Raw genomic sequence first — 72,089 nt, 5'->3', positions numbered from 1 at the left:
AGAGCAGGGGAATGAGGAGAGAAAGCCATTTCTTCAGTATTTCACCCTTGTTGAAAGCCGTTCCTGCGCTGTGGAAGAACTTGATACTGAAAGACAAGCAAATTTCAGTCTACCATCGAAAAGCTTTGAAAGCTTTATGCTAATTCAACATTATCTCACCTCTCAAATTAAGCCAAACATTGCAGAAGCAGTCAAGCAGTTGCTTCATGTGATTGCTATTGTCTGGATTGGTGCTCACTGCACTGCCAATTGGGGTATCTTCCTGAGGCAACCCTGACATAATCTTACAGCAAATCCCAACAGTTTCCTTTCACAGTATTAGATCCCAAATACTGTACAACAGGTTTAATCTGAATTCACATCAAATTTAATTGTCAATTACTCCTTCAGTTTCTGACAAACTTAGGTTTCCATCCACTACACAGTGTGACATGTCAACATTTTCACAGCTGCAACTGGTCACAAAACACCAAATAAATCATTTTAATTGTGCATATGATCACATTTTTAATTTCTGGCACTCTTATCAACATTGGGATTTTTGGCTGTGAGGGGGACCCAGTGGGTAGATGAGGTGTAAAGATGTGAAATAAAGAACCTCTGCACTGGGACAGACAATAAACATCCCAAAAGAGACGATTTAAGGTTAACTTCCTCACCTCTGACAAAGAAACTCAAGCTCTTTACAGACTATTGACAATTCAACCCTCACAAGCACAGCTTGTAACTCAAAGTTTGATTCGGAACACTGATGTTGGAATTTGTCATTGCTCAAATTCACTGAAGCTTAAGGTCAGATTTGTCACCATTGGCTGTTTTGCTGAAAAAAAAATCATTTTTCTTTCCTGCATTTTAATAGTTCTGAGTTTCATTAAAGATCTTGACAGAATAAACTCAGAATTAATTCCACGTCTCTGACTTGGGAAAGTGCCTGACTCCATGGATACACATGGCAGATGGCCAACTTAGATAATTAAAAATGCAAATTATTCAATGGCAATATTGTATGGGAGAAATACCAAGGCTTGGACATGGGGAGCAGGTCACATTCTTATTTGAAGACATATTTCTTCAAATGTCACGGACATTTGGAGGACACTTCAATGCACTTGGAGGACGTTTGTGGGGAGGGTGCAGCTGAAGCTGGAAGGAGGAACACAGAGAAGTGCTGAGGTGGGGTAGAGGAAATTAACTCATTTCTTTAGCAATTTGACCATAGCCACATTGTCCAGAAATATAACCTCAATATTGATCTGAAAACAATTTCCCATCTAAGTGTTTTGGATGCTTCAACGGTGATGCTATCAGTTCAGACAACTGTCTCTGTTCTGAATTTTCTAGGGAGGCAGCCCAGCAGACACTTTAATGTGACTGCTATAGTCTGGAGTGGCACTCATCACATTGCACTAAAAATTTTGAAGAAATCAATGGTTCTCCATCATTCCCTTTTCACACTGCTGCATTCCAAATGAAGCAGAATTAAAACATATCAAAATAATTTCCGATCAACCTTGCTTCCTCATGGTTACACAGATGCCTGGCAAACTTTGATTCCCACCCACCCAACAATCTATACGGCCAAAATATCTGCAGCTGCAAGTGCTCATGAAGCACAAATTAAGGAAAGGATTTGCATCTACAACAGACTTATAAACACTGAAAATAAATATTGAATCCCAGAGTGCTCAGTATTTCAAGTCCACATTAGGTCAAAGTCCAGATGAATGACTACACTAGATGGTTTGCTTTCCAAATTTTCAGAGAAAATATGCAGGACACTCCAGTTACATAGACTGGTGCAATTGACGGGAGGTGGGAGGTTTCGCAGTTTAGCATTGTTGCAAGTTAGACCACCAAGGTCTGGATGTTGAGGGTCAACCAATTTTTCACTGAACATTTTTGAATGTTTTCTATGGATCAAAGGCTGAAATGTGTCATTGATTTAATTACTGGCAATGGCCTCGGAGGGAATAAAGCTGTTTCTTTAATGTGATTTTTATCGTCTCGAATGGCGACATAATCTTTCAAGAGCTACGATATTCACAGCAATTTCTTTTCATGGTATGTATTATGACTGAAGCTCAGAAGGATGAAACTTACTTTGAAATTTCTGCAGTCGCTTTCAGTGAACTTGGTTCTTCAACTTTATCAGAGATTGGGCTGTCAAAGGTTTTGGACCTGCAATTCATTAAGACCATAAGACCATCAGACATTGGAGCAGAAATTAGGCCATTCGGCCCAGTGAGTCTGTTCTGCCATTCAGTCATGGGTGATAAGTTCCTCAACACCATTCTCCTGCTTTCTCCCCATAGCCCTTGATCCCCTTGATAATCTGTCTCAGTTTTAAATGTACTCAATGACGTGGCCCCCACAGCCTTCTGTGGCAGTGACTTTCACAGATTCAACACTCTCTGGCTGAAGAAGTTTCTCCAAAGCTCCAATTGAAAAGGTCTCCTCTTTATTCTAAAAGTGGGCCCTCGGGTCCTAGTCTCTCCGACCAACGAAAGCGTCTTCCCAACATCCACTCTGTCCAGGCCATTCAGTATTCTGAAAGTTTCAATTAGATCACCCCTCATCCATCTAATCTCCAATGAGTGTAGTCTCAGAGTCCTCAAACGTTCCTCATATTTTAAGCTTTCCATTCCCTGGACCTTTCTCATGAACCTCCTCTGAACCCGTTGCAGGGACAGTGCATACTTCCTGAGATACGGGGCCCAAGTCTGTACGCAGTACTCCAAGTATGGCCTGACCAGAGCCTCATAAAGCCTCAGAGGTACAGCCCTGCTGTTACATTCAAATCCTTTCAAAATAAATGCCAACATTACATTTGCCTTCCTGACTATATCAGGCAAAAATTAAAGACATTGTAAACAAGCACTTGCACCCAGAAATGGCTTCCTTACAAAACGAACATTGAAAAATTTCATGTGGAATCCATAAGACCATAAGATATGGGGGCAGAAATAGCTCTTTCAGCCTACTGAGTCTGTTTTGCCATTCGATTCTGGCTGAGATCTTTCTCACGCCCAATTTCCAGCCTTCTTCTCGAAACCTTGATCCTGTTCTTAATCAAGAACGTTTCTCTCTCTCTCTATCTTAAGTAGACCTAACGACTTGGCCTCCATGGTTTCTGCAATGTTTTCCTCAGATTAGCCACTCCTTGACTGAAGAAATTCTTTCTGACCTGAGTTCTAATGGTTGGTCTCTTCACTCCACGACTGTGCCCGCATGTCCTAATCTCTCCTACTCGTGGAAGCATCTTCTCCGTTCCACGTGCAATCCTTCCAGGCCTCTCAGTATGCTGTAAGTTTCAATGAAATTCCATCCCATCCTTCTAAACTCCATCCTGTACAGAACCAAAACCCTCAACCACTCTTCAAATGAGAAGCCCTCTCAAGTTTTCAAGTACTTATCAACTGGCTTTGTTAAACAGGCAACATTTCTGATGTATGTAACTACAATAGATCGAGATTTGTTTTTCCCTTCCAAGCTTTAACTGGTGGTATACAAATGATTGTGATTGAGTCTGGAAGAGTAGCTGGGGGAAGCTGCAAGGAAGAAGGAATTTCACCTTTCACACAAGTTTTCAGAACACCACGGTCTGTTTATTTTTGGGCAACGGGGGGAGGTGGGGCATGTAATAACACTGGAAAGCAGAGAGTTAGAGAGTCAAGTTTTTCAATACTTTTAGCTGCATTGCATAGTCCAACGTTTGGAAAAGAAACATTCCATTAAAGGTAATGCATGCCCAATCATTCACTGACAATTAAATTGGAGGTGAGAGGATTAGGATAATGGCAGGGAGGGAGTTTGCCACCAACACATTGCAAAGCTATGTTGACGTGGGCCAGTTCTCTTTGACGCCTGGACACTCCTTGACTTCTAAGGACTGCCTCCCTCATTTCCCTGATGGCGCCCACATACACAACCTCAGTGAGAATCAGCATTAACAGTTGGGCTGAGAAAGATGCTGATCTGCCATCCCTTTCTCTGGACCAGCAGCTGTCAAAACTGAGCCAAACCGTCAACTGGTGAGTAACGCTGGCAGCAATCTCTGTATTGGTTACTGCTGGAATCAGCCAAGGCCTCCAGGTTGCAGTTCCAGCAGAAGGCCTGCAGCAAGAACCACAAGCTTCCATCTAAAATTTCTTTTTACAACACTAAGAACAGAGCAAATATTAGAACAACAGCCAACTGTTTCTTTAATGTAAAAAAAAACAAACTACGGACGCAGACAACCTGAAAGAAAAGCAGATGTTTCTGGAGAAACTCTACAGGTTTTGCAGCATCTGCAGACAGAAAACAGAGTTCAAGTGAAGCCAGGTGACACTTCTTCAGCGATGTGAAGTTCTGAACAGGGGAACCTTGACTCAAAGCGCCCACTCTGCTTTCTCTCCACAGATGCTGCTAAGTTTCGGGAGATAGCCTCTACGTAATGCTCCTGAAAATGCCAGACCTCCAGCAGTTGCCCTTCACATAGCTGTATTCTGATTAAAGCATCATTTCCTCACACATTGGGTCAATACTTACTTTCTGATCTCTGTAACTGTCTCTGGAGGAATTGGATTTTCAAGCTCCTCACAGCTCGGAATTTTAACATTGTTTCCGCTGCTGAAATTAGTTGTGAAGAATGTCATTTTAAACAAATACTTGTACCCAGTAATTCTTAGCTCATCGGCAGTTTCCTTTGTATTCCTTGTACTCTGAATAAAGCAAAACCTTAACCACTTATTGTATTCAAATTTACTCTTTCATGACAGATTTTAGAATGCACGGTCTCCCATCTATCTTGTAATTTGCACTTTCAGGTGATCTGCAAATGGTCCTAAAAGTGTTATCAAGTAAATTTGAGCAAACATCCACATCCACAAGAAAATTATCTTCATACGCCTGAAAGACATTCAGTCGGCATTTTGTGCCATTGACAGCTAATTTTCTAACAACGGGTCAAGACGCAACTACAGAATATGATGTTTGGTCTTCCCAAAACCCTCAACGGTAGTTTGCAAGATAAGACCATGAGACTGGTGTGTGGAAGGAAAGAGAGAGAGAGAAGGATGCAACAAATCCATTTCTTCAACATTTTATATTTGTTGCAAGGTCTAAAAATATCTCAAACAAAGAGCTCCAGGCCCAAATATAGAAAGGCAACCAACTTTCCAGTGAAGAATTTCAGATAGCGTCTCTACATACAGGGCTGAATATCCCAAGTCAACTGGCCTTGGCCTGAGACATGACATTCTTGGCAAAGTGGAGGAGAGTTCAGGAGGAAAGCTGAACTCTCTTCTGTACCATTATACTGTATTGTCAGCGGTGGGCAAAGTAGCTGGTTTAATGACTCACTGGGCATGAACCACGTCACCAGCTGACAGCCACTTGTGTCTTCTGTCTATCTAGTTAATATTAGAGTTCCTCAACTCCTGCAGTGGACATTGGCCTGCAAATCTCTTTTGTATAAGCTCGGCAATGCCAACTGTAATGACAGCAAAGAAAAGATTGCAGCTCTGCCTCTATTTCATCCTTTTGTCAACTGTTTTTGTGAAAAAGATCACCCTCCAGGTTTAGTGTGTTCATGGACAGCAGTAGGTTTTTCTTCAAAACCTTCACAGGAGATTTGAAAGACAGCACAGGCAGACTGAGGGGAGGGGAGGAGGTAGGAACCTCAATTCTTCAACATGTTGTATCCTTAATTCAGAGTTCAGCTATCTAAATGTTTGGCGACAAATGGAGATCTGAATAGTGAATGGATAAGCAATTTTTCAGTCAACACTTTTGGATCTTTTCTGTTGATACAACTTTTCTTTTTAAACAAACAAAATCTGTGTAGATTTTTGATACAATCAAACAACTTTGTTCATGTGACTGCTGCTGTCTAGTGTTTGCTGCATTGCTGTGGGAGGAAGGCCCTCCATAGATCTTACAGGAAGTGCCAGCAGGTTTTTTAACATTGTTGTATTTTGGATGAAACTTAATTAAGTCACACATTAGACTAAAGCTTACTTTGTGCTCACTGAATCGATTACTGGAATCTCTTCTGCCTCTGAGGTGTCAAAGCTTCCATATCTGCAATTGGTCAGACAGCACAAACTAAGTGATTTTAAACAAGCTTGAATCTGCAATTTGCATTCAGCCGCTGAAAAACATCTGAACGTTCAGGGTTTCGACATTTGAGGCCTTGATTACCAAGTTTGTTAAACTTTGCATTGAAACTCCAATTTGGCATTTTACAGCATACCTGCCTCATCCCCTGCCACAGAGAAGAGTAAAACATTCAATGTGGTTTTGTCTCATCTGATCGTAATTTCAAATCTACATTCCTGCCTCTCCTAATGATCTTTCACCCCTTCTCTCTCAACAAGTATCTGTTTATCTTTGCATTTACTATATTCCAGTGCTCTGCTTTTACCATCTTTACAGGAAGAAAACTTAAAAGAATATCCACATTTTGAGATTTTTAAAAAATCACTGTTTTAAACTGACAACCACTGAATTTTAGACACTCACCCTTCATTCTCGGCTCTTTCGTAAAAGGAAACATTGTCTCCATATCTACCCTGTACAAATGCTCAGGTTTTTTTTCTTTCAATCACATTGTACCTTCCTCCCTAAACATCGATTGATGCAAGACTTGCCTCTGCAAATTTTCCTTGTGAGGCAAGTCACTTAGTCTCGGTATTATTCTGATAAACCTGCTCTGAACTGCCTCTCAGATATTTATGTCCATCCTTAAAAAAGACTGACCAATACAAAGAATATCATTCAAGATATGGGCTCACCAGTGATCCCTACTTTAGTGCTTAAATTCCTTCATGATAACATGAAAACATTTATTTGCTTTCCTAATTACTTAATGTATCTGTACATAAGCAATTTGTGATTCATGCATGAGGATACCCAGAATCCACTCTAAATCAGAGCTATGCAATCTCTTTCAATAATAAAAACTGCTATTCTTCCTACCAAAATGGACTTCAAATTTACCCATGTACTACTGTCTTTTGTCAGATCTTTGACTACTTGCTCAAACTCTCTTTCTCTGCAGTATTCCAACGTTCTCTGAGGTTAATTTTTTCATGCATCTTTGTCTCTTCAGCAAATCTGTCAGTCATAAATTCATTCCTTTGTAAGTCATCGACTGTTCGTCAATACTTGGAAAACTTGGGCAGAAACAGATTATTAAAATTATATTGAAATTATGTGATCCAAACAATTTTGAGCTCCAGTTAATTCTCTGTCTCAAATAAACACCTCAGTAAATGAGAATACTCATGCAAAAAGGGATGAATTCCTTGGATCGAATTACAGAAAACCAAAATAACTGTAGCATTGAGTCAGCCTGTTTCTCCCTTTCACTACGGATATAGGAAAATCTTGAAATGTAGGATGTGTGTAAGGTGAATGGATACTATTAGCATCCATTGAATTATGATGATCTTTTAGTCGAATTAAAATGGTTGACTCAAACACTAATCTTAAACACAACATCTGTCCAATTGGTAAAATGGATTTGGACTTTCGAATGGCATGGAAGCCATTTTGTTCTCGACTTTTTAAAAACTCCAAGAATCTCCCTGCAGATGGAGACTTTCACCAAAAGACAATGGACAAGTTAGAGATCTAAGCAGCCAAAGTAATAAACAGCTACACTGTGAAAGGAGGAGATAGTAAATATAACAGATGATTGTCTTAACCACAGCTATCTCACAGTTTAATGAGAACCAACCTCCTCAAATTTCAACAAACCACATTTTGTTGAGATTCCTTGGTTTTACAAATTTTTCGCTTGACCTTTAAAAGAATACCATCATCAAAGATGACAACTGGCACAACACAATCGCAAATAAGAAAGTAATAACCTGCGAAGAATCTTTATGCACTATTGAACCTCTGAGAGATAATGTGAGACACATGAGTGAGCTGTCATGTTTAAAATTCTAGGGCAAGTATGGGTCATCTTTTTCTTTAAAACTCAAAAGCTTATTGGTGGAATTATTCTGCTGGAACATTTATTTACTTGGGCAAAGAAAGAGAATATTTTGGCCACAGGCAAAAAGAGAAACCCAAATTCCCTTTTGAAAGGTCCAGCTGGATCAATTTCTGCAATCCACTGGGTTCATGAAAGCCAGCTCATTAGGTTACTGCTTTGAAGAAAAATCTAATCACCGCTGATTATTTGCTGATCTTCTCAAATTTTATAAGCATAGCGCATTTGTGAAACTTTTCATCCCTGGAGTGTCCCTGTAATGTCAGAGGCACATCAATAGAAGGTCAGCTGTGGTGAGAATTGCTTTGACCCCGAACTGAGTTTTGATCAGTTAATCCAAAAAAAATTTGTGAATTGCATAAACTGTTAAATACTCACCAACATTTAGAAAAATAATGTATTAAAAAAAACTGAGGTGACAAGAGTTGACATCACTAATGCCATTTGAAAAACATTTCACCCACTATTACAGAATTGCGGTATTCCTGCATATTTCAGTGGTAAACAGACATTCATTTGACCAACATTTCAGTTTTGCAAAAAGGCTCTTCATAGTGTATTCAGCTTCAAAACTTTGATTGTTATGCCCAACACAGACTGACAGAAATTGACAGACTTTTTTCAATGACAATAACAATTTTCCATTCACTGCATGCAGTAACTTATACATCCCAAACATTGTTTCAGGAAGCTCCAAACTACATAAAAAGTATGGAAGGAAGTCAACGTGAGAGATAATGGGAACTGCAGATGCTGGAGAATTCCAAGATAATAAAATGTGAGGCTGGATGAACACAGCAGGACAAGCAGCATCTCAGGAGCACAAAAGCTGACGTTTCGGGCCTAGACCCTGAAGTGTCTCGGTCTGAAACGTCAGCTTTTGTGCTCCTGAGATGCTGCTTGGCCTGCTGTGTTCATCCAGCCTCACATTTTATTACGAAGGAAGTCAACGTCACTGTTTATCTTTAATACCAAAGTCTAGTCGTCATCCTAACTCATTCACCGCATTTTTTAAACTTTGTGTTGTACTGGGTCAAAATCACTTCATTATTGCGAAACATTGATCAGAAATACGTGGCCACCTGTTTCTGCATGATGTTTTGTGAGTATGTTTTATTCACTTCTGTCCCAAACCACTAGCGGGGTGCTGAAACATGATTTGTGCCACCATTTGGGATCAGGGATCTTGGAAAGGGACAGGGGCACAAAACAGGAGAACCGAAGGACTGCGTTTCCTTGTTGTAAACAAACAAGTTCATCACAGGATGTTGTCAAGGATTCCTGCATGAAATGGGGGGGCTCAAAATAGTTACAAGTTCATCTTCGAGAAAATAAAATCTAATGTAAATGTCGGGGAAGCAGAATGAACATCACACACTGGGATTTCCACAATTCTTTTCTTTTCATTTTGAAAATTAGAACAGTTGTGGATTGCCCGTGAAATCATTCTGACTGCATTAATATGGCACATTTTTTTGTGGGAACTTTAAATCTCTTACACATGCAAATCCACATTTAGCAAGAGATTACTGAATGCTCCAAGGCACCTGAAAATGTTTGCCAGTCTCCTTTCCTTCTACACTTCCCTTCTGAAGTACCTATATCTAACTCTGTACACATTGGGGTCATCAATAATCCTCATCATTTGTACCATTTGCTGCTCTCTCCTGCTTGTGGGAACACTCTGAGACTGTCACTAAACAACCTCCTGCTGTAAGACAGACTGCTGTTTCATTGCAGTTTTGCCTGAACTTGTGTTCAAACTTACTTGCTGCAAACACCTTCTTGCTCCTTTTGAAGTTGGACATCCTCCAAATCAAAATTATTCTGGATTGTTCCTTCCTCTCTTCTGGAGCCAAAATAAATATCTTATGACATGGTGCTTCCTTAAATGATCCATGTCTGATATGCGATACATAGTGTATGTGTGCGCTCGAATTATGGAAGTGGTAGTGCAGGTTGAAGATATCATCAGGATTCTGAACTTTAAAAATTGGAGCATTGTATGAAAAACAAATAAGTTCTGACAAATGTTTATTTAAAAATACTCCTGATTTGCCCTCAACTCTGGTATTTACCAACCACACCTCAGGAAGGGATTTGAGAGGGTGCACAAAACATTCACAAAAGATATTGCCAGAGATGACAAACTAGACAGCCCCGTGGAGAGGCTGAAGAAGCTCGGGCTGCTCTTAGAGAAGACTAAAAAGTGGTTTTAAAAGTGTTCAAAATCATGAGGGATTTGGTTAGAATGGATAAGAACAATCGGTTCCTTGTGACAGAAGGCTTAAGAAGAAAAGGACACTGATTTAAGATGATCAGCAAGAAGAACCAATGGTGACAAGGATTTTTTTTTAATAGCCTATTTCGGAACTGGAATGCTCGACCTAATAGTGTGGTGGATGCAGCTTCAAATGAGGTCTTCAAAAGTGAGCTACAATTTTCGAAAGGAGACGTTTCGCAGTGTTACACAGTAAAGGGAATTAGGACTGAACATCGGCAAGTCCCTCTTTGAGAGCTGGTACAAACATTATTAAATCATTGTCTCTGGGCTATTACCATTCGATGGCTGTACAACATTGCACAAACTGCTAGCTCCCCAGCTATTTCCTACCACTTTGTCATATTCTGAATAATGATTCACTTTGTCATGCATGCAATTAAACTTACTTAGCAATTATTTCGCTGGATCCTGAAGAACCACAACTTCCATTTTCCTCACCATTTGCACTGTCAACATTTCCAGAACGGCAATTGATCAAAGAGGACAAATTAAGTCATTTAGAACAGGCAAACTCGTCCAGAATTAAATCCAAACCAATTCAACACAAAAAAATGACAGTCTTGAGAGATGGATTGTTTTGACTTCCACAGGATGCCCACAGGTCTTCATATTGAGGCAGTGCTGGGGCGGGGGTTGGTAGAGACAGAGCAGGGGAATGAGGAGAGAAAGCCATTTCTTCAGTATTTCACCCTTGTTGAAAGTTGTTTCTGGGCTATGCAAGAACTAAATACTGAAAGACAAGCAAAATTCAATCTACCATTTAAAAGCTTTGAAAGCTTTATGCTAATTCAACATTATCTCACCTCTCAAAATAAGCCAAACATTGCAGAAGCAGTCAAGCAGTTGCTTCATGTGATTGCTATTGTCTGGATTGGTGCCCACTGCACTGCCAATTGGGGTATCTTCCTGAGGCAACCCTGACATAATCTTACAGCAAATCCCAACAGTTTCCTTTCACAGTATTAGATCCCAAATACCATACAACAGGTTTAATCTGACGTCACATCAAATTTACTTGTCAATTACTCCTTCAGTTTCTGACAAACTTAGGTTTCCACCCACGACACAGTGTGACATGTCAACATTTTCACAGCTGCAACTGGTCACAAAACACCAAATAAATCATTTTAATTGTGCATATGATCACAATTTTAATTTCTGGCACTCTTATCAACATTGGGATTTGTGGCTGTGAGAGGGAATGAGTCGGTAGATGAGGTGTAAAGATGTGAAATAAAGAACCTCTGCACTGGGACAGACAATAAACATCCCAAAAGAGAGGATTTAAGTTTAACTTCCTCATCTCTGACAAAGAAACTCAAGCTCTTTACAGACTATTGACAATTCAACCCTCACAAGCACAGCTTGTAACTCAAAGTTTGATTCGGAGCCCTGATGTAGGAATTTCTCAATGCTCAAATTCACTGAAGCTTAAGGTCAGATGAGTCACCATTGGCTGTTTTGCTGAAAAATTAATTTTATTCATTTTTCTTTCCTGCTCCTTTAATAGTTCTGAGTTTAGATAAAGATTTGGACAGAATAAGCTCAGGATTAATTCCAGGTCTCTGACTTGGGAAAGTGCCTGACTCCATGGATACACATGGCAGATGGCCTGATTAGATAATTAAAAACGCAAATTATTCAATGGCAATATTGTATGGGAGAAATACCAAGGCTCGGACACGGGGAGCAGGTCACATTCTTAATTGTAGGAATATTTATTCAAATGTCACGGAAGTTTGGAGGACACTTCAATGAACTTGGAGGAAGTTTGTAGGGAGGGTGCAGCTGAAGCAGGAAAGAGGAACAAAGAGAAGTGCTGAGGTGGGGTAAAGGAGATGAACCCATTTCTTTCATATTTTTTACCATAGCCACATTGTCCAGAAATATAACCTCAATATTGATCTGAAAACAATTTCCCATCTCAGTGTTTTGGATGCTTCAACGGTGATGCTATCATTTAAAGCAACTGTCTCTGTTATAAATTTTCCAGGGAGGCAGTCCAGCAGCCACTTTAATGTGACTGCTATAGTCTGGAGTGGCATTCATTACATTGCAAATAAAAATTTGAAATCAATGATTCGCCATCATTCCGTTTTCGCACTGCTGCATTCCAAATGAAGCAGAATTAAAACACATCAAAATTATTTCCGATCAACCTTGCTTCCTCATGGTTACACAGATGCCTGGCAAACTTTGATTCCCACCCACCCGACAATCTCTACGGCCAAAATATCTGCAGCTGCAAGTGCTCATGAAGCACAAATTAAGGAAAGGATCTGCATCTACGACTGACTTATAAACATTGAAAATAAATACTGAATCCCAAAATGCTCTGTATTTCAAGTCCCCATTTGGTCAAAGTCCAGACGAATGACTACACTACATGGTTTGCTTTCCAAATTTTCAGAGAAAATATGTAGGTCACTCCAGTTACATAGGCTGGTGCATTTGAGGGGAGGTGGGAGGTTTCGCAGTTTAGCATTGTTGCAAGTTAGACCACCAAGGTCTGGATGTTGAGGGCCAACCAATTTTTCACTGAACATTTTTGAGTGTTTTCTATGGATCAAAGGCTGAAATGTGTCATTGATTTAATTACTGGCAATGGCCGCAGAGGGAGTAAAGCTGTTTCTTTTATGTGATTTTTATCATCTCGAATGGTGACATAATCTTTCAGGAGCTACTATATTCACAGCAATTTCTTTTCATATTATGTATTATGAATGAAACACAGAAGGATGAAACTTACTTTGAGATTTCTGCAGTCGCTTTTGGTGAACTTGGTTCTTCATCTTTCTCAGAGTTTGGGCCATCAAAGGTTTTGGACCTGCAATTCATTAAGACCATAAGACCATCAGACATAGGAGCAGAAATTAGGCCATTCAGCCCATTGAATCTGTTCTGCCATTCAGTCATGGGTGATAAGTTCCTCAACATCATTCTCCTGCTTTCTCCCCATAGCCCTTGATCCCCTTGATAATCAGGAACCTATCTGTCTCAGTTTTAAATGTCCTGGCCTCCACAGCCTTCTGTGGCAGTGAATTTCATAGATTCAACACTCTCTGGCTGAAGATGTTTCTCCAAATCTCCAATTGAAAAGGTCTCCTCTTTATTCTAAGGCCATGCCCTCGGGTCCTCGTCTCTCCTATCAATGGAAGCATCTTCCCAACATCCACTCTGTCCAGGCCATTCAGTATTCTGAAAGTTTCAATTAGATCACCCCTCATCCTTTTAAACTCCAATGAATATAGTTCTGGATTCCTCAAACGTTCCCTATATGTTTCGCTTTCCATTCCTGGGACAACTGTCGTGAATCTCCTCTGAACCCATTCCAGGGACAGTACATCCTTCCTGAGATATAGGACACAAATCTGCATGCAGCACTCCAAGTATGACCTGACCAGAGCCTTACAAAGCCTCAGAGGTACAGCCCTGTTTTAACATTCAAAATAAATGCCAACATTGCATTTGCCTTCCTGACTATATAAGGCAAAAATTGAAGACATTGTAAACAAGCACTTGCACCCAGAAATGACTTACTCACAAAACGAACATTGAAGTATTTAGTGTGGATCCATAAGACTATAAGATATAGGGGCAGAATTAGCTCATTCGACCTGCTGAGTCTGCGTTGCCATTCAATTTTGACTGTGATGTTTCTCAAGCCCAATTGCCAGCCTTCTTCTGGTACCCTTGATCCTCTTATTAATCAAGAACCCTTCTCTCTATATATCTTAAATAGACCGAATGACTTGGCCTCGATGGCTTTCTGCAATGTTTTCCACAGATGAGCAACTCCCTGACTGAAGAAATTCTTTCTTACCTTAGTTCTAAAGGTTGGTCTCTTCACTGTGCGACTGCGCCAGCATGTCCTAATCTCTCCTACTAGTGGAAACATCTTCTCCATTCCATGTGCAATCCTTCCAGGTCTCTCAGTATTCTGAAAGTTTCAATGACATTCCCTCCCATCCTTCTAAACTCCATCCTGAACAGAACCAAAACCCTCAACCACTCTTCAGATGACAAGCTCTCCCAAGTTTTCAAGTGCTTATCAACTGGGTTTGTTAAACAGGCAACATTTCTGATGTATGTGGCTACAATACATCGAGATAATAAAATGTGAGGCTGGGTGAACACAGCAGGCCAAGCAGCATCTCAGGAGCACAAAAGCTGACGTTTCGGGCCTAGACCCTTCATCAGAGAGCGATTTAATTTTCACCTCCAAGCATTAAAAGGTGGTTTGCAAGTGACAGGAGTTGAGTCTGGAAGAGAAGCCGGGGAAGTTGCAAGGAAGAGGGAATTTCAACTTTCACACATGTTTTCAAAACACCACGATCTGTTTTTTTTTGGGCGATGGGGGGAGGTGGGGCATGTAATAACATTGGAAATAGAGTTAGAGTCAAATTTTTCAATATATTTACCGGCAGTGCACAGTCCAATGTTTGGAAAAGAAATGTTCCATTAAAGCTCGTGTGTTAATGCATGCCCAATCATTCACTGGCATTTAAATGGGAGGCAGGAGGATTAGGAAAATGGCAGGGAGGGAGTTTACCACCTACACATTGCAAAGCTATGTGACATGGGCCAGTTCTCTTTGACACCTGGACTCTCTTTGACTTCTAAGGACTGCCTCCCTCATTTCCCAGATGGTGCCCACTTACACAACCTCAGTGACAATCAGCATTAACAGTTGGGCTGAGAAAGATGCTGATCTGCCATCCCCTTCACTGGACCAGCAGCTGTCAAAACTGAGCCAAACCGTCAACTGGTGAGTAACGCCAGCAGCAATCGCTGTATTGGTCACCGCTGGAATCAGCCAAGGCCTCCAGGTTGCAGTTCCAGCAGAAGGCCTGCAGCATGAACCACAAGCTTCCATCTAAAATTTCTTTTTACAACACTAAGAACAGAACAAATATTAGAACAACAGCCAACTGTTTCTTTAATGTAAAAAAAACTACAGACGCAGACAATCTGAAAGAAAGGCAGACGTTGCTGGAGAAACTCAACAGGTTTTGCAGCATCTGCAGACAGAAAACAGAGTTCAAGTTGAGCCAAGCGACACTTCTTCAGAGATGCAAAGTTCTGAACAGGGGAACCTTAACTCAAAGCGTCCACTCTGCTTTCTCTCCACAGATGCTGCTAAGTTTCAGGAGAAAGTCTCTAAATAATGTTCCTGAAAATGGTGGCCCTCCAGCAATTGCCCTTCACATTTTTGTATTCTGATTAAAGCATCATTTCCTCACACTTTGGATCAATACTTACTTTCTGATCTCAGCAACTGTCTCTGCAGGCACTGGATTTTCAAGCTCCTCACAGCTCGCAATGTTATCATTGTTTCCGCTGCTGAAATTAGTTGTGAAGAATGTCATTTTAAACAAACTCTTGCACCCAGTAATTGTTCACACATCGGCAGTTTCCTTTGTGTTCCTTGTACTCTGAATAAAGCAAAACCTTAGCCGCTTATTGTATTCAAATTTATTCTTTCATGATAGATTTCAGAGTGCATGGTTTCCCATCTACCTTGTTGTTTGCACTGTCAGGTATTCTGCCAATGGTCATAAAAGTGCTATCAAGTAAATTTAAGCGAACATCTACGGACACAATAAAATTATCTTCATACACCTGAAAGACATTGAGTCCGTATTTTGAGCCATTGACAGCTAATTTTGTAACAACAGGTCAAGACGCAACTACAGAATATGGTGATTTGTCTCCACAAAGCCCTCAACTGCAGTTTGCAGGATAAGACCGTGACACCGGGGTGTGGAAGTAAAGAAAGAGAGAGAGAGAGAAGAGAGAGAGAGAAGGAGAGGGAGAGATGGATGTATCAGATCCATTTCTTCATCATTTTATATTTGTTGCAAAGTCGAATTATATCTCAAACAAAGAGTTCCAGGCCCAAATATAGAAAGGCAACCAACTTTCCGATGAAATACTTCAGATAGTGTTTCGACATACGGGGCTGCATTTCCCAAGTCAACTGGCCTTGGCCTGAGACATGACATTCGTGGCAAAGTGGAGGCAAGTTCAGGAGGAAAGCTGAACTCTCTTCTGGACCATTATACTGTATTGTCAGCGGTGGGCAAAGTAGCTGGTTTAATGACTCACTGGGCTTGAAGTAAGTCACCAGCTGAAAGCCACTTGTGTCTGTCTGTCTTGCAAATATGAGAGTTCCACAACTCCCACAGTGGACATTGGCCTGCAAATCTCTTTTGTGTAAGCTCAGTAAGACCAACCTTAATGACAGCAAAGAAAAGACTGTAGCCCTGCCTCTATTTCATTCTTTGGTCAACTGTTTTTATAAAATAGATCACCTTCCAGAGGTACTGGGAGTAGGTTTTTCTTCAAAACCTTCACAGGAGATTTGAAAGACACCACAGGCAGACTGAGGGTAGGGGAGGAGGTAGGAACCTCAATTCTTCAACATGTTGTATCCTTAATTCAGAGTTCCACTATTTAAATGTTTGGCGACAAATGGAGATCAGAATAGTGAATGGATAAGCAATTTTTCACTCAACACTTTTGGATCTTTTCTGTTGATACAACTTTTCTTTTCAAACAAACAAAATCTGTGTAGATTGTTGATACAATCAAGCAACTTTGTTAATGTGACTGTGCTGTCTAGTGTTTGCTGCATTGCTGTGGGAGGAAGGCCCTCCACAGATCATACAGGAAGTGCCATCAGGTTTTTTAACATTGTTGTATTTTGGATGAAACTTAATAACTAAATCACACATTAGACTAAAGCTTACTTTGTGCTCACTGAATCGATTACTGGAATCTCTTCTGCCTCTGAGGTGTCAAAGCTTCCATATCTGCAATTGGTCAGACAGCACAAACTAAGTGATTTTAAACAAGCTTGAATCTGCAATTTGCATTCAGCCGCTGAAAAACATCTGAAGGTTCAGGATTTCGGCATTTGAAGCCTCGATTACCGAGTTTGTGAATACTTTGCACTGAAACTCCAATTTGGCATTTTACAGCATACCTGCCTCATCCCATACAAACAGGGAAGAGTAAAGCATTCAATGTGGTTCTGTCTCATCTGATCGTCACGTCAAATCTACATTCCTGCCTCTCCTAATGACCTTTCACCTCCTCTCCCTCAACAAGAATCTATTTACCTTTGCATTTACAATATTCCAGAGCTCTGCTTTTCCCATCTTTTCTGGAAGAAAACTCCAAAGAATACCTACATTGTGAGAGATTAAAAAAATCACTGTTTTAAATTGACAACCACTGCCCTTTGGACACTCCCCTTCATTCTAGTCTCTTCTCCAGGAGGAAACATTGTCTCCATGTCTACCCTGTCCAAATCGTCAGTTTTTTTTGTTTCAATCTCATTGCCTCTTCCTTCCCTAAACACCAAATGATGCAAGCCTTACCTGTGCAAATTTTCCTTGTAAGACAAGTCACTTAGTCTTGGTGTTATTCTGGTAAACCTGCTCTGAACTGTGTCTACTATATTGACTTCCATCCTTGAAATACACTGACTAATACAGAGAAAATCATTCAAGATATTGGCTGACCAGTGATCCCTAATTTTGTGCTTAAATTCCCTCATGATAAAATGAAAACATTTAATTGCTTTCCAAATTACTTAATGTGTCTGTTCGCAATCATTTTGTGATTCATGCACGAGGATACCCAGATTCCACTCTATCTCAGAGCAATGCAATCTCCTTCAATAAAAACAAAACTGCTATTCTTTCTGCCAAAATGGACTTCAAATTTACCCATATACAACTCTATTTGTCAGATCGTTGACTACTTGCTAAGCCTATATTTCTCTGCAGTATTCCGAAGTCCTCTAAGGTTAATTTTTTGAGCGCATCTTTGTCACGTCACCAAATCTGTCAGTCATAAATTCATTCCTTCAGAAGTCATGGACTGATCGTCAACACTTGGAAAACTTGGGCAGGAACAGATTTTTAAAATTATACTCATACTATACGATCCTAACCATTTTGAACTCAAGTTAATTCTCAGTCTCAAATAAAAACCTCAGTAAATGAGAAAACTCACGTAAAGAGAGATGAATTCCCTGGATCTAATTACAGAACACCAAAATAACTGGAGCAACTAGTCAGACTGTTTCTCCCTTTCACCACGGATAAAGGAAAATTTTGAAATGTAGGGTGCGTGTGAGGTGAACGGATACTATAAACATCCGTTGAATTATGATGATCTTTTAGCCGAATTAAAATGGTTGGCTCAAACACTAATCTTAAACACAAAATCTGTCCAATTGGTAAAATGGGTTTGAACTTTTGAATGGCATGGAAGCCATTTTGTTGCTGACTTTTTAAAAACTCCAAGAATCTCCCTGCAGATGGAGACTTTCACCAAAAGACAATGGACAAGTTAGAGATCTAAGCAGCCAAAGTAATAAACAGCTACATTGTGAAAGGAGGAGACAGGAAATATAACAGATGATTGTCTTAACCACAGCTACCTTAGAGTTTAATGAGAACCAAACTCCTCAAATTTCAACAAACCACAGTTTGCTGAGATTCTTGGTTTTACGAAATTTTCGCTTTACCTTTAAAAGAATACCATCATCTAAGATGACCACCGGCCTAACACAAAAGCAAATAAGAAAATAATAACCTGCGAAGAATCGTTGTCGACTATCTCACCTCTGAGAGATAACATGAGACACATGAGTGAGCTGTGATGTTTCAAATTCTACGGCAAGTATGGGTCATCTTTTTTTTAAAAACTCAGAAGCTTATTGCTGGAATTATTCTGCTGGAACATTTATTTACTTGAGCAAAGAAAGAGAATATTTTGGCAACAGGCAAAAAGAGAAACCCAAATTCACTTTTGAAAGGTCCAGCTGGATCGATTTCTGCAATCCACTGGGTTCATGAAAGCCAGCTCATTAGCTTACTGCTTTGAAGAAAAATCTAATCATCTCTGGTTATTTGCTGATTTTCTCAAATTTTATAACTATAGCACATTTGGGAAAATTTTCCTACCCAGGGATATCCCTCTAATGTCAGAGGTACATCAATTGAAGGTCAGCAGTGGTGAGAATCGCTTTGTCCCCGAACTGAGTTTTTATAAGTTACCACAAAGCACCATTTGTGAAGTACATAAACTGTTCAATGCTCACCCAACATGCAAAAAAACTAATGTATAAAAACTGAGGTGACAAGAGAAACCATCACTGATGTCATTTGAAAAACATTTCACCCATTATTACAGAATTGTGGTATTCCTGCATATTTCAGTTGGAAGCAGACATTCATTTGACCAACATTTCAGTTTTGCAATGAAGGTTCCTCACCCTGAACTCAGCTTCCAAACTTTGATTGTTATGCCCAACACACACTTACAGACAATTGATCAGAGATAATGGGAACTGCAGATGCTGGAGAATCCGAGATAACAAAGTGTGGAGCTGGATGAACACAGCAGGCCAAGCAGCATCTTCGGAGCACAAAAGCTGGGTCTAGGCCTGACACGTCAGCGTGTGTGCTCCTAAGATGCTGCTTAGCCTGCTGTGTTCATCCAGCTCCACACTTTGTTACTACAGACAAGTGATAGGCTTCTTTCAATAAAAATAACATCTTTCCAGTCACTACATGCAGAAACTTAAACATTCCAAACATAGTTGTAGGAAGCTCCAAACTACATAAAAAGCATTGAAGGAAGTCAACGTCACTGTTTATCTTTAATACCAAGGTCTAGACATTGTCCTAATACATTCACCACACTTTTTAATCGTTGTATTGTACTGGTTCTCGATCGCTTCATTATTGCGAAAAAATAATCAAAAATACATTGCCACCTGTCTCAGCATGATGTTTTGTGAGTCTGTTTTATTCACTTCTGTCCCAGATCACTAGCGGGGAGCTTAAACATGATTTGTGCCACCATTTGGGATCAGGGATATTGGAAGGCGATGGGGGCACAAAACAGGAGAGCTGAACGACTGCTTTGCCTTCTTGTAAACAAACAAGCTCATCAGTCCCACTGCAGTCTCTCTTTATTGAGGACTTCAAGTCTAATTACTTTTAATCAAGTTATTCGAACTTATTTTGACACGTGACATAGGAGATAGAATTTGAATCTGGACCTTTTAGGCAGAAGGTGGAGGATAAAACCATCTGTGTGGAGGATAAAATCCTCCAGAATACTTTAAAAAATGTGGACTTTTCTGATGAAACTGGATGAACGTTAAAGCCCAAATTTGCAGAGCTTAACGTCCAAGGGATTGGGGTGCAGGTAAGTTCGTGTCTTCAATGAACAAAAAATAGTCTCCCTTACTGAGGGTTGGGTCGAGATTCTCAGTTTACTGAGAGTTGTTTCCAGATGGCTAGTTTCAGCGATTCATTGCCAGAAGGATTAATAACAAAGATTACTCGACAGAACATACTTTTCTATCATTACCATTAAACAAAGGAGATGCTCATTATATTTATGCTCACTTGTCCAGGAGGATGTACAACACACTTTCAGCAGTGGTATATGCTTTGTATGTCGAAAAGAATGTGCGGATGTAGAAACGCTCCTTGTTCATGAGAGCGATTACAAAATTTTTGACGAGTCTTTTTGAGGTCTCAGAGTTAAGAATTTGAACGTTGAAGGTATCGACAGCGAGATGTGATGGAAGCTCATCTCCTGATGCCTACAGAGAATACAAATTTAAAAAGTAAATATGATGCAGGAACAACGTTTATTTGTATAGATCTCTGACATGGTAGAAACATTTCAAAATGCTTCACATTTACATAATCATTTAAAAATCGCTCCAAGATTCATGAAGCTAAAACTAGGACAGGTCACCAAAAGCTTGGTCAGAAAGATTGGTTTTGAGGACAAAGAGGAGATGTTTTGGAAGAGTGTCCCAGAACTGGGTAGCTGAACACACCAATGACAGAATAAAGAAGATCAAGCATGCAGGGAAGATCAAAGTGGCCGGAATTAGAAGTGCAAAGATATGAGCATTGAAGGGTTGGAGGGGAATACCATTGATGAGGAGATACAATATGTTCAATCCAATGATAAAGCAGCTGGTCACTTCATGTATTGCTTGAACCATTAAAAAAAACACAAAGTTAAAGTCAAAACATCACAGAAACATAGCCAGCTAGATTCATACAAAACAGAAATTTGAGCCTTGGAGTTATTTTGTATCGATCTCAAGAATATTAAACCATCATTTTAAGAAAATAAACATTTAATATTAAATCCCTTCAGCTGACTACCCACTATTTCTCAATTTCTACTTTAATCCAGTCATCAGACGGGCCAGAAAGTTTCCACAACAGAGAAAATGTGGAATTATGTGCAGCAACTTCTGTCTACAGCTCGAGGCCACAGCAAGCAACAGGAACCACGACAGTCTGGCTTCAATCCTGTTTGAATTCTCTGCTAACAATATCACTGACTTCACATTTCTGAACAATATTGTTTTGAGGAATCTAATTACTCTTGAAAGCAAGCTTACATAACTGGAAGGAAAGCAGAGAGGTGTAAAATGTTTGCTGACTTGGCGGAAAATAGAAGGAGGGAGAAACTGAAGCAAAAGGAAACCTCTGTTTTTTTTTGTTCCACAACTCGTGCCATGCAAGGTCTCTTCCAATGTGCTGCCTAAGGGTTATCATACTTGATACTGTGGAGTGTGCAAAAGAAATTAAGAACTCTCACAAAGTTCAAATCACATCAAGCACCCCGATATCAAATTCAGTTTCCTTCATGTCAGCAGATGAATATACCTTTGGGATTGGGCAGGGGTCAGGGTGGAGCATGTCAGCAAAGGAGGGAATTGGAGCACTCTTGAAGGAGCCTGATTTGAAATTTGAAATCCAATGTGAACCTCTCAACTTTGCCAGAGTAGCTGGCCGGTTCTCTCAGAATTATGAATCGTCTGTATTCACAGGAAATGTATTTCCAAGACATGTTCCAAGTAATAGAAAACTGTACAAAATGTGTTTCAATTAAATGAAGTTGCCGTTTTAAGAACTTTACCCCACACAAGTATAAAAAAGCATGACTGAAGAAAAGCATAACCTTCAAACAAAGATAACAAAGTGTGGAGCTGGATGAACACAGCAGGCCAGGCAGCATCTTTGGAGCACAAAAGCTGACGTTTCGGGCCTAGACCCTCCATCAGAAAAGGGGGAGGGGGAGAGGGTTCTGAAATAAATGGGGAGAGAGGGGGAGGCGGATCGAAGATGGGTAGAGGAGAATATAGGTGGAGAGGAGACAGACAAGTTTCGAGGCAGGAGTGGACCCAGTAGAGGTGATTTTAGGTGGGGAGGTAGGGAGGGGATAGGTCAGGCTGGGGAGGTCGGACAGGTCAAGGGGTTGGGATGAGGTTAGACAGAAGGAAATGGGTGTGTTGCTTGGGGTGGGAGGAGGGGATAGGTGAGAGGAAGAACAGGTTAGGGAGGCGGGGACGAGGTGGGCTGGTATTGGGATGCGGTAGGGGAAGGGGAGATTTTGAAGCTCAAATTGTTTGTGTCATAATATTTTGATCCAGTAAGACAAATAACATTAAAAATAAATTGATATTTTATGACCATGATGACAATCTCAGTAAGAGAAATTATGTAATGTCCATGTTTAAATATTAAAAGAGCAAAACTATTGAATGGGTGCAATCCATTACTAAAATAAAGGCTACCAGCTGTCAATACATTGCCTTCAACATTTTTAATGGTGAAATCTCTGTTCCTTTCTCTCTCACCCTACTACTCATTCCTTCCATCTGTTCTGCTGTTGTGGTAAAAGGCTATCAGCTCCCCTACTCAAATTTACTTCATAATCATTCTTCCCGCTCCTTTCCTTCTCATTCATTGCACGGTGTAACAGAAGAAAGGGCAGGATATCTATGGAAGGATGTGCCCTCCAGTGTTCTAAGTTTTCACAATGCCAGCAAAAAGGAAAAAAAATATAATCGAGCACAGTAAATCACGGTCCCTGAACGCACAGTTTTTGCGGCGATAAATCAAAACTGGTGTGTTTTCACAGTATATTGTACACATGCAGTCAGTAAGCAATCAGCAGGCATGGAGGAAATCTCTCAAGCAGATATTAATATGTCAATAAAAGCAGGATGGAAGAGTTGAAGTTAATTATGCAGCGGAGAGAATCAACTGAAGTGTGCACATTCAGGTTTCAAATATTAAGTAGAGTTCCACATGAACATTGTTTTATTTCCCTCTCGTAGTCAAAATGCCACAACACACTAGCTTGCCTGACAGATGTCATGTTCTCTTCTTGTTTCGAATTCAGGAATTGGTTTGCAAATCTGGTTCAAATTTGGACTTCGTTATCTGAAGGTTGACAGGCACAGCATGTGGCAGAGCAGTGGAAAGTGGCCAGTGATTGAAACACCATCTAATGTCCACTCTTAACCCCTATTAACACACTCCAGTTTGTGGCTATAAGTTAGTTCTAGTCATGATGATTGTTAAAAATTTATGAAAAACATGACAGTTATTTTCACCACCCCAACTACACCTCATCAAGGGACACAATTCCTCTTCATGATTATATCGTTGCTCTATGTTCATCGTGAATGTAAATTGGGTGACTATTCTATCTCAGTCTTAAATTGAAAAGAAGAATTTGCACACATCACTTACTTAATTAACACCAATTAGAAAAGTTTGAACAGATCTCTATCCTCGTACACAGCATACTTTTGTTACTCCATTTGTCTGACAGTTTGCTTGCTGAATATCTCAGAACTTAAACTATATTTTTTGAATTCATAGGAATAAGGTGTCTTGAGCTTGCTCCATTGTATCACATCATGATGCATTTCTCTCTTAACTCCATTTATCCACCATTTATCCACCTACCGTGAATACACTGGCATAACATAAATGGCAGTCTTGAAGTTCTGAATGAACCCAACAGACTCCAACTTCAGAACCTCCACTGGACAACATTTTTTGGAAAAACGTCTGTCGCCAGATTTCACTCCCATCGGACATAGCTCAGATTTGAAAAGTGCAGCAATAGATATTTCCTGACATAAACAGTCAGTGATTATCACAAAAAAACCCAGCTTGTCTGTTCCAAAGTGACTCACCTTCGAAAAAAAAGTCACCATTACCACACCACATCATCGGGCTGTGCTCACATGAGTGAGAGAGAGAGACAGCTGGTGGTTGTTTAACCTGCATGTCAGGCACGGGGAGAAGTTGAGAAGGACAAACCCTCATGGTCAACACAATTGTTTATTTACTCTTTCAATATCACCTTGCTCTTCCTTAGAACAATTGAAACTTTAAAAGGCCAAGTGAGCAGATGAGAGCATCAGCCTTCAAACATTTCAGCTCCTTCAAAATGAAACAGGACAAACCTGTGACCAAATATATAAAACATCTTGCACATTGTGGAAGACCGTGCGAGTGAGTGAGTGTTAGATGGTATATAGGAATATGAAGAATAAATAATCAGGGGATTGGAATTTGTTGTGTGTGAAAAACCAAGGATAGTGCATACCATTTTTATTCAGAGTAGTATGACGGAAATCTGACTGCTTCGGCAAGCTGACTGACCGGAAACAACAGTCAAATCTATAAGATAAATGAAAACATCATGACAGACAAAACCAAATTCAACATGTAAAGAGAAAGACTGCCATAAAAAAATTAAATATTGGACCAAAAAAGATAAAATGCTGACTTCAGTGCAGTTACATCTGTCCATGATCTGTTTGCTCTTCTGATATCACGTTGCTCTTGCTTAGAAAACACAACTTTAAAATCCTAACTGAGCCAACACGGACGTCAGGATTCAGACTTTTTAGGCCACTCAAAATAAAAATCAACAAAGCTTTCACATCAATATATGAATAAAAATCACTCTACACACCCTGGAAGCACTGTCTCAGAACCTAAAGGGAGTAACCCAGAGTCAAAGCAAGGGAGGCTGCCTTCACGCAGGATAGGTTCACCAAGAGCAGTCTCTGGCATTAATACAGGGTAATGGGCTCTGCCAGATGGACACCCGGGGCAGTCAGCTTCTCAGAGTCCACACCTCTGCAGTCCAGTGAGTGGGACACAGTCAGCCCAGTGGGAGACCGAGCCCGGTGTGGGGAGTGGGGAGAAAACAGTTGGGAAACTGTCGAGACATCAGTTAGATGTCGAGTCACCTATTGCTCAGTCTGTCAAGGTCGCACAAGGGGGCTGCCACATCAGTCCTCATTGTGCTCAAAGATATTACATTGAGAACTGTCTGACTCCAGGGTCAGGCTGCTGTCATTGATGCACGGCTGACAACTACCACTTTTCACAGGTGTCGTGGACCGCTGCTGTTTTAATCTCGTTGGATATGGGAGGCACGGTGGCTTAGTGATTAGCACTGCAGCCTCACAGTGCCAGGAACCCGGGCTCGATTCCAGGCTCAGGCTGACTGTGTGGAGTTTGCATATTCTCCCCGTGTCTGCATGGGTTTCCCCTGGGTGCTCCCACAGTCCAAAGATGTGTAGGCTAGGTGGATCGGCCATGCTAATTTGCCCGTAGTGTTGAGGGGTGTGTGGGTGAAAGGAAGATGGGTCTGGGTGGGATGCTTCAAGGGGCGGTTTGGACTTGTTGGGCTGAAGGGCCTGTTTCCACACCGTAGGGAATCTAATCTAATTTAATATGTCAGAGATGAGTATGAGCAAATGGAACAAAGGAGCAGGAATATTTCCAAGATAACAAAGTGTGGGGTTGGATGAACACAGCAGGCCAAGCTGCTGCAGTTCCCTGCTGTGTTCATCCAGCTCCACACTTTGTTATCTTGGATTCTCCAGCATCTGCAGTTCCCATTGTCTCTCAAGGCAAATTTCCATGTGAGGTCTGGAATAAGTGAGTCGATGCCTGACTGAACACAGGGAGACAAGGAACTGGATTGAAGCTTGTGCTTTGTGAAAAATTAATGATAACTCATACCTTTCAGAATCAAAGTGGGTTGGAGTCTGAGGAATGAGAAAGGTGAAGTATCGTCAAACCTAAAAGACAAATGAAAACACCATAAAAGTAAAAACCAAATTCAACATGAAAAGAGAAAGAGTACGATTACACTTAAATACTAGACCAAAAAATATCAACTGCTGACTTCAGCCTCATTACATATGTCAAATATTCATTTGCGCCTTCACTATCTACTTGGTCTTCCTTCAACAATTTAACATTTTAACTTGTCAACTGAGCAGCCAGGGCATCACCCTTCAGATACTTCAGTTCAAAATGAAACTCAACAAAGCTTTGCTCTGATCCAACACCTTGAACATCTGGAATGATTTCCCAAAGGGCCTTTTTCATCTAAATACTATTTTTTGGCTGCTGTAATGTAGGAAAGGCACTGGTTAACATGCAGAAAGCACGTTTTCATGAATAACAATTGGTAATGATGAGCTTTTCCATTGAAACAACATTCACTGAGGGATAAATAGTAGATGATTTATACAGGAGAATTCCATTCTTGTTTTTTTTGCGAATTGTTGTGATAATGGGATCTTATGGTCATCTGAGATGAACATTTTCCCTGCTAATATCACCTTCAGCAAAGACCAGAAGAAACATTTTGCCCCATCAAAGAGTGGACACAAAAATGTGGCCAATATAATTTTGGTTTTGGCAAGTACTGGAACCATTGCGACCCACAACATACACACATTAATTCAATCAGGTTACCCCAAATTCACATCATTTTCACATCACTAAAATCAAATTTCTTTACAAATAATGTCCAGTATATATTGAAGTCAAATTACCTCAAAACTCTTCTCACAACCAAGAGTGATACCACGAAGGTATTGCTCCTTTCGCTTCGCTTCAATTAGTGTTAGTTCTAATTACACTGATGAGGGAGAGAAAAGAAATAAGCGATGCGCACTTGAAACTGCAGAGCTACAAGTCTGCAATGTTCACCTCACGTTGTCTCAACATGAAGTGAAGACACACAGCAGTTATTGTTTATTCTTCTTTGTGTTTATGACATCACAGGCAAACCATTGTGACATCACTGGGCTTATTCTTTTTTAAAAGAAAACCTTCCCGAGAAAGAACACAAAACCTGTTCGAGCAGTTACCTGCTGTTTTCCACTTCATCTCCGTGTACGCGGTTGTCATGTGGGGAGGGCTTGTTTGTAAACGTGGGCATCATGTCATGGATGCAGTTTCCCATCTTCACCATCTTCCCATAACAGCCTTCCTGGTATATTGCCCATGGGGGTGAAGGCACCAGGAGGCCTGCCCACATGTGACCAATACATCTGTTAATTTATTTGGTGGCCAGACTGGCTGGTCAGCTGCCAAGAGGATGGATGGTCTCATCTGTCCTCAAAGTCCCTTAAAAACATCCCTGAGGTTAATTTAACCTTTATATTCACCTTCGAATCCTTTGCACTCCTCTCATCACAGTCACAACAACACTTAGTGTTATGTCCTACATGTTCACCACCTCTCTATTCATGCTCAGACATTACCTTCAGTTCCAGAGCCCTTATCTTATCTATTAGCCATCAGTGTGACACCCTACAAAATGCCTCTTGGGAATCCAAGTGTTATGCAGCTGTTGGTTTCCTCTTTGCGACCTCACTTGTTTGACTATCAAAAAGGAATGAAATTGTCAAACATGCCTGGCCCCAGGGTGACCTTGAACTTACCCGCAACTGCCCTGTCTCCATCATGGAATGTCTTCTTCTGGATTGACCACGTTGATTTAATCAGATGATACGATTTTTGTTTTAAAAGCATTGCTGAAACATACTTAATGAAGAGACATTATTAAGCACTTTCCCAACTGATTGAAGTCATGTTAACTGGCTTTATTCCTCATTTTTGCTCCTCCTTCTTTCTTACATAGCAGTGTTACAACTGCTAATTTCTACTGAACTCAGACTTTTCCAGAATCCAGGATGTTTTGGTAAATCAGAAACCAAAATATCTACGATGTCTGAAGCTGGGCTCCAGGGGTATTCAGTTTCTTGGAAGGACTGACAAATAAAATTAATATGGTAATGACAATGGATATTAGTTCTGGTGAAATGGAGTCTGGGTACAGTTTAGAAACATCAAGGGACAGAAATTGACAGTGGTCAATGTATATACACCCCAGTCAACTCGCGTGGTAATTTTAGCAGAAGGCACTAAAAAGGAAATTGAAGACACCAGCAGAAAGGGAGAGCTCTAACTATGATGAAAGGTCACTGACTTCAAGAGTCAGGTGACTTCAGTCTGCATAAAGATTGGGCAAAGCGAATCAGTTATCATTCCATACAGGAGGAATTCCTGACGTACTTTTTAAATTCATTCACGGGATGAGGGCATCACTGGATAGGGTAACATTTATTACCAATTCCCAAATGTCCAGAGAGCAGTTAAGAGTCAACCACATTGCTGTGGGTCAGGAGTTACATGTAAGCAAGAATGGCAGTTTACTTCCCTTAAAGGACAACAGATTCATGCTCATCATTAGACGCTTAATTCCAGGTTTGTATTGAATTCAAATTCCGCCATCTGCTGCAACTGGATTCAAACACAAGTCCCCAAAGTACTATCTGGGTCTCTGGATTAAGTGTCCAGTGATAACAACCTCAGGCCATTGTGGGTGCTGATGACCAGTCTTCACTGTTTAGTCTGGCATACAGATCACATTCGATCTCGTTTGTGTGTTGTCCTTTGCACATCACAACTCGGGTCAGTGCCTCGAGGGGCTCGGATACTTTTAATCTGGCAACTAACTCAGGTCAGTGGTGCACAAACTAAGCTGTGTCACGACACTATTTAAACGGGCCACCACTCATTGCAACGACCCAGAACCATGCAGAAAGAGGAAGAACACCAATCCAAATTCTTCGCTTTGAATGGATATCCCTGCAATTTCATCCACAGGTACTGACTAAACAGCAACACGAAGAGGACACATTATGCCCTAACACACTGGACACACGGCCGTACATCAAGAACATATCAGAACTGACAACTCCTATGACCACTAGGAATTAAGGTAGCACACAAGCCCAAAGCCATGCTACGACAAACATTCTCAAGGATTAAAGACACCATACCCACGACATGCAGAACTGACATTGTTTACAAAATACCATGCAACGATTGCCACAAACATTATATCAGACAGACAGGAAGGAAACTAGCCATCAGTGTACATGAACATCAGCTGGCAGCAAAATGACATGACAAACTTTCCCTCATATCAGTACACCCGGATAATGAAGGCCATCAGATTAACTGGAACAACATAACCGTAGTAGTGCAATCCAAACACAGACACACATGGGAATTTCTAGAGGCATGGTTCTCAATCCATAATGCAGTCGGCAAACATATAGAATTGGACCCCATATGCAACCCATACAGAACAGAATACACAATGACAGAAGTCACCGGAATGGACCAGGCAGTATAAATTCCAAGTGGAGAAGAACAACATCACTTCATCGGAAGTCTCACCCATGACGTTACCTCGCATGGTGACGAAAAGTCTAAACGAAAACAAGCCAACTGGGTGAGCAAGTTTACAACTTTACTTGTTAACTCTACTGTTTAATGTGTGGCTCAGTGTCAGTCTTTGTGATATTATACACACAATGTTCTACCTGCTTCTCCTGCCGTACACAAGGTTTCCCAACAAAAGGCAGCTTTATGTGGAACACAAGCAGTTTCTCCTGACAATGGGTACCGTTGCCATGAGCTGGGATATGAAATATACAATGAGCTGAAGTAGCCCCACACTCATGTTACTCATTTACCTTTCAATTTCAATTTTCAATTTCCAAAACCCAGCAATCCATTCACTTCAGCTGCTGGGAACCTGACAAAAACAGTGCTGGGCAGACATTCCTCTTTGGGAGCGTCTGTCAATTTGCAAGGGTAGAAAAGCTGTCAACTTCACTCGAGCGAGAGAAGATACAATATTCCAATATTCCAATCCAAATTCTGACACAGCATCAATTACACCACTGGCTCCACACGTCTTGCTGCAGCTTTCATCCTGTCGATTGTGATGTAATCAGGGATACTGACGGAAAAACCATTTGCAAGGTGAATATCCTGCAAAATAATCACCATCACTGCTGCACTTCAATGTTCCCCACTTTGTGAAGCGGTGAATGTCACTGGCAAACGAAACGCATTCGCCCTCACGTGCCTGCTTCACTGTCACCTGTTTCTTTGCCACCTGTTTCTCTGATGGAACTTGTCATTGTTTTATTCACAGCCATTGCAAAGTTCTGCCTCACATATCTTTTTTATTAAATAATCTCCTCGCAACTTAAAAACATCCCCTAGTCTTGAAATCTCCCATCCTTGGGAAATGACGACCACAATTCATACTATCTACATGTCTCATTATTTTATGAACTTCTAACAGGCCGCCTCTCAACCTCCTAAGCACCAGCGAGAAAAGTCAAAGTCTATCCGACCTTTCTTTATAAATCAAAGCTTCCATACCAGGCAACATCCTGGTAAACCTCTTCTTAACACTCGCCAGCTTCATAATATGCCTCCTGTAATTGTGCGACAGAATACGCACACTGTATTCCAGAAGAGGTCTCATCAACATCCTGTCCAACCTCAATATGACTTCCCAACTCCGCAACTGAAACAATTGAGCAATGAAGGCTGGCGTGCCAAAAGCATGTTTAACCACTGTCTAAATGGGATGTAAACTTCAAATAATCATATACCTGGATCCCCTAGGTCCATGAGTAGGCACCTTAACAGTGAGACAAAGTCTGTGGGAGGATGAGGAATAGTTTTTAATTTCTTTGACCTCACATCTAAAGAAATTTATTGGACACATGCAGCTGAATAAGTTCAACAATTCATTCTCCGTGAAGAACTATAAATGAACCTGAACATTTTTCAATTAAAAAGTAAAGTTAGACCCTCTCGAGTCAGAAGGAAGCCATCGCTGTTCTGTTTCTGAGCTTATATTACCCAACAAGTTCTGCACCATGTCCATATGAAGATGGATAAGAGAGAACCAGTGGATGTAGTGTACCTGAACTTTCAGAAAGCCTTTGATAAAGTCCCGCATAGGAGATTGGTGAACAAAATTAGGGTACATGGTATTGGGGGAAAAATACTGAGTTGGAGTGAAAATTGGCTGGCTGACAGGAAGCAAAGAGTAGTGACAAATGGGTCCCTTTCAGAATGGCAGGCAGTGACAAGTGGGGTACCACAAGCTCCTGTGCTGGGACCGCAGCTGTTTACAATATATAATAATGATATAGACGAAGGCATTAGAAGTAATATTAGCAAATTTGGTGATGACACAAAGTTGGGTGGCAGTGTGAAATGTGAGGATGTTATGAGAATACAGGGTGAGTTGGACAAGCTAGGTGAGCGGACGGATGCGTGGCAGATGCAGTTTAATGTGGATAAATGTGTGGTTATACACTTTGGTGGCAAGAACAGGAAGGCAGATTACTATCTCAATGGAGTCAAGTTCGGTAAAGGGGAAGTACAACGAGATCTAGGTGTTCTTGTACATCAGACAATGAAAACAAGCATGCAGGTACAGCAACTAGTGAAGAAAGTTAATAGCATGCTGGCCTTCATAACAAGAGGAATTGAGGACAGGAGCAAAGAGGTCCTTCTCCAGCTGTACAGGGCCCTGGTAAGACCGCACCTGGAGTATTGTGTGCTGTTTTGGTCTCCAAATTTGAGGAAGGGCATTCTGGCTATTGAGGGAGTGCAGCGTAGGTTCATGAGGTTAATTCCTGGAATGGCAGGACTATCATATGTTGAAAGATTGGAGCGAATGGACTTGTATACACTTGAGTTTAGAAGGATGAGAGGGGATCTGATTGAGGCGTATAAGATTATTAAGGGATTGGACACTCTGGAGGCAGGAAGCATGTTTCCGCTGATGGGTGAGTCCAGAACCAGAGGACACAGTTTAAAAATAAGAGGTAGGCCATTTAGAACAGAGTTGAGGAAAAACTTCTTCACACAGAGAGTGGTGGATATATGGAATGCACTGGAAGGCAGTGGAGGCCAACTCTCTGGATACTTTCAAGAAAGAGATGGATAGAGCTCGTAAAGATAGTGGAATCAAGGGTTATGGGGATAAGGCAGGAACAGGATACTGATTGTGGATGATCAGCCATGATCGTAATGAATGGTGGTGCTTGCTCGAAGGGCCGAATGAACTACTCCAGCACCTATTGTCTATTCATTCACCATATCCAGATACATGAACTTTGGATCTCTCTCCAAAGGTATCAGTAACTCTTGCCAATCCTCACTTACATCTGGAGAATTTGATGTTTGACATTTCTGAACCAGTGCAGGTTGTGTGGGGAAGTCACACTTGCAATGATATTCGGTAAGGAGTTACCAAATGAGCGTGAAAGATGAGTGATGTTTTCCAGAAGAACAATTTAAATGTTTTCACATTTTTGATTCAATCCAATGATCTGACATATTACACAAGGTTGTCACACAACAATATTTAATACCAGGCACTTATGGACATATTCGGACAAGTGACCCAAAACTGGCCAAAGAAGTAAGTTTCAAGGAATATCCTGAACAAACAAAGGGAATTTGAAAACCAGGGATGTTTAGGGAGTAAATTCAAGAACGTATGGCCTTGGAAACTGAAAACATGAAAAAGGTGTGAGCGTTAAAACCAGAAATCTACTGGACGTTGGAAGTCAGGGAGAACAAATGTCTTGAAGGAAAAAGCAAAAGAACAGTAGATGCTTGAAAGTAGTTACACAAACAGAAATTGATGAAAATCTCAGCTTATCTGGCAGTGCTTGTGGAGAGAGAGCAGCATTATTGTTTTGTGTCCAGTGACCCTTCTTCAGATATATCTCAGAGGGGTTTGCAGCTGGAGGCACTATCAAATGAAGGAGATGTGATGACAAAATTTCAAAATAAGGATATGAATTTCAATACCTTGATGCTTTGTCACCCAGAAAATGTGTATGTTAGTAAGCACAGCATGGCAAAACTTAAGATGTTGAAATGGGTGAGAGTAAACACACGGGCAGCAAATTTTTGGATCACCTCAAGATTTCAGGGAAGTAGAATTAAGAAGCCGGCCGGGAGTGTGTTTGGGGAGTTAAGTCGAGAGGTAACAAAAGAATGGATGAGAGTTTCAGCAGCAGATGAACTGAGATGCTGTTGAGGTTGAAATTGGATGTGGTCTTTGGGATAATGGGTGTGGGGATGAGTAATGTGGTTGGAAGCTCATCTTGGGGTGAAATATTGCACCATGACTGTGGCCAGTGTGTTACCTGCCAGGTACCAGGGGCAGGGATGGAGTCAGTGGTGAGGGAATAGGATTTTGCTTCCAGCCTGGATTGACATTTATCATTCTCTATTTAAATGTGAGCTCTACCCTTTTTCAAACAGTAAAGGACTTGGCAGCAGAACTAATTTGTGAACCAACTGTCAGCTTTATTGTGACAAAGTGTGGAGTTTAGCTGTTATGAAGTAAACTACAGTGACAAACTCAGACAGCTATTTCCAGGTGAATGTGGATTATACTGCTTATGCGAATAACTAGACAGTAGAGCAGTGAAACAACTTATTGGACTTTTTTGCAGCCTCGATCTTCAAACATTTCCTTCTGTCTTGGGCTTTTATCTTCTGATTCTCGTTGCTTTCCATTGCACAGACCTTACTTGGGAATCTCTTTTCTGCTTGTTCTTTTTTGATTAACCTCCCTCTCTGCCCAATCACAGTTCATATGAACAACACTCACCTCACTTCACCACGTGATGTTCTTCATATTCATAATTATTCCCTTTACATCTTACCTGAGGACTGCTAGACCTGTATTTATTACCCTTATTTCACCGCCATTTCTCTATTCGCTGACAGAGCGGTATCAAGAGTATCTTTAGCTATGAGCTGCTGGAAGCCTTTTCAATCGTAACTGATTAAACAAAATAACAAAAGAACTGCGGATGCTGTAAATCGGAAACAAAAACAAAGTTGCTGGAAAAGCTCAGCAGGTCTGGCAGAATCTGTGAAGGTAAAAAGACAGAGTTAACGTTTCGGGTGCAGTGCCCCTTCCTCAGAGCGACTTATTAAAGCCCCAGGGTCGCTAATGTAACAATCTTTCTCATCCAGTTCTCAGGCTCATTTGTCCCAAAATGCAACATTGCGAGGACGATCATTCGCTTCGAACATAACACAAAGCACTGCGCATGCTCCAGCTCACAGTGAAGTCTGGCTGATTGATGTCAGTGCGCGACCAATACAAGCACAGGTGTGCCGTGAATGACCGGGCGGATGTCGCCCAATCGGAATGAAGAGAGGGCGGGATCAGTGAAAACCACGTGATCATCCACGCGAGCGGTCCAGAGTCGCTGAGACAACCGGAACTGCTGAAGCCGGAGAATTCGAGATAACACGGTGTGCAGCTGGATGAACACAGCAGGTCAAGCTGTATCAGAGGAGTAGGAAAGCTGGCGTTTCGGGCCTATATCCTTCGCTGAGACCAAGATTTGTGCAATTGAGGTAAGAGCAGGCCACGGTAAAGAAAGCAAAACGGCAGAAAGCTGGAGGGAAGTGATATTCGTCTTGGTTTCGAAGTTTTACGAACAGTTAGTGCACGTCGGAAAACACACATTTGAAACTTCCAGACTCAGGTTTGCAGAAAACCAATCAATGCCTCAGACGACGATAGGCCCGTGTGACCGTCACCATTTTTATTGGGGGCAATGATCCGCGGGGCGCATGCGCGGCAGGTTTAACTTTGAAAAGGCTGGGGTGAAGTTGGGCGCATGCGCAGCCGTCTCTAGCTGGAGGAACACAACAGGACGGGCAGGAAAGCTGGCGTTTTCGGGCCTACACCCTTCAGAAATGGGGGAGGGGAAGGGGATTCTGAAATAAATAGGGAGAGAGGGGGAGGCAGGTGGAGAGGAGACACAAGTTAAAGAGGTGGGGATGGAGCAGGTTAAGGTGAGTGCAGGTGGGGATGTGGGGAGGGGATAGGTCAGTCTAGGGAGGAGGGGATAGGTGAGAGGAAGAACAGGTTAGGGAGGCGGGGATGAGCAGTTGTTTATTGTGAACTGAGGGTAGGTGTTCTGTAAAGTGGCCCCCATGCCTCTGCTTGGTTTCCCTGATGTAGAGGAGGCCACAATGGGTACAGCGGATGCAGTATACCACATCAGCACCTGCATTTCCCCGTCCAGATGGCCTAAAAGCCCTGTGCTATTTCCTGTCCTGCAGGTCTGACCAGGTCCCCTCTACTGACCCCCTTATGCGCTTAGGTGAACTTGTCCTCACCCTCAACAACTTCTCTATCAACTCCTCCCACCTCCTACAGACACAGGGGATGGCCGTGGGTACCCGCATGGGCCCAAGCTATGCCTGCCTGCCTCTTTGTCGGAACAATCCCTCTTCCGTACATACACTGGCCCTGAACCCCACCTCTTCGTCTGGTGCATGGATTACTGTATCGGCACTGCCTCGTGCTCCCACAAGGAGCTCGAACAGTTCATCCGCTTCACCAACACCTACCACCCCAACCTTAAGTTCACCTGAGCCATCTCTTAACAGCTCTCTCACCTTCCTGGCCCTCTGTTTCCATCGTAGGCAACCGTGTACAAACCAAAATCCATTTCAAGCCCACCGACTCTCTCTCAGCTACCTAGAATACACCACCTCCCACCCACTGCCCTCAAAAAATGCCATCTGCTATTCCCAATTCCTTCAACTCCACCGCATCTGCTCCCAGGATTCCACTCCCGTATGTCTGATGTTCCTTTTCAAGGACCGCAACCCCACCCCCCACCTCTTTTCACCCTCACCCCCCTACAGTGATCGAGAATGCCCTTGACCGTGTCTCCTGTATTTTTCCGCAACTCCTAACTCGCACACCGTCCCTGCAATCACAACCGAACAAGAATCTCCCTCATCCTCACATACCACCCCACCAATCACTGGATCCAACGCATCATCCTCTGACATTTCTGCCATCAGCAATCCGACCCCAACACCAAAGACACTTTCCCCTCCCCACCCTTGCCTGTTTTCCGGAGGGACCACACTCTCCGTAACTCCCTTGTCCGCTCCACACTCCCCTCCAGCCCTGCCACACCTGGCACTCTTCCCTGCAAACGCAGGAAGTGCTACACTTGCCCCCACACCACCTCCCTCCTCCCACACCCCCATCCCAAGCCCCAAGAAGACTTTCTACATCAAGCAGTTGTTCACCTGCACATCTGCTAATGTGTTATACTGCATCCCCTGTACCCGTTGTGGCCTCCTCTTCATTGGGGAAACCAAGTGGAGACTTGCAGACCGCTTTGCAGAACACCTACACTCGGTTCACAATAAACAACTGCACCTCCCAGTCGTGAACCAAATCAACTCCACGTCCCTTTCCTCAGACGAAATGCCTATCGTGGGGCACCTGCACTGCCACAATGATGCCACCCGAGGGTTGCAGGAACAGCAAGTCGTATTCTGCCTGGCAACCCTGCAGCCCAATGGTGTCAATGTGGATTTCACAAGCTTCAAAATCTCCCCTCCCCCCAACTGCATCTCAAAACTAGCCCAGGTTGTCTCTGCTTCCCTAACCTGTTCTTCCTCTCTCCTATTCCCTCCTCCCACCTCGAGCTGCACCCCCATTTCCTGCCTACTAACCTCATCCCACCTCCCTGGACTGACCTATCACCTCCTAACTCCCCACCGATACTCACCTTTACCTGCTCCGTGCTGCCTCTTTGACTTGTCTGTCTCCTCTCCACATATCTTTTCTCTCCATCTTTGATCTGTCTCCCTATTTAGTTCAGAAACCTCTTTCCCCTCCTCCATTTCTGATGAAGGGTCTGGGCCCGAAACGTCAGCTTTCCTGCTCCTTGGCCTGCTGTGTTCATCCAGCTCCACAACTTGTTATCTTGGATTCTCCAGCATCTGCAGTTCCTATTATCTCTTATCCAAGAGTAATGTTTGTTTCTTCTGGATTTTGTTCCCAGAGTGTGGGATAATAGCAGCTCGCACTGCTCTTAGTCACTTCTGTGCTCCCTGATCACCTTTGTCGGTGTTTAATCTCTTCAGTCTCTAATGATGGATATATTTGATCTCTGTAGTGTTTTACTGTTACTTCCTTATATCTTTTTTGTCAATAAATTTTCCACTGCTCCCCACCCCCTCACCATGTGCTGCTCTCTTACCAGATTAATTTTTGAATGGTATCTTTCACAGTCAGGAAATATTTTCCCAGAAAGAGAGTGCATTTTTCTTCCATTTCAGACCATCAAATTAGACAGCGTTTTTATTCTGTCATTCATTTCGCACTTCTGCAACATTTACTGTTTCTCCTTCCACAGATACCAGCAATCGTCGCCAAAGCCCTGTTGCCTGTGGAGAAGGTTAACTTTCGTGTCCTACTGCAGTTTGTATGATGAAGGTGCTCCCACAATGCGGCCATTTGAGAAGTTATAGATCATTCATCTAGCAATACTGGAGAGCTAATGGTGTATGTCCAAATCAACAAACAATTTGTATTTTTATCATGTTTTATAATTTCACAAAAATATTATCAAGAAACTTTTGACGTAAGGCCATATTAGGTCAGGTGACCAAAAAGTAACTAAATTTGCAGGTTTTTATGACTATCTTAAAGAAGGAATGCAAACCTAAGAGGTTTATCATGGGAATTCCAGACCATGTTGCCTGGCAACTGCAGAAACAGCCTCCAGTAGTGAAGCAATGATTAAACACACTTGAGTCTGAAACTAAATGAGTTGTTGAAGTCTTAAAGGTTGTCTGGTGCAGGGAGATAGGGCACATCACAGCCAGGAATTAAATCAAGGGTGAGAATTTTAAATTGTTGCTTTATAAATAGGAGCCTTTGTGGGTCAGGGAGCACAGCAGTGATGGGTGAACAGGTCTTGGTACAAATGAACTTGTGTGCAGCAGAATTTTAGGTATTCTTGAGGTTACAAGGACATTGAATGTGGGAGGCCGACTGGCAGTGAGTTTGGATAGTTAAGTCTAGAGGTAACACAGGAATAGATGAGAGGTTCAGCAGATGAGCTGAAACTAAGGTGTCACTGTCGGGTCATTGTCACTGAAGTGGAAGTAAGTGGTTTTGGTGCAGGACTCTGCAGTTACCCTCACCTCACCTCAGGATTCAGCTGTTTGTGGATCAAGTCTGTAATAAGATCAGGAACCGAGTGCTCGCCATGACTCAAACTGGGTGTCACTGAGTAGGTTGCTGCTGAGTAAGTGCTGCTTAATAGTGCTGTTGACAACACCTTCCATCACTTTCCTGATGATAGAGAGTAGACTGCTTGAGGGGAAATTGGTCGGGTTGGATTTGCTGTGATTTTGTGCTGAACAGACCTGGGCAGTTTTCCAAATTGTCAATAGATGCCAGCACTGTAGCAGGACTGAAACAGTTTGGCTTGGCGCTAGCAAGCTCTAGAGCACTAGTCATCGGTACTATTGCCAGAGTGTTGCCAGGGTCTGTAACCTTTCATTCATTTATTAATATTATTTGAAATGAATCAAATTGGATGAAAACTCACATCTCTGATGTCGGGGACCTCTGGAGAAGGTGAGATGGATCATCCAATTGGCATTTTTGGCTGAAATTTGCTGCAGTCTTATCTTTTGCGTGGATAGGTTGGGCTCCTCTGTCTGTAAGGATGGGGATTTTTGGCATGCTTCCTCCATTGAGTTGCTTAATTGTCCATCACCATTCTCAACTGGGTGTGGCAGAACTGCAGAGCTTACATCTGATCTATTGGTTCGGGGTGGCTCAGCTCTAACTCTTGCTGCTTATGCTATTTGGCATGCAGATCGTCCTGTTTGGTAGTTTTGAGGTTGGCACCTTATTTTTAGGTATGCCTGGTGCTGCTCTTGGCATGCCCTCCGATACTATCCATTCAACCAGTGTTGATCCCTTGGATCAATGCTAATGGTTGTCTGTAGGATATGCCAAGCCACAAGGTTACAGACTGTGCTGGATTAAGTTCTGCTGTTGATGTCCACAAAGCCTCCTAGATATCTGGTTTTGAGTTCCTGTGTCTGTTCCAAGTCTGTCTCTTTCAGCTGAAGTTCGTGCCACCCAGCGCAATGGTGGGTATTGTGTCAGTGATAATGGGAACTGCAGATGCTGGAGAATCCAAGATAATAAAATGTGAGCCTGGATGAACGCAGCAGGGCCAGCAGCATCTCCTCTGATGAAGGGTCTAGGCCTGAAAAGTCAGCCTTTGTGCTCCTGAGATGCTGCTGACCCTGCTGTGTTCATCCAGCCTCACATTTTATTATCATGCAATGGGGGTATTCTCAAGTTTGAGATGAGGCTTTGTCTCCAAGGACTACGCGCTGGTCGCTGTTATCAATCCTGTCACGGACAGATGCATCTGCAGCTGGGAAATTTGTGACGATGAGACCAGCTATGTTTTTCCCTTCTGTTGGTTGTGGCACCACCTGCTGCAGTCCCAGCCAGGCAGCTTTTTCCTTTGGGACCTGTCCAGCTTGATTGGTAATCCTTGCTGCAAACTACTCCTGATGGTGGACACGGAGTACATTTAGTGCCATTTGCACTCTCAGTGCTTCCTCCAAGTGCTGTTCAACATGGAGTTTTTTTTTTCCAATTAAAATTCACTCTTGGGATGTGGAAATCATCAGCTGGACCAGTGTTTATTGACCAGAAGGCAGTTAACAGTCAACCGCATTGCTGTGGGTTTGGAGTTACATGTATTGCAGACCAGGTAAGGATGGCAGATTTTCTTCCCAAAAGGATGCAAATGAACCAGATGAGTCTTCCCTGATAATCAGCAATGGTTTCATGGTCATTAGACTCGTAATTCCAGATAATTACTTAATTCAGGTTTCGCCATCTGCCATGGCAGGATTCGAACCCAAGTCCGCAGAATGCTATCTGGGTCTCTGGATTAATAATCTAGCAATAATAATGCTGCCAATTTATCAACCGAGGAAGGATGATACATGGTAACCAGCAGGAGCCATGAGACTTCCAGGCGTCGATGTCGAGTCCTCTCAGGACAAATAATCCGGTCAGAATAGCACTGTGTTGCCACGTCTGCCGGGTCTGTCCTGCTCGTGGGACAGGCCTTCACTGAGGACAGTGGTGATGTGTCGTTGTCTGTAAGGTTAGTTTCCATGAGTCTGATGCTGTTTCTTGTCTCGACTTTGAGTCACCTCTCCAAGTTTTGCCGCTAGCTCCCAGATATGAGTAAAGAGGAATTTGTGTGGTCGATAGGACTAATTCTGCAGTTGTCTTTCCTCGTGCTTTGGTAGATGCCAAGTGGGCCACCCAGCTTCATACCTTTGTTGAGATTTTGCAACTGAGTGGCTTGGTTGGCAAATTTCTTTCCCTGAAGGACATTAGATTTTTTTTGTTTTTGTTTTTGTTTTCTGCCATTAGCAATGGTTCTACGGCAACAGCTGATACTAAATTCCAGTCTTTTTTAAATTGAATTCAAATTCCTCCATTTGCTGCGATGGGATTCGACCCAGACTTCTGTCGTACATTTTAATATTCTAGATAAAAGTTAATATCACCAATGCAGGCTTTGTTTCTTTGCAAAACGCTGTCCATCATCCTGTCTCCTCCATCCTCCCCTGCAACAGCAAGTGAGGGAGACACGTGGAGTTTCTATGCCACTAAGACTGAGACAATCCAATCAACTGCCTCTGCTGCTTCCCTCTCTTCCACGAGCCCACCAAACCAAATTGCCTGGCACGTTGCTCCTCGTTTTAGGCTTAAACTTGCATCTTTGTCCAGTCCCATGTCAAGCCTTATCAGAACTTATCCTAACCCTTTTCCCTATTCTCTTAAACTCCAAATATTCGCTCTCTCGCTCTTTCCCCCACCCATGCCAATTCGCAGATATTGTTACTTGTTCTGTCTGCTTCTCTTTTCTGGTTATGTCCTTCTCACCCATTCTGTTTAAAACCAATGTTTGACCTCACCGTCATTGGAAAATCCCACTCCATCTCCACTCCTGCCTGAAATCAATGTCGTCGTTGTCCCTCAAGGGTCTATCCTTGGTCCATCCTGTTTCTCACCGACATACTGCCAGGAGGCGAGGTCTTCCACAAGCACTGTCAGGTTTTGCATGTATTCTACAATGTTCAGATCTCACTCCCCCCTCATCACTCTCCTTTGCTCCACTGTTACTCAATTATAAAACTGCTTATCATACTTCCACTACTTGATTAGCTGAAATTTCCTCCAATAACACTTTGTGATAGTTAAACATGTTCCTGTCAGTTATTATTACAAATTACTTTTTCTTACTACTGTACTGAATCCATCCCTCTCGCTGGGAACTGTCTGAGGTGGAACTGCACTCTTCTCAATAATGTTCTCACATCTGGCCTCATGATGAACACCCTAACATACATCTTCTCAATCACATGTCAGAAATTTCAATCTCTAAAATGCTCCTCCTCTCCACCTCACTCCAGCTCATTTGTGACCGAAACCCCTTACCCATGTCTGTGTTGCCTTAAACTTGACGATTCCAAAAGACTACCCTCTATTGTCTGCCTGATCAGGAATCTGCTCCCATGATGGGAAATATCCCTTCAGCATTTATCCTGTAAACCCACTTAAGAATCCTATATTTTTAATTAGCTTGTCTCTCCATCTTCAATAATCTAAATAGTAGATTCCAGGCCTGTTCAGTCTTAACTTAAATGATAGTCCCTCCAAACCAGTGATCATGCTAGTCCATCTTCTCTGAAATGCCTCCCGTGAAGTGATATACTTGCGCGAATAAGTGGACCAAAAAAGCTGCTCGCATTCCTCCCAGATGTTGTCTTGCCAGCAATTTGTACATTGCCCTAAGACATGTATTCCAAACTCTTATACTGCAAACACCTTGACATAAGGGCTAACATCCCATTACCCTCCCGGATTACCTGTTGCAACTGTGTGCTCGCTTTGTGTTTCCTGCACAATTATTCCTGAGTCCCGTTGTGTTACAGTTTTCCACAGATTTTACCTTTTAAACAACACTGTATTCTTTGGTTGTCTCCTCAAATGAACAACTTCACATTTTCCCACAGTTGTACTCCATTTGCCAACTTGTCGCCCATTTATCAATGTCTCTCCATAAACCGTAATCCTCATGGAACTTGACTGTTATCCCCCTTTTTTTGAGATCCTCCCTCATTCTTTTTGTTGGGAGCACTGGGCAACATGGCGCATATGTAATTGCTATCTTTTTAAGGGACATTCTTTTGAATGACCAGAAGCTTACTGTCCATTGCTCAGAATCGAGACAACTTGTCCATCAAGCTGCATCAGCTTTTCCAGCCCATTGTCTCATTGTGGCACTGCAGCAGCACAGAAGGAAAGAATAGGAAGCGAATCCAGCTGTCTGCATCTCACTAACTCTCGGGCTTTCTTTGCCATGTGTCAAAAACCTGCTGATTTGTTTAGTGACATGAAGTCCCAAGGTGGAAATTCCTAGAAACCCCAATACATTTCCCCCTGAATCAACTGCTGACCTCCACAAGGGATAATGTGTAGCAGGAACAATGCACAGTTATCCTCGGCCAGGAGGAGGGGATGGTGTGAATTTCTAACCGGACTGACTGATGGATTTTATGAATTTGTGTTACAGGATATTACAAGTGGACTTTCAGGTGGGAAGCTCAATAATTGTAACACCAAACTCTGACAGAATTACTCAATTCATCAGGACCTGGATATTCGCATTATATGAGTATTGTGTTCCTGCTCATCTCCCATTTGCCACGTAAAATTTCTCTTTTAAATCACCCCATCTCTCGATAGATCGTCCCGTAAACTTTCAATATATGTCCTGTAATCATTTGTCTGGTCAGTTGATGAGTGGGTGTACGTTTTATCATTGTAATGTATATCTTTTGTAAACATCTCTGTCAAAGGTCCCCTCAAAACCGTTTGTTACAAGGAGAATAATCTGTTTCCCCAAACACCTGATTCCCCAATGACTGACTTTGTTTGCTGTCGATAAGGAACTCATCCATGAATGGATGTTGAAACATTTTCCACTTCCCTGCATCAGTGCAGCCCTGACAATATGAAAGAAAGTGAACATCCTCCAGATGAAGCACTGTGTCAGAGTGGTGTCCCATCCACCACATTCAACATTCCCCTCTACACCACTGAGGCACAGTGGCATCACTGTGTCAAAGGTAATGTCACTGTAGTCCTACTTGACCATAGGGCTGGTTTAACCTGAAGATTACCACACCCCAGGCAAGGGGAGAGGTTGAGAAGGAGAGTTCATCTATTGTAGATGGATATTCTCAATATGTACCAGCAACACCCAAGTCACATGAAAGAATAATGTAAAACAAAAACAGCCCTAACCGTGCAACTAAAAACCCTCTTCCTACAAACCATTCTGTTAAATCTCCTCTGTCCCCTATCAGGGACCCTCCCGTCCTTCAGTGTGTGGGGGATCTTTGGTTTGCACAGACTCAGCTCGTCTCTGTTCCTGTCTGTGATGTCATCATGCTGTGACAATGGCACTGAACCTCACTCTCTCTGAGGGTGGTAGGCACAGAGATCCTCATAGCGTTTAAGGCATAATTAGATGCCCACTTGTGATGCCAATGCAGACAAGTCTATGGGCCAAGTGCTGGAAAATTAGATTAGAGTAGTTAGATAATGGTTTTTTAACTGGCACAGGCTGAATGGGCCACAGAGCCTCTTTCTGTACTGTAGACCTCCAAGACACTTCACATAGGAAGATGCCCAGCAATATTTCAAGCCATTTCAGAAAATAAGATATTAGAATGAATGACTCATGATTGCTCAGTGTTTTCTGGAGAAAAGTGAGGTACAAAGAAGAAGTGGTTTACCAGGAATTTCTGGAGCTTGAATCCCAGGAAATTGCAAGTGCCACCATCAAGTGGAGGAATAAAAATGGGGCATCATCATTAGGACTGTATTCGAGGAAGGGACATATTGAGATTTGTGAGACTGGAAGGGTTCTGAGACTGGAGAAGATTTCAAATGTCCGGAAAAGTGAGGTTGGAGGAGGTTACAGAAATGGTGAGGATTGTGAGGCTGGATTAGATGTCAAACAAAGGGAGCTTTGTGAGGGTAAAGACAATTAGAGCTGAGGAAGTTTATATGGGCTGGAGGAATTTAGAGAGACGGAGGGTGTTGAACAAAGAACAAAGAAAATTACAGAACAGGAACAGGCCCTTCGGCCCTGTAAGCCTATGCCAATCCAGATCCTCTATCCAAACCTGTCACCTATTTTCCAATGATCTGTATCCCTCTGTTCCCTGCCCATTTATGTATCTGTCTAGATACATCTTAAATGATGCTATCGTGCCCACCTCTACCACCTCCGCTGGCAGTGCGCTCCAGGCACACTCCACCTGCTGTGTAAAGAATTTACCACACATATCCCCCTTAAACTTTCCCCTCTCACCTTGAAATCTGGAGGAGATTAGAGGTGAGGTTTGTGAGACTGGAGGAATCTACAGAGATGGTGAGAATTCAGAGGCTAGAGAGGGATTCCAACGATAGGCAGGTCGTGAGGGTGGTGAGGTTCGAGGTGATGGCTGCAATAGTGCAAGTCGTGAGGCTTGAGGGTCATTCTCATGATAGGGAGGGTAGTGAGGTTTGAGGTATGATTCCTGTGATAGAAAGGGTGGTGAGGCTTCAGGGCAGATTATCGTCTAAACAGCGCAGAGGTGTACTTACAGCACGTGGAGTGCAGCAGTCGCAGGAAGTGGTTCACCATCACTTTCTCCAAATCAAATAAAAATGGGCAATCAATATTAGTGGTCTTTGCCCAGATATCCCATAAGTAAATTAAAATTATGATGGGTTTCTGGTTTGGAGAGAGCTAGACGAAGCTGAGATAATTCTCCTTGGGGCTAATTAGCAATGATTTTGTCGAGTTGTAGATTTGTTTCCAGGATATTAGTTTGCAGAGAGAGAAAAATTATTAACCATGTCAACGTTGGTAACCGCAGAATACAACACTCAGATAATTGGCAAATAATGCAGGGTGAAAATGTGAAGATTACTTGACTCAGCAAGTTCCCAGGACCTGGAACAGTCTGAATGGCAGCTGGATGCAGATTTAGCAGTTCTGATCAAAAGAGAGTTGGGATTAACTTTTTAAGGCATGATCAAGAGGGCGTTGGACAAATGGCAAGGGAATTGGGTCAGATTTGCATCACCTCTAGAATGAGAGTGAAGCCTTTGACAGGGTTCCACATGCTAGACTGATGAGGAAAGTGAGATCACATGTGATTCAGGAAGAGCTTGCTAATTGGAAGCAGAATTGGCTGAGTTGTAGGAGGATGGTGCTGGAGGATTTTTCAGAGTGGAGTTCTGTAACCAGCTGTGTTCCACAGCAATCGGTACATGGTCCACTTCTTTGTTTCTCGTTAACATAAATGATTTGGAAGAGAATTTAAGGGACAAAATTAATAAGTTTGCAGATGATGCTAGAAATGGTGTTTATAGTGGTTAGTGAAGGTTAGCTAAGATGACAGCGAGATCTTGATCAATTGGCTGAATGGGTTGAGGAGTGGAGGATGAAGTTCAATTTGAATAAATGTGAGACATTGTATTTTGGTAAAATGAACAAGTGTAGGATGTACACAGTTGATGGTTGCACCCAGGGTAATGTTGTGGAACAGAGAAATGCGGAGATTCAGGTACATACTACTTTGAAGTTTATGGAGACCGGTAGACAGGCTGGTTAATAAGTTGTTTCGCACACTTTCCTTCGTTGCTCAACCTTTGGAGTCTCGGAGTTGGGATGTTATGTTGAGATTGTACAGGACATGGTGAAACTTCATTTGAGGTATTGTGTGCAGTTCTGGTCACTCTGTTGCAGGAAAGATGTTATTATTGAACTGGAGACAGGTCAGAAAAGATTTGCTGGGATGTTGCCAGGAATGGTGGGCTTGATTATTAAAATAGACTGCCAAAGCGAGGACTTTTCTCACTGGAGCATAGGAGGTTAAGGGGTGACCTTACAGAGGCTTATAAAATCATGAGGGCACAGATTATGTTGCTATTAAGGGCTTTTTTCCCTAGGGTTGGGCGATTTCAAGACAAGGGGACACGTGTAAGATGAGAGGAGAAAGACATATTTAAAAAAAGACAAGAGGCTGAGGTAGTAAATAAGTGTTTCACATGAGTATTTAATGCAGAGAAGGATATGGAAGCTAGAGAGCTTGGAGACATAATGAGTTGTGAAAAGTGTCCATATTACAGTGGTCTAGGTGCTGTACATCTTAAACTGCATAAAGGTGGATAGGTCCCTGGCACCTGATCAGGTGTTACCCACAAACAGAGGGTGGTGAGGCCTCAGGGAATTTCCCTTTTGATGTCCTGGAACATGTACTACCGCTGGGTCCCTTGCTGAGATATTTGCATCACTGATAGACACTGGTGAAGTGCCAGAAGGCCGGGTGGCTAATGTGGTGCCATTCTTTAAGGAAAAGCCGGAGGACCATCGACCGTTGAGCCTGATGTCAGTGTTGGGTAAATTGCTGGAGGGGATTCTGAGGGACAGGATTTGCATGTGTTTAGAGAAGCAAAGACTCATTAGGGATAGTCAACATGGCTTTGAGAGTGGGGAATCTTGTCTCACTAACTTGACTGAGTTTTTTGAAGAAGTCAAAGCAGTGGACATTGTCTGCATGGACTTCAGCAAGGCATTCACCAAAGCTCCACATGACAGACTGGTTAGCAAGATTAGATCAAATGGAATCCAGGGAGAGTTAGCTATTTGGAACAAAATTGGCATGAAAGTCGGAGACAAGATCATGGGTGGGGGGGGGGGGGGTGGTGTCTATTTTTTCAGTCTGGAGGACTATGAACAGCAGTGTGCTGCAAGGATCGGTGCTGGGTCCACTGCTTTTTGTCGTTGATACAAATCATGTGGAAGGAATTTTAGAGGAATGGTTAGTAAGTGTGCAGATGACACAAATTGTTGGTGTAGTAAACAGCAAAGAAGTTTGCCTCCAAGTACAATGGGAACTTAATCCGATGGGCCGAGGAGTGCCAGAAATCAGTTTAGTTTGGATAAATGCGAGATATTGCATTATGATATTGAAAATCAGGGCAGTGCTTAAACAGTTACTGATGATGCCCTGGGGACTGTTACACAACAGAGACTCCTTGGGGTGCAGGTGCACAGTTCCTTGAAGGTGGATTGTAGGTACAGAAGGTAGTGAAGATGATATTTGCTATGCTGCATTTATTGGTCAGTGCATTGAGTGTAGGAGTTGGGAGGTCATGTTATAGGCTGAATAAGGCATTGATTATGCTGCGTTTGCAATACTGTTCAGTTCTGGTCTCCCTGCTGTAGGAATGATGCTGTTAAACTTGGCAGGGTGCAGAAAAGATTTACAAGGATGTTGGAAGAGTTGGAAATTTTGAGCTCTAGGGAGAGGCTGAATACACTGGGGCTGTTTTCCCTGGAGCATTGAAGGCTGAGAGGTGACCTTATAGAAGTTAATAAAATTATGGTGGGCATAGGGTGAGTAGCCAGTTTAAGCTGAGAGGGAAAGTTTATTTTTTAACAAGGAAGGTGGGTGGTGCCTGTGTAGAATGACCTGCTAGAGGAACTGGTGGAAGCTGGGACAATTATGACATTTGAGAGGCATCTGGATGGGCATGTGAACAGGAAGGGTTTAGAGGAATGTAGGTCAAATGCTTGCAAATGGGATTAGATTAATTTGGGATATCTGGTCAGCTTGGACAACTGGGACCAAAGGGATTGTTTCGTGGTGTCCAACTCTGACTAAGCATTTTTTGTTTTCATTTCAGATTTCCACAATTTTACTCCTGCACTGTTCTTAGTCTTTCGATCCCTCTGAAAGACTGAGTTACAGATCTATACAATGCCTGTCCTTCCTCCCTGGCTCTCCCACCTCTCTTTCAGGAGTTTTGTGCAAACACTGACTGGATCCCTTACCTGGAGGATATTTATTTATGAATTTGTTCTAATGATAATCCAGCATATTCCCCAAGTGTCGCTCCACAAATGTCCAGAGGATTTCTCAGTTTCACAATCTGTGTGTTCTTCTGGTTCCTCGCTTACTGCACTTGCTCTCTGTTTGAAAGCTTCGTCTACAGTTGGAGAATTCAAACAGGAACACATCCAGATCTGACAGTCACTTTGTTTATCACAACTCAATTACCTCAGGATTTTGAACACTGAAGGAAAAAGCAGTTCTCACAGCAGGGAGAAATGCACATGATCTGTGAAGATTCATCTGAAATGTCCTTACACCAGCTCAGTGACACAGAGAGACTATTCACCTGCTCTAAATGTGGGAAAGCATTCACTCAGTCATCCAAACTGCTAACACACCAGTGAGTTCACAAAGAAGCACAGCTGAAGGATTTTGCTGTCACTCTCACTATCAAATGAACCATGGTTTTGGGCTGTTTGTACTGATGTTACTGATCCCAGTTCAATTAAAGGTACTGGTGTTGTGGATAAAATGTTAATATCAGTTGTGTATCTGTAAGGTAGAGCTTGGAAATAGTCAAGTTGTCATGACACATCGACACATTCACACTGACGAAAGACTATCCACCCGCACAGTACGTGAAAAGGGATTTCCTGGTTCATCAGGACTGGTTAACTAGCAGCAAATTTCTGAGTAACTGTGAAGTTGGTTTTTGATTCTGCTGTTAGCTTATACTAACCATGTTTTTTGGGCTTGCTTCTGGAGACCATAGGATCCCTCCGGTGTGGAAGCAGACCATTTAGCCCATCAAGTCCACACTGAACTTATGAAGAGTCTCTTACCCATACCCTGCCTGCGTGGGTTTCCTCCAGGTGCTCTAGTTTCCTCCCACAGTCCAAAAAATATGCAAATTGGGTAGATTGACTATGCTAAATTGCCCATAGTGTCACGTATGCAAAATGCAAGGACAGAGTAGGGTGTGAGACTGGGTGGGATGCTCTTTGGAGGGTTCGTGTGGACTCAGTGGACTGAATGGCCGTCTTCCACACTGTAGGAATTCTATGATGATCTCGATGGCCCTTTATTTGTTAGTTATGCTTGGTCAACATGTCTGCACACCTTTACCATTACAGATTCTATTGCTCTCCACAGACATGTTTCAATTTTTAATAGATATTTGTTTATTGGAAACAATGCAATCTTTCCTTTTGATTTTCATCCACAAAATGAAAGTTTTAAATCGAAACAAAAGATTGGGATGAGTCCTGTACTATAATCCCTGATTGGGAAAATGCAATCAGCTATGAAACCTGGTGACCATTGTGACTCTGTCCGGGGGAAATGCACTCTCCTCAGATCCTTACCTGTTGTCCATAGCAGTGATGGATCTCATGATGAATACATATACACTGGATATCACACGATGTCTTGGTTTATTTTCTATTTATTCTTCTGTCCATTACTCCACAGAGACTGAGATAACGGTCTGGGGACCTAGGTTTGAAACCCACCATTCCAGATGGTAGAATTTGAGTTTAAACAAAAAAATCTGAACTAAGAATCTAATGATGACTGTAAATCTGTTTTCATTGTTGGAAAAACCTATGTCTTTTAGGGAAGGAAACTGCCATTCTTATCCAGGGATATCAAGATCCCATGAATGAAGTTTTAAAAATTAATTTAAAAAAAAAACTCCTGCAAATACATTTATCTCTGTCTTAATTTATTTGACAACCAACAGTTCAAACTGGTTGATGGTCACTTTCACTTTTGATTAAGCTGTAGCCCTTGACTGACTGCTGGTAATAACAATGCTAAGCTGCCTGGCTTATGCCTGTGATAAACGCCAGGCAAGACAGGAGCACTGTGAGACATTAGGTTCTAGTTGAGACTATGAAGTGCAAAAATGCCAGGGAAAGGCAGAGATATTGTGGCAGAACACGTCTCGGGTGCTGAAAAGCTTGTAGAGTTCTGACAGCAAGAATGTACTTTGGACAGGCAATTCTGCATCTTGATATAGCATTTTTGTTTAACTTCTAGCTCATTTTGCTAGATTTGCAAATATCTCTTGGTCTGGCTAATGTGAGAGGTGGTAATCTGATTAACCTCACAGGAATGGTGAAAAATAAAGCAGTCACATGCACACTTGTTTGGTTGCTGTTGTACTCAAATGAAAAATGTGCATTTGTATACACTGTATCGTTTCCTGGCTCAGTGTTTCCAAAATCTCTAGTTCAATACGTCCCAAGTCGTCATCATCAGAGTCAAAACGAGTGAATACTTCGATAGCTTCATCTTTTTTTTAAATTCTGAAATGCTATTTGTAATGAGGTAGTGTTGGCAGGCTATTTTCTTTTACTTCTGATGCCATGTGTGGATTTTCAGGGATGGTGTTGGTGGGAAGATGCGGCATGTACCAGGGATGAGGCACTAACATTCAGAACAAGTGCTGAACATGCAGAAAAGGAGAGATTAACAGGTACCTTGGAACAAGCATAGTTGGAGAAGGTTGGGTGAGAGGACTGAGAGAAAGCACTTTTGGTGTCAGCACCAGGACACGTGTTTGATTCCAGCCTTGGGTGACTGACTGCCTGTGTGGAGTTTGCACATTCTCCCTGTGTCTGTGCGTTTCCTCAGAGTGCTCCCACAGTCCAAAGATGTGCAGGTTAGGTGGATTAGCCATGTTAAATTGCCTGTAGTGTTTAGGGAGAGGTAGTTCAGGTGGGTTATAGGCCTGGCTGCGATGCTCTGAGGTTTGGTGTGGATTTGTTGGGCTGAAGGGCTGTTATGGTTCCAGAGTGTTGAGCAGATGGACAATCTGAGATAACAGGCCAAGTAAAACTGAAGGAACAGGAAGTCTGATGTCTCTGGTCGAGACACCCTCCTTCGAGTGTTGATCAGGCTGTTTTTTAAACTTGGTTTAATGAGAGTGCACCATTCCTGGAAACACTGCAATACCAGGATGATGCGTGGAGAGGATGGAGCAAGCCCCTGTGCCAATTCCTGCTCTAAAAATCAGGTTAACACAGGGCCTTTAAGTAAAGGACATGTCAGATATTAACGCTGATAAGAACAGATTTTTTTTTTTATTTGAAAAAGTATACTTCAGTCAGAAGATGTACAAAAAATAAAACATATTTATACACCTACCCAGTCATGCAAGCTGCTCCTTGTTGCCCAGGGGGGTATGTGCACCAACTAAAGCAAAAAAAACACAAAACAAAGCAAAAGCAAAAGCGAAACAAAAGAAAGAAAAATACCCTGGCAGTCATCTCCCCGCACCGTCCCCGTTGGCCTCCCTGACCAGTTGGGGATGGCGGCAGCTGGGCCCAGTTACCAGATAGGGCCCTTGTTTCTATTCTGGACAAGGGGTTTCATAGAGTGGTCTTTCCCCACCGTGCCTTGGCAGCAGCTGCCCCAAGCTTCAGTGTGCCCCTCAGCACGTAGTCCTGAACCTTGGAGTGCGTCAGTCTGCAAAACGCGGTTGGGGTCAGTTCTTTCAGCTGGAAGACCAGCAAGTTGTGGGCAGACCAAAGAGTGTCTTTCACCGCATTGATTGTCCTCCAGGCACAGTTGATGTTGGTCTCGGTGTGCGTCCCGGGAATCAGACCGTAGAGCATGGAGTCCTGTATCTCTGAGCTGATTGGGACAAACCTTGACAACTACCACTGCATCCCCCGCCAGACCTCCTGCGCATAGGCACGCTCCAGAAGGAGGTGATCGACAGTCTCGTCCCCCCGGCAGCCACCTCGAGGGCAGCGTACAGTGGTGCAGAGATTCCGGGTATGCATAAAGGATCTCACTGGCAGAGCCCCTCTCACCACCAACCAAGCAATGTCCTTGTGCTTGTTTGAAAGTTCTGGCGATGAGGCATTCTGCCAAACAACTGTGGCAGTCTGCGGGGGGAGCCACACTACAGGATCCACCCTCTCCTTTTCCTCGAAATGTCGAGGATACTACGTGCTGACCAGTGCCTGATGGCCTTGTGGTGAAAAGTGTTTCCCTTCAAAAATTTCTCCACGAAGGACAGGTGGTACAGGACAGTCCAACTACTCAGAGCGATCCGCAGCAATGAGGCCAAGCCCATCCTTCACCACACTGGGGGCAGGTAGAACCTCAGTAAGTAGTGACACTTCGTGTTTGCCTACTGAGGATCAACACACAGCTTGATGCAGCCGCACACAAAGGTAGCCATCAGGGTGAGGGTGGCGTTCGGTACGCCCTTTCCCCCATTTTCAAGGTCTTTGCACATGGTGTCCCTGCGGACCCGGTCCATCCTCGACCCCCAAATGAAGTGGAAGATGGCCCGGGTGACCGCAGCGGCGCAGGTCCAGGAAATAGGCCAGGCCTGTGCCACATACAAGAGTACTGAAAGCCCCTCGCACCTGACGACCAGGTTTTTACCCGCAATCCAGAGGGACCGGAGTGTCCACCTGCCGAGCTTCTGCCTCAGTTTGGAGATATACTCCTCCCAAGTCTTATTGCACGCCCCAGCTCCACTGAACCAAACACCCAGCACCTTCAGATAGTCTGTCCTGACAGTGAAGGGGATGAAGGAGCTGTCGTCCTAGTTCCCAAAGAACGTGGCCTCGCTCTTACCCCTATTGACTTTGGCACCCGAGGCCAGTTCAAACTGGCTGCAGATGTCCAATAGTCGACTCACCGACCGACGATCAGTGCAGAAGACGGCGACATCGTCCATGTACAAGGAGGTCTTGACCTGTAGGCCTCCGCTGCCTGGGATAGTCACGCCCTTCAGGCTCACGTCTTCCTGATGGATGCGGCGAAGGGCTCCATACAGCACACTAACAAGGCAAGAGAGAGTGGGCAGCCCTGCCTGACTCCAGATCTGACGGGAAAACTGTCTGATTCCCACCCGTCGATCGAGACTGCGCTAACAATGTTGGTGTACAGCAGTCGGATCCAATTGCGGATGCCCTCTCCAAACCCCAATTTGGGGAGGATGTCCCTCATGTAAGCATGAGAGACCCTGTCAAAGGCCTTCTCCTGGTCCAGGCTGACGAGGCTGGCGTCCACCCGCCTGTCCTGCATGTAGGCGATTGTATCCCTGATGAGCACGAGGCTCTCAGCAATCTTCCTGCCCGGCACAGCACAGGTTTGGTAAGGGTGAATCAGCGACTCAAGGACAGACCTGACCCGGTTGACTATGACCTTGGCCAGGGTTTTGTAGTCCACGTTCAATAGTGAAATGGGACGCCAATTATTAATTTCTTCCCTCTTCCCCCTTCCTCTTGTAAATGAGGGTGATGATGCCCTTCCTAATGGACTTGCACATTTCCTCTGCCCAAAGTGCACTATCGCACACCTCCAGCAGGTCCTGGCTGACCAGGTCCCACAGAGCGGAATACAGCTTGACCGGTCTTATCCCGTCGCTCCCGGGATTGTTATTCCTCTCCAAGGACTTGAGGGCTCTGGTCAGCTCGTCCAGGGATATCGGCCGGTCCAGCCACTCACTTGTGCCGTCGTCTAAGACCTCCGTGATAGATGACGGGAATGACTCGGAGGCCGTGCTGTCCGTGGGCTTCGCATTGCACAGTCCGGCATAGAAGGATCTGCCGATGCTCAAAATGTCGGGCCGAGATGACGTCACTGAGCCGTCGTCCTCCTTCAGCCAGCTCAGCGCAGAGCTCTCGTTGCGCACCTTCTGAAAGAAGAAACGCAAGCACGTCTTGTCATGCTCCACAGAGCGGACCCTGGACCGGAAGATTATCCTGGAGGCCTCCACAATGAAGAGGGAGGCTTGCTGGCCCCTCACCTCACGGAGGTCCTCTGTGACATCGACCCCCATTGACTGCAGAAGGAGCAGGTTCTGCATCCTTTTCTGGAGTCGCGACAGCTTTCCCTGCCCCTCTCTCACCTTCTGAACACCCTTGAGGACAAAGAACCCCTTGATCTTCTCCTTCACCATCTCCCACCAGTCCCCCAGAGACTCAAAGAGGGGTTTTACGGTTCTCCAGCCAGCATACTCCCTCTTGAGCTCCTCGACGTTCTCTGGGGTCAACAGAGTTGTGTTGAGCTTCCACGCCCCCTTGCCAGCCTGCTGGTCGTCCTGTAAGTGACAGATGGCCAGCAGGAGGCAGTGGTCAGAGAAGAACACCGGCTCGACGCCGGTGGACCTGACTGAGAACACCTGCGACACAAACAGGAAGTCTATCCTTGAGCTGACAGACCCATCTCCTCCATACATGCAGCATTCTCTACATGTAAAATTGCCCCTCAGGTCCCTTTTAAATCTTTTGCCTCTCAACTTAAACCCATACTGTCAGGTTTGGATTCCTTTCCCTGAGGGAAAGGTATTGCCAATTCACCCCATCCAAGCCCCTCGTGATTTTATAAACTTCTGTAAGGTCACGCCTCAGCCTATGACGTTCCAGGGAATCAGCCCCGGCCGATTCAGCCTCCTCTCCCTGTAGCTCAAACCATTCATTCCAAGCACCATCCTTGTAAATCTTTTTTTTCTGAAACCTTTCAGTTTAACAACTTTCCTTTAGCAGGGATATTATAACTGAGTGCAGTATTCTAAAAGTGGCAATGTTCTGCACATCTGCATCGTAACGCCCAATCTCCGATACTCAATACATTGATCAATAAAAGCAAGCATGCCAAATGCCTTCTTCACCACCCTGTCTAACTGTGAGTCCACTTTCAACGAACAATGCATCTGCACCCCAATGTCTCTGTTTGGTGACACTCCACAAAGTCTGACCATTAACCTGTAAGTCCTGCCCTAGTTTGCCTTACCAAGTCGCATCACCTCACATTTATCTGAACTCTGTCTGCCACTCATTGGCCCATCTGATCAAGGTCCCGTTGTACTCTGAGATAACATTCCTCACTGTTCACAACAACATGAATTTTGGGGCCATCTGCAAACTTGCTAACCATCCCTCCTGTGCTTCCATCTAAATGATTTATATAAAATTATGGATAGGCAGTGTCCCAGCACTGATTCTTGTGACACACCACAGGTCACAGGTCTCCAGTCGGAAATATAACACTCTACCATCACTCTGTGCCTCCTGCCTTCAAGCCAGTCTTGGATCCAAACCACGAGCTTCCACTGGATTCCATGTGATCTAACCAGTCTACCATGAACCTTTTCAAACACCTTTCTGAAGTGCATCCAAACAGTGTTTACCCTCTCTCTCTTCACCAATCTTCTTTGTCACCTTTGCAAAATCCTCAAGTTAGTGGGACTTGATTTACATCACACCAATACCAGAGTCAGATGACTGGGAACAGCATATGAAGCAAAATGTGTACGTGAGATAACAAAGTGTGGAACTGGATGAACACAGCAGGCCAAACAGCCCACAGCCAGCAGCCGCAGAGGACACAGCCACGCTGACCCCTGCCAAATTTTCACCATCCCCCAGACCTCCCACTGATGAGGTCAAATGGTTAGTCCCCAATAAGGGCCTCACCTTTGTCCCTATTCACCCACACATCCACGAATGGCAGTCACGTTGGGATATCGAGCAGTTTTGTTTTTCTGCCACCTTTGCCTCTCCAGCTATCTTCTCCTCTATCCAAGATAATAAAGTGGGAAGCTGGATGAACACAGCAGGCCAAGCAGCATCTCAGGAGCACAAAAGCTGATGTTTCGGGCCTAGACCTTTCATCAGAGAGGGGGATGGGATGAGGGTTCTGGAATAAATAGGGAGAGAGGGGGAGGCGGACTGAAGATGGAGAGAAAAGAAGATAGGTGGAGAGGAGCATATAGGTGGGGAGGTAGGGAGGGGATAGGTCAGTCCAGGGAAGATGGACAGGTCAAGGAGGTGGGATGCAGTTAGTAGTTGGGAAATGGAGGTGCGGCTTGGGGTTGGAGGAAGGGATGGGTGAGAGGAAGAACAGGTTAGGGAGGCAGAGACAGGCTGAGCTGGTTTTGGGATGCAGTGGGTGGAGAGGAAGGGCTGGGCTGGTTGTGTGTTGCAGTGGGGGGAGAGGACGAACCGGGCTGGTTTTGGGATGTGGTGGGGGAAGGGGAGATTTTGAAGCTGGTGAAGTCCCCATTGATACCATTGGGCTGCAGGGTTCCCAAGTGGAATATGAGTTGCTGTTCCTGCAACCTTCAGGTGGCATCATTGTGGCACTGCAGGAGGCCCATGGACATGTCATCTAAAGAATGGGAGGGGGAGTTGAAATGGTTCGTGACTGGGAGGTGCAGTTGTTTATTGCGAACCGAGCGGAGGTGTTCTGCACAGCGGTCCCCAAGCCTCCGCTTGGTTTCCCCAATGTAGAGAAGCCACACCGGGTACAATGGATACAGAATACCACATTGGCAGAGGTGCAGGTGAACCTCTGCTTAATATGGAAAGTCATCTTGGGGCCTGGGATAGGGGTGAGGGAGGAGGTGTGGGGGCAAGTGTAGAGCTTCCTGCGGTTGCAGGGGAAGGTGCCGGGTGTGGTGGGGTTGGAGGGCAGTGTGGAGCGAGCAAGGGAGTCATGGAGAGAGTGGTCTCTCCGGAAAGCAGACAAGGGTGGGGATGGAAAAATGTCTTGGGTGGTGGGGTCGGATTGTAGATGGCAGAAGTGTTGGAGGAAGATGCGTTGTATCCGTAGGTTGGTGGGGGGTGTGTGAGAACGAGGTGGATCCTCTTTGGGCGGTTGTGGTGGGGGCGGGGTGTGAGGAAGGTGTTGCAGGAAATGTGGGAGATGCGGTCAAGGGCGTTCTCGACCACTGTGGGGGGAAAATTGCGGTCCTTGAAGAACTTGGACATCTGGGATGTGCGGGAGTGGAATGCCTCATCCTGGGAGCAGATACGGCGGAGGAGGAGGAATTGGGATGAGGGGATGGAGATCCCTCTATCCATCTCCTCTATCCATCTTTGATTCGCCGCTCCCTCTCTCCCTATTTATTTCAGAACCCTCTCCACATCCCCCTTTTCTGATGAAGGGCCGAGGCCTGAAACATCAGCTTTTGTGCTCCTAAGATGCTACTTGGCCTGCTGTGTTCATCCAGCTCCACACTTTGTTATCTCGGATTCTCCAGCATCTGCAGTTCCCATTATCTCTGATACAAAATGTGTACATTACTGGTTAAAAATACTGAAATAATTTCATTGTCTTCAGCTTTAAAATCAAAGGCTGGAGTCTGCAGCTCAAAAGATATCAGAAGCACTGGGGTGAGGGGAAACCCACAGTTCAGGAAATGCCCAGGAATCAGGGCGACGTCACTGACCAATTGCCCGTGTGCGATAACATCACCCACTTGAACACAGAGCATTCGGGTCTGCACAAACAGGTGGTCTGCACGAAGGATGTGAAGGTGTGTGGAGTGATCGAAAGGAGATTGATGAGAATGATTCAGGAACTGAGGGATATTAGTTGTAAGGTCAGGTTGGAGAAACTGAGGTTTTTCTGCACAAAGCAAACGAGACTGATGATCTTTGACAAAGATGTCTAGGTCTATGATACTCCTGTTCAAAAACTGCAACTTCCCCTCCACAGTGATCAAAAATGCCCTCGACCGTGTCTCCCGCATTTCCTGCAAGTCATCCCTCTCGTCCACTATTCACAATAATAACCAAAACAGGATACCCCTCGTCCTCACGTACCACCCAACCATCCTCCAAATCCAACGCATCATCCTCCGACATTTCCGCCATCTGCAATCCGACCGCACCACCAAAAACATTTTTCCGTTCCTACCCTTATCTGCTTTCCGGAAGGACCACTCTCCCCGTGACTCCCTTGTCCGCTCCACACTCCCCTCCAGCCCCACCACCCCCGGCACTTTTCCCTGCAACCGAAGCAAGTGCCATACCTGCCCCTATATCTCCCCCTTCACCCCGATGCTAGGCCCAAGGAAGACTTTTCGCATCAAACATATGTTCATCTGCACATCTGTCAATGTTATGTACTGTATCCGCTGTTCCCGTTGCGGCCTCCTCTACATCGGGGAAAGCAAGCGGAGGCTTGGAGACCGCTTTGCAGAACACCTATGCTCTGTTCGCAACAAATAACTACACCTCCCAGTCGCAAACCATTTCAATTTCCACCCCACCCCCGCCGCCCAACTCCTCGAATGGCATGTCCATCCTGGGCCTCCTGCATTGCCACAATGATGCCACCTGAAAGATGTAGGAACAGCATCTCATATTTCGCTTGGGAACTCTGCAGCCCAAGGGTGTATCAATGTGGATTTCACAAGCTTCAAAATCTCCTCTCCCTCGCCCACATGCCAAAACCAGCCCAGCTAGTCCCTGCCTCCCTAACCATTCCTCCCATCTCAAGCCCCACCCCCATCCCCTATCCACTATCCTCACCCAACACCACCCCCCGCGACCTGTCCGTCCTCCCTGGACTGACCTATCTCCCCCTAACTCCACATCGACATTCACCTTCACTGGTTCTAACCCCAACTCTTTGACCTGCCTGTCTCCTCTCACCCTATCTTCTCCTTTATCCATCTTCGATCCGCCTCCCCGTCTCCCTATTTATTTCAGAATCCCCTTCCCCTCCCCCATTTCTGAAGAAGGTTCCCGACACGAAACGTCAAACTTTCCTGCTCCCCTGATGCTGCTTGGCCTGCTGTGTTCATCCAGCTTCACACCGTGTTATCTCAGATGCTTGGAGACTGCTTTGTGGAGCACCTACACTCCCCCCTCACTGACCTACCCCCACCCCCACTTCCCACCTACACTCACCTCACCTCTACTAGTCTCATTCCTGCCTCCTCAACCTGTCTGTCTTCCCTTCCACTACCCGCCCTTCCCTCCTCACTGACCAACCCCCGTCATATCTCCCTACCTACACTCACCTTTACTGGCTTCATCCCCAACTCCTTGGCCTGTCCATCCTCTCTCCACCTATCTGCTCCACGATCTACCTTCTATCACTGCCTCCCCCTCTCTCTATTTATTTCAGTGCTCTGTTCCCCTACTTTTTTTCTGAAGAAGGGTCCAGACCTGAAACATCAGCTTTCCTGCTCCTTCGATGCTGCCTGGCCTGCTGTGTTCATCCAGCTCCACACCTTGTTATTCTCAGATTCTAGCATCAGCAGTTCCTGCTGCCCCCATCACCACTTATGACTGGCTCTAGCAGGATAGTTGGTCTGTTGATCTTGCAATCATTCCACCCTGTCTGTAATGCGTTAGTTCTGCTGTTTGCAGTGCAAGCAGTCAAATGCAGTATCGAAAACAGTTGGCATCAGTTTCAGGTACACATGGTTCTGACCCCGGCATGTTTGCCTGCACTCGTCACTGAACCATTGACCAGCTTCATGGTAATCATAGACTGAGGGATTATCCGGGACAAAGAGTCACAGATTCTGTTGGAATACAATTCTGCTTCTGCTGCTGCTGCTGTGGTTTCCATCACCACATGGACGCCCAGTTTTGAGCTGCAGTAAGTGCAATGTAATGTTCCCCAGTTCAGACCGAGTCATCATTGTCCTTGTACGCAATGACCGACTGTTTTCTGATGTGGTAACACTTCCATTTGAATATTCTTATTCTTCTGACGGTCTTTCTGTGGTGTCACGACTCCAATTTGTTACATTCCTCAAAACACATTTAACATATTCATCTGAATCTTTTCCCTTCCAGTAGGGGCACCTTCGGGTGGCACGGTGGCTTAGTGGTTAGCACTGCTGCTTCACAGCGCCCAGGATGTAGGTTCAATTCCAACTGTCTGTGTGGAGTTTACATATTCTCCCCGTGTCCGCGTGGGTTTCCTCCAGGGGGTCGGCTTTCCACCCACAGTCTAAAGATGTGCGGGCTAGCTGAATTGGCCATGCTAAATTGTCCATAGTATTGAGGGATGTGTAGGTTAGGTTGGTAACAAGGGGATTGGTCTGGATGGGGTGCTCTGAGGGTCGGTGTGGACTTGTTAGGCTGGCGGACTTGTTTCCGCACTGTAAGAAGGTTTTTAAAGTGAATGTTTCTCTCCCTGACCATGACTAAGAGCTCTGCAGTGTCAGTGATGCCAGCGTTATGTCGTTTGGAACCAATGGATTTGTGCACCTTGCGCTGTCACTCACTTCTCAGTGTTTGGGGATCCATGTTGGACAGGGCGTTTGAGCAACTTTGACACACTTTTTCAGAATTTATTCAAAAACACAGATTGCTGAAGAAACTCAGCAGGTCTGGCAGCATCTGCAGAATGAAAGCAAAGTTAAGCTGTTGGACCCAGTGATGCCTTTTCAAAGCTCCCAGTTTCTGCAGCAATTTTTCTTGTTTCAGATTTCCAGCATGCACGGTGCTTTGGTTTGTTGAAAATTCAGTCAGTGCCAATTCATTTCTGGAGAAACTCAGCAGGTCTAGGAGACAGAGAAACAGAGTTAAGCTTTCAAGTCCAGTGAGACCCTTGTTTGGAACTGGAAAGGATTGGAAAATGATCTTTTTAATACCTTGGCAGAGGTGGAGGAGTGGTGACAGGAACCAGAGGCTGTGGGGACGCCGTGCAAGATGCAATTGGCTTTCAATTGTGGTGAAAGAGAAGCAGATGTACAGTGGAAATAAATAAAGGTGTGAATGGGGGAGATGGGTTCTCCCTATTGAGTGCAATGTTAACAAGACAAGTCACATCTTCTGCATCATATTGTGTTCAACATGTCTCCATTAATAGCTCTGAATGTTGTGTGCATAGAAAAGCAATCTTATCTATCTGCACACACAAACTGATTAAACAGTGTGTATAAAATCATTTCTCCTCCATTCCATTTCAAACTACCGTGTTTTGTTTACATTGTCACTCACCATTCCTTCAGCCAAATTTATTCTGTTTCTTTCTCTGTGTTTTATTTTATTCCGTCTATGTAGAAGAAATTGGCTACTGGACGATATCACGTTAGTCCAGTCCAGTCTGCACAGCCACTGTCCCCTCTTCCTTACTGTTCCTTAATCACTCACATAGATATTGTCTCTGATCCTTTACTCCCAATAAGCAAAGCAATTGGAAATGTAATGTTTACTTTTGGGTGAAAGCCAAAAAATCGGAAAAGAAATGCTGTATAAACTGCAAAAAAAGTTCTTTGTAACTTTAGAAGCAAATTATTGAAAGTATTGTGTTAAAGATAAAATGTTGCCTTAGTAGGGCAGTGAGAGGAAAGTTCAGCGAAATCCACATTTCGAGTCCTTCTCCAGGCAGTTGTGGCCAGAGACAGTGTTTAGTTTGGCAGTTGTTGTGGTGGAGAAGACTTCAGTGCAGTAACAACCTCTCAATTGGCTCTTCGGTAAACGGTTACATGTGACATCGCATGTGGATGACACGGCAGAATCATTGAGTCTGTGCAGAGAAAGCATCACCTTTCTCCTCTAACTCTATCATTGTGAGAGTAATTGGAGATGGGCACTGAGACCAATAGCAGGCAATGTCAACATCCCACCCAGACCAGGTATTGTTGTTACATTAAAAGTGTCAGAGTGAAAGGGGTTAACTGGAGCTGTTTGTTCCGTGACTCGAATTAATGTCAGTCTCCATGGATACTAACTGTGTCACTGGAGGGTTTCCCTCTGCTATTAATAAGGGGTTTCTTCCAATGTGTTATCCTATAGTATCAGTAGCTGTGTCATCCTCAACACAATTGGGATCAGCAGCTCCAGGGAGAGGGAGAGATCAGAATCTGTGAAGAGCTGGCAGGAATGTTTCAATAATGGATCAGAATCTCAGAACCACACACGGGAATGTGACAACAATGTACCAGAATCTGACAGGAATAGATTGGAATGTTCCAACCATGGACAGGAGTTTATCCAATGGCCTTTACTGGCTTTCGATCGATTGGTACCCGTTAACATGGCGGATATACGGTGTACTGATGATTATTCAGGCGGGTTACTATCCCATCCTCGCTATTGTTGGTGTTCCTGGTCAGTCTCTCTATCTCTGTCCATTCATTTATTGTGTAAAACGTTGTGAACAGCATCTCAATTTCTGTGATCTATATCTGACAAAGATGTAAACTACTGTATTCACTTTCAATTACAAACTCTATTCTTATTCCATGACTTTTTTCACCTTCACTTACAAACACCCGCGGAGCAACAAACGAGTTCATAACCTCCATGGGCCCATTTTGTCCTGAGCTGATTTATATCACAATATTCCCTTTATCACCAATAATATTCCCAGTTTTCACTTCTTATTCAATGCTCTTTCCGAATAAACTAAAATCTTCTCCTTTCCAGTTGCAGTTCTCTTCTGGCCACACTTGCAGTGACTAATATTTTAATTGTGTACTTATTCTTATCTCTACGTGGTCCTGTGCCATTTGCAAAGTGTGAGGGCAGTTTGATTCTAAAATGAGGTGGTTACAGCTTTGTGTCACCGGTTTCAGCATAACCCGTCGATAGCCATGAGTGGGGGCCATGTCCATCATCTCCTCAGTGCAGTGCTCCAATGTATTCATTTGGTGACAGAGGACATCTCTCTTCACCTCACCCCCACTGACCCACTGCTGAGTGGGATACATTACTCTGTCTCCACAGAAGAAGATACAGAAAATCTTCCAGAAATTCCACAGGACAGAGTGACTGTGAAAATGAGAAACTGTGGGAGATTAGAATTAATAAAGAGGAATTACACAAAACTAATTGAACTGAAGTTTGCTACTTTGCTCTGGTACATCCCAGAGTATACACGGAGGTGGGAATAGAGCTCGTGAGAGAATTACCGGGTCATACAGCTCTTCAGTCCAACCAGTCCATGTCAAACATAATCCCAAACTATCCTCGTCCCACCTGCCTGGGCTTGGCCCATACCTCTCCAATTGCTCCCTGTTCATGCAATTATCCAAATGTCATTTAAAACTTGTAACTACAAGAATGAATTATTTGCGACCATACAAAAGTCTTAAGATTGTGGAATTTCTTGTTCCTGCAGATTGGAAAATAACTGTTGTAATCCAGATAAAATCCGGAGTGGGAGGGGAAAAAAATGAAAATTTGGACAACTTGTTGCCAGTTATGAGGAAAATATTGAAATCTTTTATGAGGACTGTGAAAACTTGACACTTGGGGAATCATATTATGACTTGGCAAAGTCAATTCAGGTTCGGAAAGGGAAATCATCTTTGATAAACCTGTGGAGTTTGTGTTAATTAAAGCATCCACAAATTTTGGACCTGCATCCAAATTATCCCCAGAAATGTCTTCCATTGCTGCTTCACAGTCTTCCCTGCTACAATTCCTCACTCATGTCTTTGTAGTTTCATTTCTCAATTATAATCAAGTCACATCCAAATGTGAGCAATTCATTTAAACTGAAAGAGGGAGGCTTGAGAGAGAAGACATGGAGAAAGATTGGAGTATTTATTAACTCAGTATATGTCATGTATGTATGAGAGAGAGAGAAAGTGAGAGAGAATATGGATGATGAGATGTAAAAGTAGAGAAAACTAGAATATCGACAGAAGTGGATGTACTTTCCTATTTGTTCTGGCTATTCCTGTGTGTTGTGGTCCTTCATCCAGTGCGTGCATGGCTGAGTAATATGTATATAAGAGTTGAAGCATCCACACATGAGGACCAGTGGGAGTGGTGTATTTGAATTTCCAGAGTACTTCTGATATGGTTGCACACAGGTGAATGAATAAAGCTGGAGTCCAGAGGTAAGTGGGAATCTACTACGTGGATTGAGAATTGTTTAGTTGAGACCATACAGAGAGTTAATCCCTTTTCCAGACTGAACACTGTTACGTGTTTGGACCACAGTAAGCTGAAAGGCATGCAGACAATTTGGATGTGGCCTGCAAGAGTATACATCTCATTTTGTGTTGATTAAATGGTGGGAGTTTGGAAAGTGTTGTTGTCCAAAACGACCTGCATGTCTGTGATCAAAGGTTCCTAAATGTAGTACACACAGGAGTATCAGTAATGAGGGAAGTAAATGGTATGTTGTCCTACATTGTAAATGATTCAAGTACAAAAATAAAGCCATCTTTCTGCACTTGTAGAGCCTTGATCAGAGAGTATTTAGAGTCACTGTGTACAATATGGTCTCTTTTGTAAGGAAAGATCACCTTCCCACAGGCACAGTGCAGACCAGTATCACCAGTCTCATCCCTGAGATGATGGCACCATGAGGAAACTGGCTGTTTAATCTGTAGAGTTGTGAAAGAATAACAGATAATTCCATGAAAACTTAGGGTTGGCGATGAACAATTATGCCCAAACAACACATTGAAATGGTGAGAAATTCCATACGTTGCCGATGTAAATACATCTTGGTTTTACATGTAGAATTACACAGAGCTCCATGTCGATTGAGAGTGAAGTGCTGGCTCTGAATGAACTCTCTCCACATTGATGTGTGACCTTACACTGAATGTCATGTTGTTCACAATCCCGACATTAGCCATAATACCTTACTTCTGAAACAGAAAGCTACTCCAACCAGATTCTGACGTCCATAGCGAACACAAGTCTGTCTTGTCGGAGGATGCGAGCTTGAGATTTTGCACAAAACATTAGGCTTCCCACCTCACTGCTGTAAAACTGCATTAAAGTACCACATGTATACCATGAGCATTGGACACATGAGGAACAGTGTGAAGCAGACTATCTGTGCAGCCCCTGCTCCATTTGCCTGTCATGTTGGAGCATCAGTTACCTCACTCTGTTTCCATGTAAGTGACTGCAGGGGCTGAATGGCCTCCTCCTGTTCATATGTCAGTGACTCAAGGGGCTGTACAGCAGGGCCAAGTGCCTCATTGGGCTTCCCCGGGTTCCTGCGTAACAGCTCGATGTGCGAACTAGTGTGACAATGCTGTAACTGTATGAGGTTATTTTGTCCTGGATTCTTTTAAGAGAGGGATTGAACAAGAGCACAAAGCTGTCTAGTTAATAAAACTTGAGTAAACAGCTTGAGAGGCTTTGGCTTTTTTCACAACATCTGTTAACTATTTCACGACTGTAGCTCTGAATAAATGTAAACAGAAAGGCACCACACACTTCTGGGGAAGAGAATTCCCATTCAAAATGCACTTTTAGAATTTCTTCTCATCCATCTTATAGAATCAGAAACTCATGTCATGTAACAATGCAATCCGATCTATTCCCATTTCCCAGTATTTGGCCGATATCCATCTAAACCCTTCCTATGCATTTACCAATCCAGGTTCCCTTTAACTGTGGTAAATGCACCCTCCCCACCACTTCTGGCTGCACTTTCTGCACACACCCCACTATCTGCATGAAAATGTTGCCCCACATTCCCTTCTATATCTTTCACCTCTCACCTTCAACATCGGCACTTTACTTCTTGACTCCTGGGAAACAGATCTTGGCTTTTCAGACTATTCATGCTCCACATGATTTTATTAACCTCTGTAATATCACCCCTCAGCCTCCAACACTCCAGGGGAAAAAGCTTCAAACTATTCAGCATCTCCCTCTCGCTCAAACCATCAAATCCAGGAGCATGCTTGCCAATCTTTTCTGCTCCTCTCAAGGTTAACAACGTCCTTCCTTTAGCAGAGCCAACCGAAATATACACAGTATTCTTAAAGTGGCCTCATCAACGTCCTGTACAGGAGCAACATGCCATCCCAGCCCCTATACCCAATGCTCTGACTGATTAGGGCAAGGGTGTCAAACGTGTTCTTCAGCATCCTGTCTACCTGCTACTCCACTTTCAAGGAACTAAGTGCCTGCACCCAAGGTCTCTTTATCTGGGAACGCTCCCCAGGGCCCTAGCATTAATTGTATAAGTCCTGCCTGCTTCACCTTACCAAATGCAAACCTCTCATTTATCTAAATTAAACTCCATCAGCCACACCTTGGCCCATTGGCCCATCTGATCAATGTCCCTTTGCACTCTGAGATAAACTTCACCACTGTCCACTGCACCACTCTTCAATGTTATCTGTAAACTTACTCTTCATGTCTCTGATATTCACATCCACATCCTTTGTATTAATGATGGAAAGCAGGGAACTCAGCACTGATACTTGCGGCACACCGCTGGTCACTGGTCTCCAGTCTGTAAAACAATCCTCTGTCTTCAAGCCAGTTTTGAATTCAATTGGCTATCTCCCCCGGATCCCATGTGCCCTCCCATTAATAATCTGTCTACCGTTCGGAACCTTACCAAACACCATCCTAAAGCACATATAGACAACACAGCCTTCATCAACCTTCTTTATCACCTCTTCAAAATAATCAAGTTAGTGAGACATGTTTCCCACCGCACAAAGCCGTGTTGCCTATCCCTAATCAATGCTTGCCTTTCCAATTGCTTGTAAATCCTATCCCTCAGAATCCCCTCCAACAACTTACCCAGCTCTCATGTCAGCCTCACTGGTCTATGGTTCCCTGGCTTGTCTGGTCACTGTTTCCTTTTCCAGTCCCATTCCTCCACTGGTCACAACAAATTTTATATGTAACCAGGTTGGTGATGTGGCCGATGATCTATGTATCAGTTTGCGTCTACAAATATGTACATTGATATTTTTCCTTTCTAAAAATAATGACACACACACACACACACACACACAAATGTATGCTTGAAGACAAACTGAAATGTTAATTTGAAATAACTTTGTCCACATAAGAGATGAGCTCACGATTAAAGGAAAAATATGAGACTTCCCCAAATGTTATTCTGCTTCCAAATATGTTCTGTTCGCACAAGTTGTTGGCAATGAGATTCCTTCCTGGAACAGTTAGATTTGGCTGAATTCCCTTTGCTACAGGCAGTGGGAGACTCGAGTGAATTGTTGTCATGAATCCTCCATGAGCGGTAAAGATGACTGACCGTGTATAGATCTCATACATTTCTGTGGTGAGGAAGAAGGAAAAAGAGAGGGAGCAATAGGCCGTTGCTAAACAGGGAGGTTACATTATTTTTCCCTTTCTGAGTTGAGTCACACAATAATGTTATTCGATCCCCAAACTGGAACATGTTCTGCTTGACCGAACTATATGTTTCCACCACATTCTCTGCTCCATGTCGGTGCATCATTGCTGCTGTCGGACACAGAGTCATTTCCTTCGCAACAAGTGGGCCTACTTGATTTAAAGATATGTTTATATGAGCCTGCGTAATTTAAAAATAAAATGTTTCATGTCTTCGCAATATCTGTGTTAAAATGAATGTGGCTTATTCCTAAATAAACACAGAAATTGCTAGAAAAGCTCAGCAGGCTGGGAGCATCGATGAAGAGAAATCAGAGTTAATGTTTCAGGCCCAGGGAACCTTCCTCAGAACCTGTTTTATTTTTTAAAATTACTTCCTCAGTTTTATTCTCCCATACACGAGGAAATACCCATCAGGTATTCACCAGGTGCACCATCTTGAAAATTTTACATAATCAAAAAGAACATTTCTCATTCTCAGGCCTGAGCTGTTAATCCTCCAGAACACAATGCCTTCTTCCCAGGGCAGTGTATAGAGAACCATCTTTGAAAATTTTCAAACATTGTCGTGTTTGCACTGCACAGATGCAGGGAAACATGCCTAAGATCATACTGGGCACACTTTGCAAGAAACAACATCATTCAATTCACTTTCCAAATCACTTGCAACATCTTCAGAACAATACTATATGATTTATGTACCAGGACACACAAATCCCTCAATGGCACTGACCTCTGCGCTCCTTCTTCAGTCATATAATTTACTGCTGTTTTATCCTTTCGCCGAAATACAAACTTCCCATAACACACACTGTGCTGTTTTAATTGCAATGCCGAAGGTTTGCTCATTCTCATCCCCTGTCTACAGCCCGTTGTAGATGCTCTGCCTCCACTTGACATCTTATTGGACGACTCTGCTGGTGTACTAGCAATTTGAGCTCCAATCCTATCAGCCCTTGATCCAAAGCAGTAATCTAGTTTGTAAGCTGTTGATGACCTCACACTGATCCCTGAGGAATTCCAGTAGTTGCAGCTTCCCAAACTGAAAATAAATAATTGTCCCTACTCTGCATTTCCTGTTAGCTAACCAGGGCTCGCTGTGTAGCAGCTGGGAAAGGTTGCAGGGCCTCTCCTGTGGTGTGCAGCTGGTTGTCCAGGTGATTCTGTGCTCAGCAACACACCATTAGGGTTATTTGTTGTCAGATCATCAGGTAGAGGTTGCACTGTCAATGACTCTGATCCTTGAGTGTTTAAAAAAACAAGCACAGAATATAGACTGACATTTGAGTAGAATGCTGCACGGTCAAAAATGCTGTCTTTCAGATGCAGCAATAAATCTAGTCTGCCCTCTCAATCAGGTGTCCAATTTTCCCCGGACAAGTGTCGAGGAGGAGGGGAGATTTCCTATCAGTCTGGTTAACATTTGTCCCTTTAACAACACCACGAACACAGATAATCTTAATGATTAATTTCATTTTTGGCTGTGGGTGCTGTGTGGAAAAATGCCACAACTGGTACACAATAAAGTTTTTAAAAATGTCCTTGACGAGTGACCTTCCAGACATTTGCAAAGCCATAAGGGGCACAGAGGTGGAAAGAATCAAAGTCTTTTCCCCGGGGTGGGGGAGTCCAAAACGAGGGGGCACAGCTTTAAGGAGAGAGGGGGAAGGTTTAAAAGGGACTTAAGGGGCAACATTTCCATGCAGAGGGTGGTGTGTTTATGGGATGAGCTGCCAGAGGAAGTGGTGGAGACTGGTAGAATTACAACATTTAAATGGCTTCATGATGAGTATACGTTTGGGAAAGGTTGAGAGAGGTATGGACCAAATGCTGGCAAATGGGCCTAGATTTATTCAGGATATTTGGGCAGCGAGGACGAGTTGGATCGAAGGGTCTGTTTGTATGCTGTATATCTTTATGTCTCTCTGACTCCATGTCTGAATGCGTCATTTTACTCCTGTGTAACTCCTGAGAGAGGAAAAATGATCTCCTATCTCATTGACAGAACCATCTCATTGTTTGAATGGGGACTTCCTTTCCCTCTGTAACAGCCTTGAGGGTTGGAGTGAGAGAGCAACACACAGGATACGAGCTGCACTTGGCAAATTGGACCGTGAAGCCTGCTGCTTAATTTAGAAAGATCATAGCTGATCTATTTGTGGCTGAACACCCCTTTCCTGTTTATTCCCAATAATGGACTCTCTTGTCCATTAAAGGTCAGTTGAGCTCTGCCTTGAATATCTTCACTAACCCAGTCTTCACTGTGCCCTGGGGATGAGAACACCACAGACAGCACAATATTAAAGAGAAAGATACATTCTTATCTCAGTGTTAATTAGGAGACTCCTTAAAGTGTGTTACCCTCACAGCAGGTTACCTCCTCTTTAAAGAGCACAACAAATAGGAGCAGATGTAGGCCATTCAACCCCTCAAACCTATTCCGTATTCCAATTGACTCTGTTCTGTAAAGTATTTACCAATCTCAGCCATCACTGCTCTCTTAGGAAAATATTCCTGATTCCTTCTGACCAGATAATATAAGAAATTGGAGCAGAATTAGCCATTTGGCCCATCGAATCTGCTCTGCTATTTGATTATGCTTGACATGTTTGTCTTCTCACCGTAACCCTCGATCTGCTTATTGATCAAAACGTATCTATCTCTGTCTTACAGACATAGCTGTGTGTGTGTGTGTGTGTGTGTGTGTGTGTGTGTGTGTGTGTGTATATACACTGAGATTATTTGAATGTACAGAGGGAAGTGTGTCTTAGATTACAAAGAGATCTTGAAAAATTGGATGATTGAACCTAAAGATGTTGCAAATCCTTTGGTCCAACATGTCCATGCTGACCAGATATCCGGATTAATCTCATTCTATTTGCCAGCATTTGGACTATATTCCTCTGGACCCTTCCAATTCATGTACCCATCCAGATACCTTTAAAATGTTGTTTTCACAAGCCTCCAGCAATTCGTCTGGCAGTTCATTCCATTTTTTTTTATCTTTGCCCTCTAACTTTTGACTCCCCATGCTCTGGGAAAAAGACGTTGACAATTCACTCTCTCCATACCCTTCATGATTTTATACACACATACAAAGTGCAAGTTTTACTCGAAGCAACACGAATGGCTGTGCTTTCTGTTATCCCAGGCCTGAATTCTGAAATTCAACACTGATACCGCTTGCTTATCGATTAAGTCCCCATAGTGCAGCACAGTGGCTCAGTGGTTAGCACTGCAGCCTCACAGCGCCAGGGACCCGGGTTCGACTCCAGCCTCGGGTGACTGTGCCGAGTTTGCACGTTCTCCCCGTGTCTGCATGAGTTTCCTCTGGGTGCTCCGCTTTCCTTCCACAGTCCAACGATGTGCAGGCTAGGTGGATTGACCATGCTAAATTGCTCGTAGTGTTCAGGGGTGTGTGGGTTATGGGGGATGGGTCTGGGTGGGATGCTCCAAGGGGCAGTGTGGACTTGTTGGGCCGAAGGGCCTGTTTCCACACTGTAGGGAATCTAATCTAATTCTAGAAAAAAAATTTCAGTCAACTTGTTCAAACATACTATGAATCAGCTCTGTGGGATTGGAATCGAGACCTTTATGCCCACAGGTAGGGATATTACCACCGCACTGCAATCGTCCCTGATCCCGCAACATTATTCTTCTGTTATCCTGGGGCGAAATTGTGAAATTCAACACTGATACCGCTTCTTTCTCAATCAAGTCACAATTCTAGAAAAAAAAAACCAACTTGTTCAGACATGTTATGAAACACTTCTGGGGGATTTGAATCTAGACCTTTGGGCCAAAAGGTGGAGCCACTACCACCACACTGCGATGGCCCCTGATTCTGCAACATTACTCTCCTGTATAGTCGCCCATCAGCCTGTTCTGACAGGCTGTGATACACCTCTGTGACTGGCAGGACTTGAATCCAGAACTTTTGATCCAGAGCTAGTGACATTACCACAGGTTCGGGGATGGGAATCAAATCAGAGCACAGGCACAGAGGCATTGGCGCTACCCATTACACAAGACCAAAGTCATGCCCATGTTTTGGATCACATATTGCGTGCCAGATTTCAGCTGAGTTTGGATTTATCAAATTCTGGTTAAATTTACTGAATTACACAGGGAAGATTTTTCAGTGTTGAACAAACGCAAGGTACTTGCCTCAACTACAGGATGTTGAGTGCATGTGCTGTGCCATTGGGATAAATTATTAACATCTTTAATAGCTTGGCCATGATTTTCAGCTTAAATGACGATTGTCTGTCAACTGCATCATTATGGAAATAAATCCTACAGGCATACTCTGCACAATGAAAATTCTCAAGTAGATATTGTTACTGAACACCAGAGATGACAAAAGACCGTAAGTTCAGACCCCGAAAGACCGTACTGAAGGTCACTATTTCCCACCTCAAACGTGTGACTGCCCTCCTCCTAAAACAATTAAATGTTACAAAGCAACAAATTATATTCCAGCATCTCCTCACCACTGGCTAGTCTGCAATCTACCCCCACCCCTCCTCCTGCCCACACAAGGCAAAGCAAGCATGGGGTCTTTGGGAAAATAAAGGCCAGAGTTTGTAGGCCTTCTGGGGATGGGAGGGTCTTTCAAAACATGTCAGGGTTGTGTGAGGGGGTGGGAATATCACTCACTGGGCTGTGGTGTGGCAGATTGTGTTTAATTTGCAGAAAGGCAAGACATTGTTTTTGGAAAAACAAACAAGGCAGGACTTATACAATTTAAATTAGGGCCTTTGGTGGTGTTGCAGAAACGCATATAGACTATCAGGTACAGTTCTGTGAAGTCTGTGTCACATATGGACAGGGTGTTTAAAAAGGTGTTTAGTTCGTGGCCTCCATCGCTCGGACCTTTGAGTTCAGGAGTTGGGATGTCATTTTCAGATTACACAGGACGTTTTGCGGCATCTTCTGGAGTACTGTGTCCAGTTCTGGTTGCAATGTTATGGGAAGTATAATATTAGTCTGGAGAGGGATCAGCAGAGATTTACCGGGATGTCGCTGGGAATGGATGGATTGAGTTATAAGGGGAGGCTGGGTGGGCTGGGAATTTTCTCACTTGTGTGTAGGACGTTGCGGGATTACTTGATGGA

General features: G+C 43.5%; 1 protein-coding gene, 1 long non-coding RNA gene and 1 pseudogene across 3 annotated transcripts; 1 reads left to right on the top strand and 2 right to left on the bottom strand.

The window, feature by feature from the left end:
• Nucleotides 1-15,479: 15,479 nt before the first annotated feature.
• LOC132210099 (ral guanine nucleotide dissociation stimulator-like 1) lies at nucleotides 15,480-24,779 on the bottom strand. Of its 2 annotated transcripts, XM_059649453.1 has the most exons (4): nucleotides 24,738-24,779; nucleotides 20,705-20,904; nucleotides 17,021-17,083; nucleotides 15,480-15,611 (listed from the first exon to the last, which is right to left on the bottom strand). In XM_059649453.1, the coding sequence occupies exons 1-4, from the start codon at nucleotides 24,738-24,740 to the stop codon at nucleotides 15,527-15,529; spliced, it is 351 nt and encodes a 116-aa protein (XP_059505436.1). In that variant the 5' UTR covers nucleotides 24,741-24,779; the 3' UTR covers nucleotides 15,480-15,526. The 2 variants fall into 2 exon arrangements, with proteins under 2 accessions (XP_059505436.1, XP_059505437.1); XM_059649454.1 differs by lacking the exon at nucleotides 17,021-17,083.
• A 9,735-nt stretch (nucleotides 24,780-34,514) lies between these two features.
• On the top strand, nucleotides 34,515-51,219 carry LOC132210084 (uncharacterized). The gene is made up of 3 exons (XR_009446279.1): nucleotides 34,515-34,726; nucleotides 37,546-37,694; nucleotides 48,003-51,219. It is a non-coding gene; the product is annotated as an uncharacterized LOC132210084 (long non-coding RNA).
• Nucleotides 51,076-51,253, bottom strand: LOC132210115 (U2 spliceosomal RNA; annotated as a pseudogene).
• Nucleotides 51,254-72,089: the final 20,836 nt, after the last annotated feature.

Source organism: Stegostoma tigrinum, chromosome 10 (assembly GCF_030684315.1).
Source record: "Stegostoma tigrinum isolate sSteTig4 chromosome 10, sSteTig4.hap1, whole genome shotgun sequence".
Classification (NCBI taxonomy): domain Eukaryota; kingdom Metazoa; phylum Chordata; class Chondrichthyes; order Orectolobiformes; family Stegostomatidae; genus Stegostoma; species Stegostoma tigrinum.
The sequence above is the reverse complement of the archived record's forward strand: the minus strand, read 5'-3'. Positions and strand labels throughout refer to the sequence as shown.

Excerpts from the sequence above, each read along its gene's own strand:
- LOC132210099 (XM_059649453.1), bottom strand. Across the intron at positions 17,084-20,704 it reads TTGTACATCCTCCTGGACAA|ATATGGAAGCTTTGACACCT; the intron begins GTGAGCATAAAT and ends GACCAATTGCAG. Across the intron at positions 15,612-17,020 it reads ATCGATTCAGTGAGCACAAA|CAGCGGAAACAATGATAACA; the intron begins GTAAGCTTTAGT and ends AACTAATTTCAG.